This window comes from Amblyomma mixtum, chromosome 3, assembly GCF_055824585.1.
Source record: "Amblyomma mixtum isolate Tamu chromosome 3, ASM5582458v1, whole genome shotgun sequence".
Lineage (NCBI taxonomy): Eukaryota > Metazoa > Arthropoda > Arachnida > Ixodida > Ixodidae > Amblyomma > Amblyomma mixtum.
In genome coordinates, this window is record NC_143014.1 from 175,613,932 (window position 1) to 175,686,020 (window position 72,089).

Sequence of the window (72,089 nt, forward strand, 5' to 3'; positions counted from 1 at the left end):
CGAAAGCTTGAAAGCTGTCTGTCGGCCTGGAATCTATCTATTACGAAAAGGTGCAGCTAATATGCATGGTCGTTTTGTCTTAACCCCTTCAGTCACGGCGTACAGATATGTGAACGCGACTTTTGTGCCGCCTTTGGTTACTGTAGGGATATAATGTGCGGCGAATGGCTGGAGCCCATACTTTTAACCATTTGGGAAAAGCCGCGTAGAGCAATTTTAAGCCAGGCATGCGAAAGGGACGCCGAAAACGGCAGGCTTTTAAGATGGATGCCTTCTTCGTTTCACGCCTCGGTGTGGCTTCGTAACGTGCACTCATGTACAAAAAGTTTGCAGGATGCAGGTTAGAGGGGAAAAAAAATTATTGCGGCGCGGTCGTGCACAGCAGGCCATTGAAAGGCATAGAGGAATGAGGAGACATGCGTACTCCGTCAAGCCAGATGATTACATTCTGCCTGGCTAACGAGGCAACGAGAAAATATTTTTTTCCCCCGCAAATTCGCATCCTGCAAATATCTATCCATGACTGTAAGTTTATTGGTTGGGTTTCTTTGCGCGCATAAATGTTTTCAAAAGCCCTAAAATAAGCTCAATTCTTTACATACTGTCTTGTTTAAAAAACGAATCGAAAGAAGTACAGTTGACATTCTGAAAAGAGTGCACGTTCACGACGAGTTGATATGAGAACCTGACAGAAATTGCACGATTCGTCATTAAGGAGGGTTCTTTTTGTGTAATCTAGGCGTGTTCCTTACGAAAATATGAAATTTGAAAGCTTTCCTCTGACTTCGTAATGATTAGGGTTAATCTCTTTACTGTCGCTTTACCGCTGTCCCCATCAGCCCTGTGAAGTTCACAGCACGACAGATGCCACTGGCCTCCGATTAGCCCTGCCTTGTTCCAGCTGTAGCCACACTATACCCGCAGACTTCCTAATCAAAGCTGCCAATCTGACCCTCTGACGTCCTCTGCGATAGGTTCCTATCGACCATCTTTTCACCGCAACACGTCCTGCCAGTTAAATACGAACTGATAACGGATATCTCATAGTGCAGTCAATAGGTCAAATTACGTGCGCTTGATGGAGTGCGGTAGTGTCGCTTTGCTTGCTCATTTCCCTTGGCCTCTTTTACCAGGCAGAAATGTGCCTCTGCGAGCTGAGGTCACTGAACAGGGCTAGATATCTATAAACTGTCGTGATTTCACTGCGGCAGTAGGACTACGACAACACGTTCATTTCCCTCCCTTTTTTATTCTGATAGGTGCACACAAAATTTACAATCTTAAGATATAATCTTCGTTTTGTGTGAATAATATTGAGACAAGCAGAAAAATTGCGAAGTTATCTAATACTTCGAGCCGGTGCGCTCACTCACACTCTTTCGACGCCATCCAGTGTCATCCAGTGGAGCAAGGGTTATTGACTCACAGATTTTAATTTTGAAAAAATCTGACGCATCACCAAGTTGTCTCAAGGCGATGCAGATTAAGTGAAAAATGATGCGACGCACTTCATTCGCACATTATTGTGTCACTGTACGAAGCTGGCCGCTGGAAACTCAGAAAGCAAGAAAAGAATAAAAATGAAAAAAAAAGAAGGTGAAAGAGCAAAATGAGAATGTGCACCCTTATACCTTCTTCATAAAGCCAAGTGCATGCTTAATTGCCCCAAAAAGCGCTAGCGCACGATGCCAAGCACAACAGGAAAATGTATCGTTGGCAGTCAACTGAGCCATCCACTACGGACGTGCCATCTTGTCAGGGTATAGCTCAGGGATATACAATAATTACACTTCATTAATTTAAAGCGCTCCAATTACCAAGGATGCATATATTTGGAGGTGGAGCCAATTTTATTCTCGCGCGCTTATCTTTGAGACAACATGAATTTGGTCGTGAACATGCAGCGAATTCCAGCAATACCTATTGCGAATACACTCTTAGCTTCATATCTACAATGAAATTGTCAGGAAACGAAACGACCGCGTTGAGAAATAATCTTCAGCCTTTCTGTTCGTCCTTTACAGCTATCTAGCGCCGAAAAACTGGTAAATAAATGAACGAGGACATTTTCAAAAGACCTTGTAAGAGTCAGAAATTGTTGCGAATGGAAAACAAGCATACGGATGACATTGTTTGGGACAGCAGCTCTGCGTTCTGAAATTTATTTTGCCTTCGTGGTCTTGTAGACGCCTCGAATCTTCTCCGACACACCGTCGGCCTCAAGCCAGCGTTCGAATCTTTCATCCAAGAAAAGGAAGAGCGTGAGCTCGGCTTTGTTTGCAGGTGAAGGGGTGAACGAGAACCCCGCCGAGCGCGCCGAATGCCGCCGACCTGTCGCGTGCGTAGACGCATTTGGGTCGTCCCTGTCGCAATTACGGGCGCCGCGGCCACGGTGCTGACGCTTTTAAAGAGAAGCGTTTTTCTCAGCGGCGGCCAAGGACGGCATAAGGTGCTTATTTACGTTTCACGAGCGGCGCTTGGCGGCGCGAGACAGGCGAGTTTGATGCAGGAGCAGGTCGACGCGAGTTTCGTGCTAGAGGCGGAAAAATGGCCGCCAACGACAGGGCGCTCGAAACGGCCCTTCGATGTGCGTTGCTCCCAGCCGCCACTAAATCGCTTGGAAACGGACGGATTGTGATCACTGGGTCGCATGACGCCGCGCTTGTGGCCCGCCAGTCGTCGGGCCTCTCGTTGAGACGAAAACAAGAGGCCGTTCTGCAGGCCATCTCGCGTGATGCCGAGTTCGCTCGATAGGCTAAAATAAGCACGCGCCAGCCCACCAGCGCCGCGTACCCTGAGTATAAAACTTCGAAGAGGAGGAAGTAGTGCTGGCAGTTCAGGCAGCGTTGTGAGTTGTGGTGACAAGCTGCATTGTTTTACTCTTTCTCCCACGCTGGTGAACGGAGTTGGAGGGTACACTGCCCATATCAGCGGACTGAAGCGCCACCTGCTTCATTTGATTCTTTATGCCTTGAAGCAATAAACACCGCATGAAAAAAAAAAGGCTAAGTTACCGGATATGTTTTTCCACCTTTCGTTTTTAACCGATGGATGATCGAGTAATTGGGCTGGATATGTCAGTAAGTAATTAGGCTGGTATGTCAAACTGTGAAATGGGGCAAGTGTGGTAAATCTTGCATTACCAACCCACCGGAAGCCCGACACTTCTTTTCGCGTCTTGTGAGCCGAAGTATTTTTGAAGGATGATTGACATTAGGTTAGGCGTAGTGCTAGGCAAAGGTATTCGATTGTCCCATAATCTTGAACGCGTGTCAATATCGTGTACGAATGAATTTGCGTCATTAAAATGAAAGACGTATATAACTTTAAATCCGTGAATATAACTTTCATATCTCGGTGCGATCAAGAAATCGCGAATTAAATGAGGAACGAAAAAGCTCGTAGTTCGCGTACACGGCTAAACAAATATTTCAGATTGGCTTGTACTTTAGAAAACGTGTTTTGTTTCCTTCTTTATGTGTCGAAAATGTATTTATTTGTTTATTCATGCTATTAATGCTCTAATGAGGGTCATTACAGGGAGGGAAAACATGCATAAATACAATTACAAATACAACTCTCATTACAAAATATACATTCACAAAAACAGAATTACAAATTTCTATCCCGTTCCCGCAAAAACGTCTCCACACGCACCACTAATTTTTCTGCATCAGTCTGCTCAAAAAATCACTTGGCAATTGATTCCACATTTCAATCAGATCTCGGAAAAATGAATACCGGTACACATCGGTACGTGTAACCATGGGTTGTATTACCCTACTGTATTTTTTTTTTCGTAAGCAACGTTCCAGAGGCATTTTCACATTGAAGATATCTATTCGAAAGCTTACCGGAAGTTTTGTTTTCTCAGGAGAAAGCTGCCTACTGCGACCAAAGAAATTAAACTAATTGCCTGCAAGACGTTTATAAGGCCAATTATAGAATACGAGAATGCTGTATGTAGCCCACATTATAAGGGTTTAAAAAAGAAACTGGAAAGAATACAACGGATTGCAGCACATTTTATATGTTCTAAATATCGCCGCACTGACTCGGTCGCATTTCGCATAGATTACCCCACTGTGGTTTTTTTTCGTAGGCAACGTTTCAGAGGCAATTTCACATAGTTTTATTTGCTAATCTTTAATTTGCTTTGCATTATCTGAAACAAAAAGTTTCAATCCGTGCTTTTTTCTCCTCATTCCTATTAATTCTAACACATCCTTTCAACACGTATGCGACCGAGTCAGTGCGGCGATATTTAGAACATGTGCTGCAATCCGTTGTATTCTTTTCAGTTTCTGTTTTAAACCCTTATAATGTGGGCTGCATACAGCATTCGCATATTCTATAATTGGCCTTTTAAACGTCTTGTAGGCAATTAGTTTAATTTCTTTGGTCGCATTAGGCAGCTTTCTCCTGAGAAAACAAAACTACTGGTAAGCTTTCGAATAGATACTTTCAATGTTGGTGCCCCAATCAAGATTATATCATAATGTGACTCCCAAGTACCTGAACCTCTGTGCCTCATTCAAGATATTCTCACTGATATTATATTGAAACTTCATAGCATTCTGCTTTCTTTGTTAATGGGTGTACGGGGATTTTCTTTAGTTTATTTCTATATGCCCCATTTCAAGCACCATGACCTTAATGACTGAAGGTACCTATTTATTTTAATGTGATCTTTCGGGCAACCTACAGGACAATAAATTAAACAATGATTGGCGAAAAGTTTGATATCAACAGACGGTCCAGCGATAGCAGGAATATCATTTATTTATTTATTTTATTTATTTATTTACACATACTGCAGTCATAGAGACCAAGCAGGGGGGCAACATTCAAAAAGTAAAAATAATATCAAACACTACGCAAATCCAGCGTTCCGGCAACAATAAAAGAAGAAAACCAAACAGAGGGCAATGATATTGTTAAGTTTACACATACAATAAGACACTCTTTTCAAAAGCAGCGGCATCCTGAGCCGAAAAGACATTTGCTGGCAGTGAGTTCCATGTTGTGATTGTTCGGGGAAAAAATGAGTTTTTGAACGTATTTGTGCGTGCAAAGTACGGGGTAAGGTTATGGTTGTGGCTATTGCGTGTCTGTCGTGTAGAACGGGGGGATATATAGGGAGCAGCATTAATATTAAATTGACTAGAGTAAAATGAGTACAGAAATTTAAGCCTTGCGAGTGCTCTCCTTCTTTCTAGAGAGGATATGTTCTTCGTAGACATCAGAACGGATGGCGAGATAGAGCTATGGTAAGCGTTAAAAATGAAACGGACGGCTTTTCTTTGGATCATTTCAAGTTTCTTTATATCCTTTTTTAAGTGCGGATCCCATACGACGGAAGCATACTCAAGTTTCGGACGAATTAGTGTGTTGAAGGCAAGTTGTTTAAGTTCAGAGGGAGCGTGTTTTAATTTGTGTCTTAGAAGGCCGAGGTTCCTTGAAGCAGACGAGCAAATGCTATTAATGTGGCTGGACCATGAAAGGCGATTTGTAATGGTGACTCCAAGATATTTGTATTCGCTCACCTGTAGCAGTGGAAGATTGTTTATTGCGTAATTAAAACTGTATGGCGCTTTCTTGTTAGTAACCTGAAGAAGAACCGATTTGTCGCTATTTATTTTCATGGACCAAAGGGTGCACCACTCTAGGACATTATTAAGATTTGACTGCAAGCATTCTTGGTCGGTAGTGCTGCTAATTTTCTTAAACAGAATGCAGTCATCTGCGAATAGTCTAATACTGACTTCGGACGTATTTACGGAGTTAACCAAATCATTGATATAAATAAGGAATAAAAGAGGCCCAAGTACGCTGCCTTGAGGCACACCAGAGGTAACGGGTAAAATACCTGAATGAGATTTTTTAACATCGACGAACTGTTTTCTGTTGGAAAGATAGGTTTTAATCCATTTGACAAGTGCTGTTGGAAGACCAAGATGCTGAAGTTTAAAGATGAGCTTATTGTGCATGACGCGATCAAACGCCTTGCTGAAATCTAAAAAAATGACGTCAACCTGTCCAGCATTGTCAATCGATGAAGCGAATTCATGAACTGTAGTGACGAGCTGAGTAACCGTAGATAAGCCTCTTCTAAAACCATGTTGAAAGGGAGACAGGATGTTATTTTTTTCCAGAAATGACATAAGATATTTAGATATAACATGCTCCATAAGCTTGCAGGTACCTGAAGTTAGCGATATGGGACGGTAATTGTTAACGTTCAAACGATCACCTTTCTTAAAAATTGGAACAACGCGAGCTAAGCGCCAGTCATCAGGGACAACAGAATCTTTTAATGAAAGTTCGAAGAGGCGAGTTAAAATGTGGGCTAATGGTTCGGAATAACGGCGCAGAAACTCATTAGCGATATCATCAGGCCCCACTGCCGATTTCGTTTTTAAGTTTAGCAGCATGTTTAGTACGCCTTCATAGCTTATAAAGTCACCTGATATATCAGATCCAGATACCTGAAGTTCCAAATCTGGATCACTAGAGGCAAAGACAGAATGAAAGAAACTATTGAAGTGATTTGCAATATCCACAGGAATCTCCGAGACCATGCCGTCAATAGATAGCTGATTTACCTCATCTTTAGAATCACGTAGGTAACGCCAAAACTTCTCAGGGCTCTCTCTTAAGAAGTTGGGCAGTGCCTGCGAAAAGTAGTTTTTTTTTGCTTCGGAAAGCTTAGAAGCTAGCTGAGTTTTCAGCGTGCGAAAACAGGTAGTTTTATGAACGCTTCGTTTAGCGCGTTTAATTTTGCGATGCAAATGAATGATTTCTCTAGTAATCCACGGATTAGGCTTATTTGTACGTACACGCTGGTTGGGAACAAAATTTTCAATGCAAAAGTGAATAGTGTCCTTAAATGTAGTCCATATTGCTGTGACGTCGCTAGGCAGGTTATCACATAAATCCCAGAGTTTGTCTAGGATCGCAAGATCATCGGCACGTGAAAAATTTTTTACAGTGTTATTGTTCGCTATCTTATGGTTTTTCTGGACATCAAGCAGCAAAGACAAACTATAAAACAACTATAAAACAAAGATAAACAACAAAAACAAAAGTGGGCCCAAAATAGAGACAGCACGATAGCCTCACACGCAGTTTAAAAAGAAGTTTAGTACACAGAACTTTATCAAAAGCCTTCGCAAAAAGCCCGCCGCGGTGGCTCAGTGGTTACGGCGCTCGGCTGCTGGCCCGAAAGGCGCGGGTTCGATCCCGGCCACGGCGGCCGAATTTCGTTCGTGGCGAAATTCTACTGGCCCGTGTACTGTGCGATGTCAGTGCACGCTAAAGAACCCCAGGTGGTCGAAATTTCCGGAGCCCATCACTACGGCGTCCCTCATAGCCCGAGTCGCTTTGAGACGTTAAACCCCAATAAACCAGCCAGCCTTCGCAAAGTATACACAATCAACATCTACCTGCTCACGTTCATCTATAGCCTTACAAAAGTCATGGACGGTTTCTACCAACTATGTCACTGTCGAAAGGCCGGACCGGAAATCATGCTGTAATGGACACAACAGATTGTTTTCTTCCAAACAATGTACATTGTGCTTTGATATTATATGTTCAAAGATCTTGCAACATACGGAAGTAAGTAAAGCCGGTTTATAGATATTTGGTTATTAAGTAGTCGATTACCGCCTTTAAAAACCGAAATAACAGTAGCACTGCGCCAATTATGAGGTAAAGAATGCTCACTGAAAGGATTTTCAAATAAAACTTGCAGGTAATATGACATCCATTCAGCATAGCGTTTAAGAAATTCCGTCGGTCTATCATCGGGGTCGTAAAGTTTCTTCGGGTCCAAAGTTAGCAGCTGCTGAAAAACGCCCTCCCTATTGATGCGAAGCTCTTGCATTGGATACGGCAACGTGGAAACTAATTAAATACTTTCAATGTCTGTCGTATCCCCGCAGAGTACCGATTGAAAAAAAAAAGATTAAACAGGTTTGCAATATCACTTTTTTCTGTCACGACTTCTTCCCCATCCTTCATTTGTTCGACTGTGTTCTTCTTATCTGAAATTTGCGACGAGAATTTGAGAAAGCTGGTCAGCGTTTTGTTGAAGAACGCTTTTAACGACTCTAGTAATGCAGTTTTGAGCCTCTTCTTGACATTTGAGTGTTCTGCCACCTCATTTTGTTTCTTTCGTAATCTTTTTATTTTGCGCTTTAAGTGAATGATCTCTCCAGTCAGTGATCCAGGGATTGCGCTGCTTTGATTTCTTTGAGCGAGTAGGAACAAATTTATTTACGCAATATTTTAGTCTGCCTTTAAAGCATTGCCACAATCCGTCGACACTTTATGGTGTGATGAAGTTTCAAATTCATCAAACTTTGTTTCTAAAGCGTCTAAGATAGCCGTGTCGTCTGCTCGTCTATAATCACTGACACATACTAAATCACAGGGTTTTTTATGGACTTGTGTGTTACACAGTACATTCAAGCAAACCATGTTCTGGTTGGATAAACCCGTCTCGACAGATAAAGTGTAGTCTGCAACTTTGCTGGATATGAAAACCAAGTCCAACAATGACTGCGACCATGGTGTAACCATTGTGAAATCCTTAACTATTTGCTTAAGGTTACGGGAAAACATAATCTTGATCATCTTATTAGCACTGCTTATTTCTGCATTACCCTTTGACAAAGTTTCCGAATTAATATGTGGCAAATTTAGGTGGCCAGCCATTATTGCAGGTTTATGGAGGCTGAACGTCTTAAAGCGACTCAGGCTATGAGGGACGCCGTAGAGAAGGCCTCCGAAAATTTCGACCACATGGGGTTCTTTAACGTGCACTGACATCGCACAATACACGGGCCTCTAGAATTTCGCCTCCATCGAAATTCGACCGCCGCGGGCATGATAAGTCTTAACCCGCGTCTTTCGGGTCAGCAGCCGAGCGTCATAACCACTGAGCCACCGCGGCGGCTTCAGCCATTATTAGTCTGGTGTTTTCATTTACATGAGAATTCAGGAATGAATTCAATTCATCCAGAAATTCAGATGAAGTGGAAGGAGGCCTGTACACAGCACCCAATAAGTGCACAATGTTTCCATGGCTAATAATGCACCACACCATTTCAGGAAGGCTGCAATCAACAACGACTGCAGATTAAGTGGTTTTCATGGCCATAGTCACATCACCTCTTATCAAATTTCTATCGAACCTAAACACCTTGTAGTCTGAGGGCAAAATACTTGTATCACTCATTCTTTAATGCAACCAAGTATCAGTTATAAGCAATATGCCAGGGTTCTCAGAAATTAGTAAATATTCCGAGTCTTTCTGTTTGCTACACTGCGGACGTTCAACAGCTGCGGTTACGGCGATTCGCTGTGTGTATCAGAAGCGTCACATGAACTGACCGACAGTAGCGATTTGTGTCTACCAGCTTTATCGGTACTTTGGGTCGACCTATCTCAACTCGGTGCATCGGGTACCGACAGTGTTCATTCCTTTTATGATCTCAGGCGTAAATAGTAATGTTAACCTTAAGTTTTCCATGTAGCAGTTTTACCTGCGTGCAATTTGCTCAGTCTGTTTCACTGCTTTGGCATAGCTTCTTTCGAGCATCTGCTATTTCCTTCGTGTAGTCTCGGCTTTATACTTATGAAGCCTCCTTTCAGCTTTCCGCAGTACCGAACCACAATATCTTTTTCCCGGGAGTAATAAAAGTGCATAAGTACAGGTCTATTGACACAGGTTCTTTAGGGCATTTAAGGCCTCATCGTTGTCGACAGAAGGTTGCCAGCAGAAGGTTGTCAGCAGAGGTGTCACGCTTTTTCTAGTCAGACCAGAAAAAAAAAATTTGTGCACGATGGGATTCAAACCACCATTCTTCCGTTCCGCAGCCGAGCTTGCTAATGGCTACGCTACTTCCTGCCAACGCGTATATTATTATCCTTGTCTAAGACGCTGAAGAGTGTTTGCAGAAAGGCGTCGAATCAGACGGATACATCCCAAACGTCCTCCAGTGTCTCCAGCATCCAGCAATTAAGATTCACAAACAATTGTGCACTTAAATAACATCGTAGCCACACATCAGTGACACAAGCAGTAACACCTCGCAAAAGGCTTTCTCCTCACCGCACTTTAGGTCAACAAAGTGCCCCCCCCCCCTTCACCCCCCCGGAATTTTTTACCGGTGACGGCAACCGGCACCCTTTCGTAAGCACGCTGTTGTAGTTAGTTAAAAAAAACAACATGGCTGACAGCTATATATGCCCCCGCAACGTGTAGACTACCGCTGCCACTCAGCTTGAAAAAAATATTTTTTCAGAAGCACAAAATTGCTCACACCTGGCGAACACACATAAACGACATAAACAAGCTGGGCTATATGCATTGCTTGCATTCGCATCTATTCTATTTTACGTATACATTTCTCTGTTTTTAACGTTATCACCTTTTTCGTTCTGTTTTTGCGACTAACACACTCTGAAAGATGACTGCAACAGATGACTGCAGATGACTGCAACATGCCTAAGTGTAGCTAGCGTCGGGTGTAGCTCAGTAGGCATCTAAGTGTACTTGTTGTCACGGGTCGTTTTCGTCACGCCGCTGGAGGAGCCTGGAAGACGCCCGAGCGTGGATCCCGAAAGAGATTACCGCGCGGGGAACTCCGCAAAAATAGGCGCTCCTGAAGTGACGAAACTGCTGGTCGGTGCCAACACATAACGAGCTTTCTTGCAGAGGTTACCTCTGTCACTTGCATGCGACCAGCAAGCGAATGCCGTGCAGATCTGCAGTGCGCTCTCAAGGCGCCGTGCGCGGCAGAAATATTTTCAGTGGACCATCAAGGCGCCGCACTTGAGCCTAAACTGTTTCGAAACTCAAACCACGTTAAGGACACCGGTCACACACAACCCGCAGAATCCAACCGGCTTTTCAGATTTTTTTTATTGTGCGTGTGTTTGTGTTCAAAATTGAGCAGACGACATCTGATGGTTGACGCATTGGGCGTAATTTTTATCCGTCTGAAAGAATTTTGTCAAATGAAGTTAAGCGGCAAGGCAGTCGACGTATTTTGTCGTTTTTTTCATGGAAACTACAAAATTACCTGCTGAACAGCGCACGAACGACGGTACCAGATGTTGTTAGTAGTTGAAATAAGGAAAAGGGTGGCAGATTTATTGTTTTTTTTTCGCGCGGAAAGTCAGTATGAGTGTAGGCAGTTCGCAGCCTGTCAAGAATACTAAACGTGCACGTGAAGGAAGGTAAAGGAATGGGCAATGAAGAATGGGCCTTAATCAGAGCGGTGAAATGATAGCAATGAAGGAATACCCTTCACTGACTGCTATAAATGCCGAGGAAAAGGAACGAAGAGTATCGGCTCTGAAACAGTGGTAAAAAAACTTTACTGAGCATTGTAGCAGCTATTGGCATTTTCACGACCCAGAAAGGGCGCCTGAATAGATCCAACATGGCGGCTTTATGGAGCACGGCTTCCGAGGCTAGTCTTGGCACAATAGCGTTTGTTCTAAAATTCCACGATAAACTCGCTCTTGCTCGCCGATAGTGGAAGCCTCCTGTGAGCCAAACGCTGCCAGTTTTCGACGATGTAATGGAAAAAAGAGCGCTCTATGGTTGACGCACGCTCTGGAGAAAATTTTGGATCACAACATTGATTATGTAAACTCTGGCACAACTGGTAAACAACAGAACTATCGAAGCGATATGTTTCGTATTTAGCACTAAATATAAGCAAGACATAGTGGATGCCATGCTGCTTCCGCAGAAAACAAGCTAGAAAAGTTTGAGTTTGAACTGATAAGGATGCGCCGTTTTGCCTTGTTTGTTCTCATACATTTTAATAACCACGTGCTACTCCAAATATCAATATATATGTTGCATGGTTTATGGGGATTTGACGTCCCAAAGCGACTCAGGCTATGAGGGACGCCATAGTGAAGGGCTCTGGAAATTTCGACCACCTGGGGTCCTTTAACGTGCACTGACATCGCACGGTAGACGGGCCTCTAGAATTTCACCTCCATCGAAATTCGACCGCCGCGGCCGAGATCGAACCCGCGTCTTTCGGGTCAGCAGCCGAGTCCATAACCTCTGAGCCACCGCGGCGGATATATATATTTTTCAGTGTAATATTTTTCAGAGGATACATTTTTCCGTCGTAGGTTAATGTGGAAAGCAAGAACAATAAAGTCGCCTTTTTTCGGTGCATATTTAATTGCGTTGTGGTTAATTACGGTTAATTGCTCACATTATTCAATTAACCGCGCTCTGTGCTCCCAGCTTGTTGGTAGGCAGTGGATGGAAGGCCCGTAATGAATGTAAGGTCGGTAGGTGCAAATCTTTTTTTATTTGATTCTTACCATCCGCCAATCTGACTGACTGATTTCAATGACAGGGAGGACATGCGACAATAACGAAGTACAAGAATAATCAGAATGAAGTAGAATTCGAATGAAATCATTATATCGCCCCTCACTCTCTGTGGATTACAGTGACAGCTACGCGCGAAACTGTTCGCGCTTGAAATGTGCCCGCTACTCACGTGTGCACATCGATGCTGATAGATAGCACCTGGCATTTACACAGGCCCTTCTAGTCCGGGCAATTCATATTTTTAGAAATCTAGGCTCGGTGACTGATAACAATCGCCCTGTCATCGCCCCGCAAGCTCTCCTCTACAGCGCGGAAACTTCATCTGCCCGCGGTCTGTGTCTATTGCCAGCACCCGAAAACTCACTCAGTTGCTGTAAGCGGCTCTTCAATCTCGTTATCGTGCAAACGTCCACGTAACCGATCTCCTAAGGTATATTTTTGCAGCAAAACTCTGACAACGGTGTCTGAATGTGACTGTGATTCACTGAAGCAAAGGTGCAAGGCACATAGTTTCGCGCTCGCAATCCTTCTTGGGCCCGTTTCACATGCTGCGAATGTCACCGCCCGACACCGCGAATTCATTCGGTCTGCGAATGAATTCCAACCGGAAGGAAATCATTCGCAAGCCATCTGCGGCTAGACCGGCGGCCCTCTCCAGCCTCAGACCGAACGAATTCGCAGTGTCGGGCGGCGAAATCCGCAGCGTGTGAAACGGGCTTCAGACAGTTCGCGGCGCCGCCGCTGCGTCGTGCCGATTTCGTGAAAATCGCAAATAGTTCAAATCCCGTGCGGCGCTCGCGACTTTTTCCATCCGTTATACTCTAATCTCTTTAATCCTTTAATTTACTTCAACCTCTGCAGCATCGGTGAAAAATCCCGTATACAGCTATCGCCGTTACGAGAAGGAAAGAAGGGGCCCCGCATATCAGTTTTAGTACTACTCAGCAAAGCGGAGCAGTGTATCGAAAAGCATCACAGCTGAGTGTACTTTGTTATCTAACAACAATGACGATCGCGATTGCGATGGTGGTGCTCAGTCACTGTCCTAAAATAGTTCACTAATAAAATTCCCCACTTTCCAGATAAGGCACGCGGAACAGCGCGGAGCGAAAGAAGATATATCGAGATGAAATACCAGGTTAAAGAAATCAGGTTAATAATTAAGCCTATTTCGCAATCGGGTCATGTCCAGAAACACGGAATATATTTTGAACTGATTAATGATGTCAACTGCCTGGAGATGCAAAAGGAAGGAAAGGCATTCTTAAACATATTTTGCGTCCCTTCTATTTCACTGTAGCTGTATGTTATGCTTGCAAGAGCTGCAGGCGTATACTTCCTCTTTCTCAAGCAGAACTACGATGCGTCGCTTGCAGCTTTAGTGGCTCGGAGCACGTATTTTCTGACGGAGGAAATGGAAACGTAAGAGTAAAAAACAAAGTACGGAACGACACGTGTAAGAAGGAATCGTGCAGTGCATATGGCGGGTCATCATGATGCTGACGGTCACTGAACCTGGATATTTTTTTTATACGCTCAAGAGAAAAGAATAAACGAAAAGAAGTTTTGGGGAACGCTACTTCCAAACTTGGCGCGCGGGATAACTCGCAATGACGGCGGCACGCCGACGTTACCTACGCGTCGGTGCGCAAGCCTTTGTCGAGCACACCGTTTTCCTTGTATACGTATCGTCCACTGGAAAATAAGAAACACGATTAAAAAAAAATACAAGCTGGAGAACGGCCAGCTAAAAGGATCGCGCCATCACCACGTGGTTACCGCCTTGGTTATTTTTTCACCCGCTGCCGGAAAGCTGGAAACGGAGCAGCCTTCTCCTTGCGCGCCGCCGGTTGCTACAAAAGAGGCGAAGTGAAGTCAGTTTCGATGCATGACGAGAGTGGCGTCCCGCGCTGCCGCTCCGTATAGCATCCAACAGCGGCAGTTGAAAAACGGACACTGCTGGCTCAGTCTGCTCCTGGGAATAACGGGAACCGGTTTTAATTCTGTTTGTGGCTATTCGGGCATAAGTCACTTTTAGGGCTTCTTTGCACAAGGAAGGCGTCCACCCTACTGCGTCGTTTCGCTAACGAGCGCGAGTTAGTAACTTCTGCGTAGAAGGAACATCCACACTGAAAGGTCTTTCTAACTGGAGCACGCGTTTCTGCCCTTGGTTTATACAGCCGCACTCCCGAAAAAGTGCGGTTCACTGTACTGTGTTCATCACAGTTGACGGAGCTGTTGCACAAGTTGAAAGATACGGATATAAAGTACCAACTGAAAAGCCATAACAGTACGTTATGCTTCAGTTCGCCTGATCGTGAAGGCGAACGGTGACGAAGGTGTTCTGAAAATCTGAAAAAAAAAAGAGGTTGTGTTTGCAGCAACACGTACAGGCTATCGCCGGACTGGCGTGCCTTGGGCATTTCAAGAGCAAACGGGGGCGGATTCAAGACATGTGCAAGCGGTTTGTGCTTTCCATTTTGAAAACGACTCCTCACCTACGTTACAAGCACCTTTACAGCTGGCTGCTGTGGCCAGTGGCCGGGAAGCTTTCAGAACAGAAATAGTTGTCACCATCGAATATGCCTGCATAGCCGAAAAGATGTTGACTGCATTTATTGGTAGACATTCTGCATACGCCAGCATTGCAAAGATGATGACACTCATTTTCTCAGGCTTCAAAATATTTTGAAAATTTCTCAAAATGAGCGCCACAACTTTCATGAATCATTAAGCACCAGATGCACGAAGCACGCCGCGGCGCCGCCCTCCGCCCTGCGTACAGCGCGGGTTCGACCCATTTTTATAGATGCCTGTCACACGAATGGCTTCGAGCGAAAATCTCAAAAGTCGGAAACGGCACTGTAATAAATATTTTTCACGGAACTAAACACTTTTGAACGAGGAGCGAACATTGTCATGCGTTTGTGTGGCCCCCGCATTAATACTGCGACTGCACTTGAGTACATGCTTAGCAGAAATATATTTTAGTACGTTATATCCATTACCGAACTGCCTACTTCCGCTCCACATCACTGCTGGAATAGTAGTCATGGTGGAATACATCTTTGAAGGATTGCAGTAAGTCAGTGCTGCTTCCAGCGAGATCGAGAACGTTAGTGGAGTGCAGCAGTAGCGCACAGCTGTTTTTCACTGGCGTGAAAATTGTTCTGTGAGCAGCATTCGACTATCATTCAAGGTGATCTACCTTGTGCAAATGAGCCCCTTTTAGTGAGCAGCCCTGTTACCTTATTTTGTTCTTGTTCACCTGCCGCGGTGGCTCAGGGGTTACGCGTTTGGCTGCTGGTAATTTGGTCGCGGGATCGAATCCCAGCCGCAGTGGCCGCATTTCGGTGGAGGCCAAATGGAAAAATGCTCCTGCATTGAGGTGGTCGAAATTAATCTGTCGTCTTCCACTGCGGGGGCTCACAAGGCCCCAGTGAAGCTCCGGGACGTTAAACGCCATGCATCATACTTTATTTTTGACTCGGTGCGTCATGCCCATCCTCAAGAACGCAGAAGTAGCAGACACTGTTCGTGGATATACTTTGGGAAGGATATTCCACACGGCCAGTGCTTACTCCCATCCAAAAGAAAATACTCAGTTGTGATCTTGATCGCCGCCGAAGCTCCTCAAAACAAGTTGAAGTTTGGTAAGTTAAGCGCACTTTAACTGCTTTAAATTTTTCGGGATAGATGGAATAACCACGTTTAGTTCCTGCTGACGATGTGATCTAGGAATGACAGAACTCACTGTGAAAACATTCATTCTGTTACTGCAGGTTTTCAATGTATTTCGCCGGTCGAAGGTCGAGGGCTGGCTTGCTTCCGAGAACATACAATGTTTACGAGACTGCATGGATTCATGAACAATGATCAGTCATCCAAAAGAAGGCTTTTCCCTTGTGCAGTATGGTGCCAATTTCCGCCAATTTCCAATCGGCACAAGTTACACCTATCGAACGTGCTAAGGAACGAGTGCACTTAATTCCGTGCAACCAAGCCATGTATTTTTATGCCATGATGTTCTGGGTAGTGTTCTGAAGATCGCACTCTTTTAGAAGTGTGCTAGAACTGCGCTAGAAGTGTTCTTTAAGTTTCCCTCAGTTCTGCAGGGCATTTGATGGGGCATTTTATTAATCTTTATTCCGTGGTAAGTTCAAGTTTTATACCAACTTACTTTTTCCTGGTCGTACTCAAAACCCTGCCCGCCATGTTGCATACCACGTGACTTGCGTTGCTACGTTGGCGCCACGTACAGAGATAAGGAACAGTTGTCAGTAGTCAGCATTAAGACCAGTGTGTGCTGGCATCTTTCTATGCCCTTATAAAACAAAACGTCCAGATTAGAAATGAGCGACCCTTGTAGAGCTTCGCCTCAGTTGAAACTGGTATGGCCCTTGATAGTTGATGCTAAAAACTATGCAGTTTTATCAGATACGTCAGATGAAGAATAATAAAAAAAGCAGGTGGAGTGTTATTATTTATTACCTATTGCTAAACGACTAGCCTGTCAATAAAAGTTATTAACTCCCGGTATATTCGAAGCGCACTCCCATCGACGACTGAGCGTGCGCTGTGCAAATATGAGCTAGCTTCTGAGACAGAATTGCTGTCATTGCCATAGATTTTTTTTTAACAGGGTAGGGAGTCTTGCAAACAAAAAGTCAATACCCGGTATTCCCCACCAGCCGGCGCTTTTCTTGTGGTCACTTATCTGCCTCGGTGGCTCAGTGGCTACGGCGTTCGGCTGGTGAGCCCATGGGGGGGGGAGCAAGATACAAAGACGTCCGCGTGCTGTGCGATGTCAGTGCACGCTAAAGAACTCCATCAGGTGGTGGAAATCAGACTCTCATCACCCCCCACGCGCAGCTTTGGGTCGTCAATAAACCCCGTGACATTCTCGCGGTTATGTGGATTGGAGCGGATCTCCAAGCTGCGTTGCACGATGGCGCAGCGCAGCAAGCTGTCGTCTGGCTGCTGACGTAACAGGCCGCGTTCGGTGGCCCAAGCTGTTGCGCCTGTTTAATAGTTTCCCCATGATGTTCCTCCGAAACAGATAAATCCTACGCGGCGAAGTGCGCAGGGCTAAAGAAAAAAAAAGAGAAAAGCCGGCTTTTATTCTTATTTCTCGTGTTTACGTGCGTACAGCAAAACAGCGACGGGCGCTGCGCATCGAAATTCACGTCGGCCCCCTGGTCAATTGCCCGTTCCAGACGCTCGAGCTGGACACTTCGCTGGCCTACATGTACTTCCTCAAGTTTCGCATCGGCATCTGCGTCCCTTCCACCTGCAGCCTGGACGACGTCCGGAGCCTCGCCCGCTACTGTGCGTACGCAGCAGCCGCTCTCTTCCTTGTTCGTGCATTGTCCGCGCGCGCGCCTCCCGGGGCGGAACGCCGGGCATCGGCGCGGCGCTTCCGCCGCCGCTCACGGTTCCGCCCGTCTGTCTTCTCTTTCAGTCGGCAACCAGATGAAGACCAACGTGACGGTTCCCTGGTGCGAAGTGAAGCAGAAAGTCGTACTTCCCGATTACTACGTTGCGATCCTGTGAGCCCCCTCGACCGCACTTTTCTACTCTTCTCCACGTGGCGCGCAAAAGTCACTTTTTCTTTTCTTTTTCTTTTCATTTTTTTAGAAGGAAACTCTTCCCTTCTCAAAGCACTTGAGTAAAACTTTCCTCATTTCACCACTTGTGGTCTGCTTTGGGCAGAAATATATGATAAAGTGCAGATGCATCAAGGAAGGAACGTAGCAAAGTTACACGGCCCTTCGCATGCGTAGCTCCAGTTGGGAAGTCAATGGCGATGAAAGAACTACGGTGCATTTTATTGCTCAATAAAAGTATCATTATAATCCAAAAGTCAGCGCTGAATATAACTGAGCACCAGTGCTTAAACGGGCACCTGAGTGAATTTTGCTCATGGCTCTGTGAAGTAAAACAAGCTGCACGCGATACAATTAGAACTTCTAGGCATTCTGCGTAGCTTTTATTCGTTTATAATAGGTAGAAACATTCTAAACCCTACGCGATGTTATTGCAACCCGCGAAAAAAAATGCGCCGAATTCCTAGTGACTCGCATACCGTTTTATCGACCTCCCGGTTTGAGCATGCTGGCTTAACAAGCAGCCCATATAAACGGCTTAGCCAACATGACCAAGCCAAGCTGAAGAGATAGCTAGAGTCACATATACGGTCCAAAACTCGCCACTCCGAGTATTTATAATGAACTCACGCGTGGCGTCACCACTCATGTTGAGAGAACGCTGGGGAATATTTGGATGCGCTTCCGTTGTGAGGAAGCACACATCCAATGCGGTTTAAGTGCTCCGAGGAGAATCCCGTTTATTGGTCGAACAGGCGAGGTGTGAAATCGTCTTTATCGTCGTCTTAAGATGTGCTGTGAAAATCAGATGCTCGTAACCTGTCACTGTATCACTTTATTATTTTGAGGTACCCACAGAACTTTTCCGAGCACGAAGCCATAAAGTTAAATTCTCTCGACTCGCAGAACGTTCAAAGGAAGTAAAGAGAAGCCACTTCGCTATATATATATATATATATATATATATATATATATATATATATATATATATATATATATATATATATATATATATATATATATATATATATATATATATATATATATATATAATGATAAAGTCACCAGAAATTGAAAAAATAACAGGATTTAAGTCACGACATTTGGGCTGGAAGACCAGCCTTTTTCAAGTGCGAAAAAGGCTGGTTCTCAAGCCGGAACGTCGTGAATTAAATCCTGTTATTTGTTATTTTTTCAATTTCCGGTCACTTCATCTCATATTGATCAATCAGCTGCCATGAAATAAGTTGATATATATATATATATATATATATATATATATATATATATATATATATATATATATATATATATATATATATATATGGACGCCTCTGCATATGTCACACGAGGATTGCCTAGAAAGTGCGGCTGTTGCCTCGGGGCAGCAAAGACAGCGACTGCCACTTCTGACCGCGGTTCGTAGGTTTCAAACGCAGACGCTTTGCAAGGTACGCACGCACGACATGCACTGTGTCCAACCTTGGCAGCTTTTGTCAGACTTGGATTCTTTAGCTTAATGTTTTTTTTCCTCAGCTCAGGGTTCCTTAGCGTCATTTGACAAGCCCTGCTCCTTCTGTAGACGCAAAAAAATGTTACTTTCCGAAAGACATATTCCACACATGAAGGACATAGTGCATACCAGGTCTACAGACCTTAATTCTTCGAGGGAGTCAGAATGTAAGAGAACGCAGGAGTGAAAGGCGGTCCACAACGCATCTCACGTGCTCCACTTTCGGTATCCTTTCAGCATCGCCGTGCTTTTCGAATCCATTTGCATGAACACATGAGTGCGTACTGCGTGTTCTCGGGCGATGAATAGCGACGTTTGGTGTTGTTCCACAGATCAATTTTTGGCTGTGGAGTTCTCATCGTCATCGCGGGCACGTTGTCTGAAATTGTGCCCAAAATCCGAAGAGTTATTAGACGAGAGCCGGAACCCCTCAAGGAACCAGAAAAAGGTAAGAAAAAGCCAAATCAACCGCGACATTTAGTATGCAGAGCGCATGACTATTGGGAGAACAGTATGCAATATGTACCCGCGCCAGAAGTCAGATAGCTTTTATAGCTTTTGGCTCTAAAATAACCTGTAGTTTGGTGTTTTTATTAAACTCAAATCAGGCATTACGCCTTCGGATGAAACTCAAGGGGAAGTGGTTGGTCCAGACTTAAAAACTGGTTAAATAGAAAATTACGTTAAGCCGCCAAATCTAGCTGAGCTGCACGGCACTGAACCAATGCGACGCTGTAGTTGCCTATGGAAGTGACAAATTTACGTGAAACTAGTCACAATGATGCTTCCTTAGTAGTAAAAACAAATTAAGGCAAGCAGAAGGCAGCTCACGAAAATGGTTTCATATTTTCGTAGCAATTGCATTACACGCTCGTTTTTCTCTCGTTCCATATGCAGCAATACTATGAGATCATATAATCCTGTACGTGCTATAAAATTGTCGATAGCGCAGAAGGCAGACGACATTGACTGACTTTGTTTTTTAAAAAAAATGAGGTACGGCAATATAGTGGACAGCAGTGCAACTACCTGTTTTCCTTGACACTGTTGAACTCTCTGAACAGAACTGCCGGACAACGCACCATGGCTAAATATTGGTTCGAGATATGTTGCTGCACTGCAATTGTTTCTTGTGCTCCAATAGATGTGTGGAGGGCTTTTTTAACGAACGTCAGGGGGCATTGCAATCGCAAGGTCGGTTTGCTCGTTAACTTCAAGCGTATGACGTGAGGCGTCATGAGAGCCGAACACCGGCGCACTAAGGGTCAAGGCGACACTCCGTATACTCTGTCAGCATTCCTGAAGGAGCCCGAAGCGACGCGTATTTTAAACTTGAAGCTTAAAACGCGTGAAGAGTGCGCAAATATCGAACCACGTATATCCATGAAATCATACAGACGCCCTCGTGCCTTGCCAGGGGCTGCGTTGAAAAACAACCCGGTCAATTTTTCGCAGGTATTCCTCGTCAGCTGTTGGAGGCATTTTCCGCCTACTCCAACGGCCGGAAAATCCTGTCGACGAAAACCAACGACCGGAGCATGAGATGCCTTCACGGGATTCGCTTCATCAGCATGCTATGGGTGATGCTCGGTCACGTGTACTTCAGCCGCAACAATTCGATAGTTTGTAAGCCCGTTCACTGATTTTGTAGCCATCTTTTAGGATCTGTCGAATGGAGTCCATGCTTTCAATTCAATTATTATTGGCCTACAAGATTGCGACCATGGCCTGAAAGGGGGCGGGGGAAAGGAGGTTAAGGGGGCTGAATATTGTAAGTTTAGGCTGACTCTGCACACTAGAGATCTCAACACGACACCCTTAAAATGGCTAAAATTATAACTTGGTGCAATTCGCGAAAACTTTGTTGCAGCATTTTTTTTTACTTCTTTCCTAACGCTGCCTAGCTTGAAAAATGAGAACATTTACGCTCGGCCAAAGTTATTCCCACGTACAGTTTGAGGTCAAAGTTACAAATTAGTAATCATGTCTTGCCTCCCCTAATTTTTCTGTTATTGCAGTGAACGCTTTCTTTTCACTCGAACGTGAGCAGACACGATATCAGTGCTCGGATAAAAGGACGCCCGTATAGTCCGCGACGAATGTGAAATTGAACTGAAAGCGTATTTATGGAGCACGCACGCACGCACGCACACACGCCCGCACGCGCACACACACACATACGCACACACGCACGCACACGCGCACACACAAACGCGCGCGCACACACACACACGCGCACGCACATACACGCACGCACGCACACGCACGCACGCACGCACACGCATGCACACGCATGCACACGCACGCACGCGCGCATGCGCACACGCGCACACATTCGCACACATGCGCACACGCGTACACGCGCGCACACACGCACACACACACACACGCGCGCGCACACACACACGCACGCACGCCGCCGCACGCAGGCACATGCACGCGGGCACGCACGCGCGCGTCCCTGAATAACTATAAACATGAGGATGGAAACGCAAAATTCACGGCGATTCGAGGCACTCGTTCGTGCACATATTGTGCCCTTGTTTAAACAAAGACTGAAGTAAGCCTTTATCCGCTTCAGTTCAGTAGGTTTGAAAGGAAGGCTTAACTCAAACCTATAAAAGGCAAAGCGTTCAGATCGCTTGTTTGGCTGGGGCTCAGCACTGTCCTTTTGACGGAAAAAGATCAGGTTCAAACAAAGAACAAATCTTGCAGCAGGAGCTATCCGGGCGAAAGAGTTGGGAAAGGATGTTGCATTCCAAGTGGTCCTGAACGCCTCGTTGTCCGTGGACACGTTCTTCCTCCTAAGGTAAGCGTGAAGGGCTTGCATCTTCTAAAGCTATTTCACACGTGATTTTGTAAAGCAAACATTCAGTTGTGAACTGGTAAATTACTTGGTATTCATGCAGAATGAGTAATGAACGACGTACTCTTCGTCAATTAGCACAAGCTAAAAAACGGCGTATTTGATTTGCGTGATCGATAAACGCGCAAATCGCTTGTGTCCTTATGTGAAGTTCCACGCGCTCACATACAGTACCAGGGATAGCGTTGGCGTTTTATTGGTTTTCCTGACTTCTAATCGACTCTTTACCGCGATAGCCCCTTTAGCGTGAAATATGTTGGTCAGAATGCAATCCCACATTACATTACCTTAAAAAGCTAAATTTTTATGTTACAAAAAAATTGTCACCAAAAAAGGCAAATCCTGCAGGAGTGCAATTTTTACCTCTTGCAGTGGATTGCTTCTTATGTTCGTCTGCTACGGAAAGCTCAAGCAAGACAAAGGACGATTTGACTTCCTGATGTACTACATTCATCGTTACATCAGGTGGGCAATCAACTACACTTTCATACATGCATGCATAACTGCTACAGCACGGAGCTCTGTGTATCAATTTGAGTTGGCAACCCCGTCATGATGCACGTGCAAATGCAATGATGATGCGTGCATAGCAGGCGGCGCTGTGAAGAATGAACGAAAGTGTTTTTTTACTGTTTAGTTGCTTGGTTGAAGATCTGTTTTTCTTTTTTGTTTTGGACTTTGGCCTGTCGCGCCTTTGAACCAGCGGCGACTCGATACGAAGGAGACGGCCAACATCGACATCGGCATGCAAGCCATGTCTCTTCAGTGGATGTTGTGGATTCAGGCAAAACAATGGAGCGTTGCCCGATGGAGTTAATGTTGTAAGCTTTTGAACAAATAGCTTTCATTTCGGAGGCAATGTACGCATTACGGCCGTGCAGTTCAGAATATACCGTGCACCTTCTCTAGCCTGACACAGTATTCTGAGGAAGGTAAAAGGTAAACAGCAGGTTCTTCTCTCTACTCGACGAAGCCGCACCACTCGAAAATTGCAGATTATATCAGGATTTATTTATAGCTTTGTAACGACGACTTCTTCCGCGAATACCTTGTGGACGCGGCACTTATGTCCGTTTTCCCTTGCAAGGTGCAAGATTTCCAGGAGCTAAAGTAAAGAAAAAGCCACAAGAATAATAAATGTATCCAAAAAAAGTAGCCGACTTACCACCAAGGTGCTAGAAGTAGCCAAAAATAGTACCAAAGTAGCGGAAGAACGTCAGCAGAAGCAGAAAGGTCGCTAGAAAGTCTTGTATAGGACGCAGGGTAGCAGCGGCTGTGAGTAAACTGGAAGTTTAAGAGCATCGCTAGTGAAATTAAAAATAAACGAGGACCACGGAACGGAAGCACGGAAGCGAACGAGGCATTTTTGAAGAGAGTTGAAAGCAGGGTGTCGAACCGGCATATTTTCGGGTTCGGTTCGGGTTCGGGTTCACGCCTTTCGGGTTCAGTTCCGGGTTCGGCTCCAGAGGGCCATTCCGTTCCGGTTCGAACCGGTTCGGACCGTCCTGAACCGGTTCAAACGGGTTCAAAACGGGTTCAGGACCCAAAAAAAATTAGAAAGCAGATGGGTTTCAGTCAAGCTTGCTATGCGTTTCCTTTTTTCTTGCCCATTGGTATAGAAAATAAAAAATGCAATGATTTGTTTACGAGAACATTGATAAAACTGGGCTAGTTAGTAAGAGTTCATGCTTAAGCAGCGCAGTAAATAGGACAAAAAGAAGGCTGGAAACGACACAGACGGTGACATGCAGCTGGTTGTTACATTCTTGGAAAAATATATGAAGGCGCAGGACACAGTGAACAGTCCAAAAACCAGAAGAACAAAGATCAAAACTAAAGAACCATACCGTGCATGCACATCATAGTCGAGTCATGACATCTTTTTCAACGAAATTCGAAGACTATATTCCATTGTAGACGGCACTCCCCTATCTCCTGGACCTCACACAGTTGCCAAGAAAGCCTGACTCCTTATCTACGAAATTGATGGATGGTGAAGCAACACGCTCATCTCCTTCCTTCCTGGTCATAAAGGCCTCCACCATCTCCTTAAAAGTTCGATCAGGGTGATTAAACAGGAGACGTGTTCCTAAGTGGGGAAGCAATGAGCATTTGTTCGAACATCACAGGTGGGTGAAAAAAGTAGCGCTGTCGTACAATTTGACTTTGCATTGCAGCGAGTGCAACGATTGCCCCTCCAAGTAGATAAGACAAGTGTCCTGATTAATAACCCTGTTTGCATTTGTAGGGAGTCGGATGAGGCCTATGTGATCAGGAAGGAAGCAGATGAGTGTGTTGCTTCACCATCTAATAATTTGGTAGATAGAAGTCAGGCTTTCTTGGCAATTGTGTGAGGTCCAGGAGATAGGGAAGTGCCGTCTACTATGGAAGATACTCTTCGAATTTCGTTGAAAAAGACGTCATGACTCGACTGTGATGTGCATGCGCAGTATGGTTTTTAAGCCTTAACCTTTGTTCTCCTGTTTTTTGGGGTTGTTCCCTGTGTCCTGCGCCTTTATATACTTTTTCCAGAATAAAATAACCAGTTGTTAGTCGGCGCTCGTTACTTAAGCATGAAAAAATTGTTTAATGCGAGATGTTCTCACTTTATTCATTTCATTTATTGTCCGCAGCAGAAAGACGAATTTACAGCAAGAGCCGCAAAATAAAATGAACTCGTAATTAATGAAAATCGGCTATGTATACGCTATAATCCACCTTATGAGGTGTAAGGCGAAAAGCCGGTGGATTTTGCACCATTTTTTGCGGCCTTGATAGAGTGATAGAGAGTGGTTAATCTGGCGCGCACCATTTGTCCACCAACTTGTTTTAGGCATTTATTTTCAAAACTACAAACAACCCCTTTTGGGGAGCTGTGCTTAAGAGGCGACTGAGTGCTCGCCTGTCTTTTCTGGATATTCTCGCATGAAAACTTTGTGCTGATTCATTCGGTTTTCTCACTCTTCGCTTTTACTTACCTGTATGGCCTCTCCACAAGGCAGATGAAAAATGTTGCGATCGGTCATTACTTCCTCTACCCATACATCTACAGGCTTACCTTGACTATCTTGACACTAGTGTATCATCAGCGGATGTACTGTGCAGCCCACTTCAATGGCCGCAGATATAACGAACGCTCGCTTATTACGAGCGGGTGAGGTGCTACCCTGAGAATATGCATAAGGGCAACGGAAATTCGTCTCAGATACAGCGAACAACTCTGGCCACACCACTCGGTTATAGCGAACGAGGTGGCACGGTGAACTACCCCGAAGTTGTAGAGGTCGTTTTTCCACTAAGCACGCGGATGAAATAGCGCCTCTCAACCTTCACGACACCGCCCCGGAAAGAGCATGTGAACCCAGAAATGGAATTAAAAGGCGGTACTGTTTGCGCAGCGCTAACCGGCAAGTCCGGCGTCCGGAAACACTGTAAACGGTAAAGTAAACATGGTAACGTTATGCTATAACTCTCTATTGAAATAGTAAGTAATCGCCGGTCAAACCCGCTTCGATGGCCTACGAGGGCAATCACTGCCTACGCGTTCGCCGGCTCGGCAAAGCATCCCGAATGGAAGAAGCGCGGTGTGCGTGAGACAGGGGCATCGTCGAAAGCGAAGCTAGCGACCATGTTCGCGGATCAACTAACAGCAGTGATATGATAATTCTGAAACTCTTGCTGGCCATGCCGGTCACGTGGTATGCATAGCCTGCTGCCCAGTCGTCTCCACCTTTTGCGCCGCTACCATGTGCAGCCATTGTCATACAGTGGACAGTGCAACGGATGCATTCTGCGCCACAAGCGCTGCGCTGCTTCGCCGCTGCATCAGCTCAGGAACGACAGAAGAAGCTCGAAAACACGTGTGACCAGACGCATGCAGATTTCTGGCAACGCTTCGTTGATCCATAGCTGGCCAGATGTTTCCTCGGATAACTACGTTCCCGCGGACCACAAAATGATCGCAGAAGCGCTTGCTCTGACGAAGACGTTGAACACCAAGTGCGAGCTCTCCTTACCGCCAGGAATCTCATTTATGTGTTTGACCTGCCACCAGATGCCATGCACACTTCATGGCGTCCGCGGGTTTTCTGCGTTTTCTGCGTTTTCTGCAAATTCACTGCCTGTATTTTAAACATTCCGCGTATTCCACTGTATGCCTTGTAAGGGGCACGGACCTCGTCAAGCCACCTTTGGCTTTTTGTCCGTGCCCCTAAGCATCTCAGGATGTTTGAATAAATTGATTTGATTTTATTTGATCCATGATTAGTTACACCCAGTCCCTAAAAAAGATAGTTGGCAGCAAGGTCCTTGACGAGGATTAAATGACCGCCCTAGATAGCCTGAAAAGAGCCGCCACAGGCTCTGCTTTGCACAAGTAGGCACGCATAACGCAGTTTTATAAGAAATAAACGCCACTTTTAGCGGCCTTAGTATTTGGATGTTGTACGAAAAATCCACTTGCTACGAACATCAGATATAACGAACGGAACCCGCGTGACCGTCAGGTTCGTTATAAGTGGGCTCGACTATAGTTTCAACCGGCCACAAAAACCTTTTTCACGCTTCAAGGACGTGCCTTTGCGCCAAAGAGACGTTTGTGCCGTGGTCAGTGCATTTCTACCTGTGCGAGCAACGAGAAACAATTTGAGCAATAAAGTGATATTTTTGTCGTGATGCTGTGTTCTTTTGGGACATACTTAACACCTGTCTTAAAAAACCTATTGACAGCATACATTTCATTATAACATTTATGACTGCGATGAAAACCCCCGGAATTCCTTGCGAACTCTTCATAGGACCGCTTAGCGTGTAGAAAATTCGCATAATGGATGAACACGCAGAACCGCCGCGTTCAACGAGGTCACTGTTCAGAGAACAGTGCACTTTAACGCAGGAGGAATATGTTGCGCAAGTTCAACCTCCTGTCTCGTTACCCTTTCTTGACGTCTGCTCCGTCTGGAATTTTCATGTGCGGGCGGAGAAAGGGAGTTATGGTGGCATGAGGCCTTATGCCGAGTCCGCTGAATTCGACGAGGTCAAGTAAGGCATGAGGAGGGTCAGAGAGGTTCCAAATATTCCATGCAACAACCATAAAAAGAAGCCTAGAAGACAACCTAGTAGCCTAAAGCATCTTATTTTGCATTAAAATCTGCACTTCTCCTCAAAGAAACGGAGGAGCGCGGGGAAGTTCAGTGTGACGTCACGGATGGCATTATTTCAAATTACCGCTGCCGTCAGCCATGGTGGTGGTGGTGGAAAACATTTATTTACAGATAAACTTCGGGAGGTGAGGTATGAGCTGACCCAAAGGGGGCCAGCCCTCACAAGTACTAGGTGGAGGTCCCTAGTTCGGGACCCCAGTGGCGTCGGCCGCTGCCCGGGCTCGCGCGACCAAGGCCCGTTGGGCCTGCAGGTCAGAGCAGCCGAGCAGGGTCGCCTCCCAGTCCTCCCGGGTTGGGTTGGGATGAGGGGGGATAGCAGGGTTGGAGGGGCAGGCCCACACCATGTGGTAGATGTCCGAAGACTTCTCCGCACAGTGCGGACAGCTGCCAGAGAAAGAAGGGTCAAAGTGTTTTAGAGCTGCCGGGCACAGCAAAGTATTTGTATATAGGCGAAGCAGAAGCCGCTCCTCCGCCTTTGAGAGACCTTTACACGGGCGGGGATAAAGACTATGGCCAGATTGATAAAGTAAAGAAATGTCTTTAAACGAGTAAGCTGGAGTGAATTCGAGTTCCTGATCGTCGGGGTCGGAGGGGAATGTCCGGTGAGAGAGCGCGCGGGCGGCGGCGTCAGCTGCCTCATTTCCCTCAAGGCCCATGTGAGCAGGAGCCCAAACGATACGCCGGTGAGCGGGGTCCCCGGTATAGACGCTGTTTTGGAGAATGCGGTAGGCTAGATACGGTACCCAGCCCTGCTCGACGTTCCGACATGCCCCTCGCGAGTCGGAAATAATTGTTTTTGAATTGGAATGAGATGCAGCCAAAGCAATGGCGACCTCCTCCGCGTGTGTTATGTCACGGGCTCGGAAAGTAAGGCCGTTCACTGTTTTGGATTCGTGGACGACTGCGGCCGTGAACCATCCCCCATGGTGGGGGCCGGAGGCATCCACGTAGAATACGCCGGGTTTCGATCCATAGTGGCGGGCCAGGGCTTCCGCCCGCGCCAGGCGCCGGCCATTATGGTCCTCACGGTTCATGTTCGCGGGAAGAGGGCGCACGTGGAGGGCGCATCTCCACTGGGATGGAATACGTACGCGCTCTTCCATGAGTGTGGTGTGTTGGATGTGTAGTCGGGCAAGAAGGCGGCGACCCGACGATGTCTTCGAGAGACGTGTGTATTGGTTGGTCAAGTGAGCTTCCCGGAGCTCCCGAAATGTGTTCACCATGCCCAGCCCCAGGAGGCGCTTGTTGGAGGTGGTCACGGGGAGGTCCAGAGCCCGCTTAATAATTTTGCGGAGGATGACTTCGAGTGAATCCTCGTCTTGCTTCCGCAGGTGGAGGTATGGAGTCGAATATAGAATTCGACTGGTTACAAATGCATGCGCCAGCCGCAAGGCGTCCTTACATCGTAACCCCCCGCGCTTGTTAGAAACCCGGCGGACTAAGCGGCCCACCTGGTCCCCCACCTGACGGAGTTCGGCCAATGTTGTTTCTGACCGTCTGTCTTGATGTATAAAGAGCCCCAGTACCCGGACTTCGATTTTTTCAGGGATTGGACCTGTCTCAAGAGACAATGAAATTTTGGCTGTGCACTTTGGTGAGGGGCGTATGTGCACAAATTCAGACTTTTGGGTGGAGCATTGGAGGCCGCAGCGGCGAGCATAACGGTCCACTATGGTCGCCGCCTCCTGCAGGTTGGCCTCAATGTCTCCAAGGCAACCCTGTGTGGCCCACAGGGTGATGTCATCGGCGTACAGCGCATGCTGTACACCGGTGACAGCGCCCAGCTGGGCCGGTAGGCGCATCATAGCCAGATTGAATAAAAGGGGAGAGAGCACCGCGCCCTGTGGTGTACCCCTGGTTCCTAAATGAAAAGGGCCATGTTCCTTATCCTGGATTCGAATGTAAGATTGTCTGTCTGTCAAAAATTGCCGAATGTATTGAAAGGCGTTTCTGCCGCAGTTAGTTTGAGAGAGGTGGGTGAGAATGATCTCGTGGGTAACGTTGTCGAATGCTCCCTTCAAATCCAAGGCGAGTACGACCTTGTCATTGTGAGCCACGCCGTGCCGTGCCTTGTTGGACGCTGCCAAACAACGTTCGGCGGGCTTTGCCTTCGGTGGCGTTGTTTTGTTTTTCCTTCCAAGCAGGCGTTCATGCGTTGGAAATGTACCCATACCTTCGATGATGTCATCATGCGTCCCCCACTTAGCGTTGTGCGCTGCGGAGAAGCTTGGAAACCTTCGAAATTTTAATTGGTGAATATGTCACCGTCTGAAATGCTAGGCCAAAAGGATAGGATAGGATAGGATAGGAAAACTTTTAATGTCCAACAGAAAGAGGGTAGCCAGAGGGCTACCCGCCTAGACGACGGCCGAAAGGTCTTGACTCTCGGCGGCGGCTTCGGCCAGTCGGACAAGTTGTAACTGAGTCGCCGGGTCGGAGCTCAGTAGTAAGGTCTTCCATTGATCTTTTGTGTTTATTCCTCGTCCTTCCCGGGGGGCATGAGGACATTCCCATAGTATGTGGTCCAAGGTGGCCCTAAGTTCGCAGTTTGCGCATTTGTCTGAAAATTGCCCTGGGTACATGTGACTCCAGAGTGCTGGGTTAGGAAAGGTGTAAGTTTGTAACAGGCGCCAGTTGATGGCTTGGTATCTGGACAAAGATCTATCCGCTGGAGGAAGTCTAGCTCGCTGCAAACGATAGTGTTGTGTAATTTCTCTGTAGGTCACCATGCGATCCCTGTGTGTAAAGACCACCTCGCTCGGGTCCGCCCGGAAGGAAAAGCCTCGGGCGAACTCGTGGGCCGTCTCATTACCAGGCAGGGATTCATGTGCTGGTGTCCAGACTAGTGTAATTTTCCGGTCTATTACATGACGGCTTAGAATTGTATTCGTTAGAAGGGAGACCCGGCCCCTGCTGAAATTTAGTATGGCAACTTTGGAGTCACTGATGATGTACCTCGCTTTTGTGCCTACACAAGCCAGTGCTATGGCAGCTTCCTCTGCAGTCTCTGGGTTACCTGAGAGTATGGAGGCACTTATTTTGAGGAGTTGTTTATTATTGACGACCGAGACGGTCATCGTGTTCTTACCATACTTAGCGGCATCCACGTAGACCATGTCCTCGTCTGTGTAGGAGCGGAAGCGTTTCTCTAGCGCCTCTGCCCGTTTGGCCCGGCGCACTGAATGATGAATAGGATGCATATTCCTGGGTAATGGGGGTACAACTATATTGTCCCGAATTTCTCCGAGCATGTCAACTTTGGCTGTTCTTCTGTTATCTCGGCTCAGATTGAGTTTTTCTAGAATGGCCCTGCCGGTTGTGGTCCCGGCTAAGCGTTTGATTTGGGACGTTCTCACTGCTTCCGTAATTTCTTCCAGAGTATTATGCATTCCGAGCTCTAGGAGGCGGTGAGTGGATGTACGGATGGGCAATCCTAGAGCTTGTTTGTGCATCGCCTGATAATTCCATTTATCTTTTCCTTTTCTGAAACTTTAAGATCAAGGAAGGGGGCAGCATACGAGATACGGCTTACTAACTTCGCATACTTTACCTGGAAGTTTCACACATTCGACCCTATTAAGCTCGTCGATTTCTAAAACTTATGCAGTTACCCTTTAAGGATCCCCAGCTGGTAGAAATTATTCCGGAGCCCTCCCCTACTGCGCCTGTTTCTCTTTTTTCTTTCACTCCCACCTTCCTCCCTCGCTTACGGCGCGGTTCAGGTGTGCATCAAGAACTGAGACAGTTACTGCACCATTTCCTTTCCTCAAAAACCACCAGCACAACATTGTTGGGTGCTCGCGCACCCAACAATTTCATCTATTTGTGGGAAATGACGCAGAGAAAAGGAAGGTATTCTCAATCGGTGCTAAAATGACTATAGACGTTCAGTTTTATTGCGTGTTTTCTCCTTTCAAATGACGCCATAGATATTAGAATACATGGATCACCGTGTGGTATTCGCCTACTGCCACTAAATAATTTAGAAAATAATTTTTTCTCCCATGCTGTTTCGGTTTCATCAACCGAATGATGGCTGAGACGTGAGTTCAACATTAGGTCACGTGAGGCACGGGAAAACTAATACAAACGCTGGTACGTTGTTTTGACTCACTATAGCACTTAAATCAGCCGGCTTCAAGACCTATAATTACAACGAATGACGTATTACCAGTTATATTGCCGTTTTATTGCTCCTCACGCGACCTAATTTCCACTACACGTCACAACCACCGTTATGTTGATGAAACCGAAACAGGCTCAAGGATAAATTCAAATATAAATTATTTATTACGTGTTGGTGAATACCACGTGGTGCTCCATGTACACCAATGTCTAACGCATCGTTTGAAAGAAGAAAGCACGCAAGCAAAAATTTGGTGTCTATAGTACTTTATTGAGTTAGAGCAGTCCTAACAATTTGATTAATGATTTACGCAAATATGTAAAAGGGGAGGAGTCATAACTCAAGATTCACACAAACCTGACATACAAGTCTTTAGAATTGGCGGTAGTACATTACAGAAGCGTCTATTAGGCTTCTTCCTAGGCACCAGACTTGCTGTAAGTTTGCTGTCGCATATACTGGGTACTATTTTCGCACTTCCCAGCGCAGACAGCTACGGGTGGTTAAATATATGCGCCAGATCATCTCATTTTATTGGAAAACAAGAAATATGCCGGGATGCAAAAATAGTTGGGCTGAACCGGGTCCCGAACCGGTTCGGAACGGTTCCTTTGAATCGTTCCGGTTCGGGTTCAGTTCCAAGATGGCGAAAAAATTATGGGTTCGGTTCGGTTCCGGTTCGAGGCGAAAATTCGGGTTCGGTTCCGGTTTCGGGTTCGGGTTCGGTTCCGGTTCGACACCCTGGTTGAAAGTAACCAGAAGAGTTTATTTTGTCCTCGCCAGAGTAGAAAGGCTTTCTGTTCCTGCGCTACAGTCCTAACCTGTTTAATTCCCATACGTACTACATGGGTGAACCACTTGACAAAGAAAATTGAGGCCAACTTTTTATATTCTTCCGGTCAGCTATTTGCAACGTTGTGTTGGTATGCATGAAATTATTATTTTTTTCACGCAACTCTTGAGTGCTGTGGAAACATAGGGCATGATTTGATGCACTTATTTCTGTTGCCTTTTTGTCCTATATTTTTCTGCTTTCTATCTTTTTTTTTTGTTTTAGAGTACAGCTCTTAAGCGGCCGTTCGTGGGGTGAACGGCGCCCCTCGCCGTCGCCGTTGCCGTCGGCGTAACCGGATGCAGAACATAGAAACACAAACACGTGCGTGCCGCGCGGGCGCACCAAGGAGGATATATAAAACTTGCTGGAGTGGAGGGGGCGCTTGTCAAGTGAAGCCGGCCGCCGCCATCTTGCCAGTGGCAGAAAGCGCGCTTGACGCCGGCTCGCGCTGCTGCTTTGGCGCGCTGTTTGAGTACAAGCTGACGCGACGGGCATGCAAACACCAACGGTTTGATAATGGTTGCCTCTTGCGTTGCCTACGGATGCGCAAACAGGCTGAAGAAGGGTTGTGGCCGCACATTCCACCTGTAAGTACACGAAAACGTGTTCAATTGAGCCCTACGCGCGCGTTGTCGAGCGGCGCAAACTCATGTGGTAGATGTGTGCAACAAATAATAGTGCCTAAATTACTGGCAGGTTTCCAAAAGATCCCGAGCTGCGGAGCCTGTGGGAGCGGGCTGTTCGCCGTGAAAGATGGCATGCAAAAGATGGAGATCGCCTGTGCTCCGTACACTTCGCGCCCGAGTGCTTTGACCGCACCGGACAGACGACGCGGCTGCGCGCGGGAAGTGTGCCTTCTGTGTTACCTGCTTTTCCGCAGCACCTACAGAAGCCCGTGAGTATTACTGGAGAATGTTAAACCATGACACGCTAGGCAGAATTATTCGCCTTTCTCACGTGAGAAGTGTTCGTGGCATTAATACGGCTGCCGAAGTCGAGATTCGACGAAGGTTCTTGTCGGATAGTGGATGGAAGCAAATGGAAGGAAACGTCTGAGCTTCTTGGCGCTAGTGGTTTTTTTTTTTTAGTATCGTGCTGAAAAATTGTGTTCGTGGAAAAAAGGAGTGCTGTGCGCGCTATTTTTTTGCTTCGTTGTTGAAAAGAAGTTATTGTGATTGCGTGGTAATATGGAAGCGCCCTTCACCCTTCTGTAAAACCGTCTTATGAAGCACTAAGTTCATGGTAAGAAATGAAACCCATTTGCTTTCCCAGCTACACTTTTCTCTTACTTGAGACTGAACAAAAATATGTGGTGTCCATTTCAGGTAAAAAGGAAGCGTTCAGAGCGCAAGCATCAAGACTGCGAAATGCCTGAAGTTGGAGAGCCATCAACTGCGTTTTCGCCGAGCAAAAAATGGTACAAGGACAAAGTCAGTGCCTCTGAAGAAGAGATAACACAGTTGAAGAAGAAAATTAAGATGTTGCAGCAAACGAAGCGAAGGCTTGCGAAGAGAAATGAGACAGCACAAGAAATCATAAAAGAAATCAGAGAACGAAAACTCCTGTCCGAGGAAGGCTCGCACGTGTTTGCATCTGCCTTTTCAAGTGACATTCAACAACTTCTGTGCAGGGCAAGCAACGAACAAAAGGGCAAGTACCCACCTGAGCTCCGTGCGTTCGCGCTGACGTTGCATTTTTATTCTCCAGCCGCATACGAGTACGTCCGATCCAAATTCAATGGTGCCCTTCCGTCACAGCGAACACTTCGGGATTGGTATCGATCAATCCACGGAGCTCCTGGGTTCACGAGTGAGGCATTTTGTTTCCTCGAAAAGTTTGCACAAGCACGGAGTGAACCGTTCTACTGCGCTCTGGTCGTAGATGACATGGCCATAAGGAAACACGTAGAACTCGTTGGAGACAAAGTTGTCGGGTACGTAGACTTTGGAACGGGGTTAGATGATGATAGTCTCCCCGAAGCCAGAAATGTGTGTGTCTTCATGATTGTTGGTATAAACATCAGACTCAAGATGCCAGTCGCATACTTTTTAATTGACACACTAACTGGAGCGGAGAGGGCGGAGCTGACCAAACAATGTATTAAGAAGCTTGCATCAGTTCAGGCTGAAGTTGTCTCTCTTACATTTGACGGTGCCTCATCGAACTTCACTATGGCTAAGTGCTTAGGTGCTCAGCTTCTACCGGACTCTGATGGGTTTATTACAAGCTTTTTCAACCCAGCTGATTGCACTAAAAATGTTCACGTTATTTTAGATGCCTGCCATATGATTAAGCTCATCCGCAACTCATTGGCAACCGTAAGCCACCTCATCGACGCTGAAGGAAAGCATGTGAAGTGGGCTTATGTAGTAGCATTGGAGGCTTTGCAACGTGGAGAGGGTTTGCGTCTTGGCAACAAGCTCACAAAGGTCCACGTTCAGTGGGAAAAGCAAAAAATGAAGGTCCGATATGCTGTACAAGCACTCAGTGCCTCAGTTGCCAATGCCTTGGACTTCTGCGAACAAGTGTTCAAGCTGCCACAATTCAAGGGTACCATCGCAACATCAAAGTTTATTAGAATTTTCGATCACTTGTTCGACATCATGAACTCCAGGAACCCATTAGCAAGGTCTTATAAGGCACCTCTTCGTAAGCAGAATGAATCCTGCTGGAAGCAATTCTTTTTGGAGACCCGGGCGTACATAAACGGCCTGAGAGATCCGGCAGGACGTCCAGTTACAGAAGGACTAAAAAAAACTGGATTTGTTGGCTTTTTGATATGCATGGCAAGCACCGAAAGAATGTTCGACGAGCTTGTCGGCCAGGATCAGCTGAAATATTTGCTGACCCACAAACTCAGTCAAGATCATGCCGAGAACTTCTTCGGGTCCATACGTGGACGAGGGGGACATAACAACAATCCAACAGCTGCGCAGTTCAAGTTCATGGCTGCATACAAGCGTCTGTTGGTTCAGACGGAAGTGACGTCTTCCAATTCTGGAAACTGCTCCCAAGACATCGTCTCCATCTTGAATTCAACCACTACTGTAGCCATGGTAGATGCAAAAAGCACGGTCACTGACATGCGCAGGTCATCAGTCCTGCAGCCCGATGACCACGACTACACACATCGCATTGACTGGCCCGAAAGTCTTTCTGCTTTTGTCGGTGCCGTGGTGCCATATATAGCAGGCTTCATTGCGCAAAAAGTTAGTGCAACGACAACATGCGATCAGTGCATCACAGCCCTGCACTCTGATGCGCTTGCGCCTTTAATTAAGCAGAAGAGCCGGGGTGGACTTGTTTCGCCGTCGCAAGACGTCATTGGCCTGTGTGAAGCAGTTGAGAAGGGGCTACGACGGCTGCAGGCTGAATGTGATGCCATTACAACGGTGCTGGCAAGGGCAAAACACCTTATCTTGGAAGTCCTGGTTGTGTCCTCAGAGAAAAAGTGGTTCCAGAAACTGGAGGAGCACATCCTTGACTTCGATCCGCTTGACAATCATATCTACAATTTGTGCAAAAAATCGCTGAAGAGTACGTGAAAGTGAGGATATACCACATGACAAAGGAACGAAATCGGGAATTGATCAAGAATAAAGTCAGACCAGTTCTGTCAAGGGTGATTATCTTCAATCACCAGTAGGTTGCCTCTCACCATTATTTTTACTGTGCGTCTGATTATTAAGCTTTTTTTCTTAATATTTGTTCAGGTTAACTGCTTTCTACATGCCAGTTGGCTGCTGATGGATGAAAAATAAACGTTTACAACCCCAACCGCTTGCTTTCATTGTTTTGTAAACGCGAGCAACTTCATAGGCAGCGCGAAGAAGCACGAGCGCGGTTGCGCACTGCTGCTTTTTGCCACTGGCAAGATGGCCGCCAAGGCTTCACTCTCCCGCATAGGCGGCTTCCACTCCAGCAAGTTTTATATATCCTCCTTGGGGCACACAGGTAGAGTGGTGCCGCCATTCGCTCAGAGATGGCGCCAGAGTCGTACGCGCCAACGCGCCGAAAGCCGGCGCAGCGTGAAAGGAAGCACGCTCGCTCGCGCCGCAGAAGGAAACAGAAGCTTGGAGAAGCACCCGTTTGCCCATGAAGAGCACATAACCTTGTGTGTGCTGTGGGATGTCCTCTCCACTTCGCTCGAGCGCGGCGGCGCAGGATCGGAGAGAAGAAACTCGAAACGTCTGTGCGCGTGCGCGCCTGCTTTGACGCGAAGTGACGAAGGACGCGGCGCGCCTTATACAGTCGTCGAACCCATTTATAAATAAATTGACAGTCACGTCGATCACGTTCGTTGTGTCCGAGGTTCGTAGTAAATGGACTTCTCTATTACAGCGAAAAATGCAAAGATATGCAAACCTGGCGTTTATTTCTTGAGAAGATCTGTGATGCAAGTCAGCTTTTTCCCACAGGCCGTATAGCAGCGCTTTCCAAGCTATCCAGATGGTCGTGTGCTTCTCGCTGAAATCATTTATCCCAATGAGCTGCTTAGGGTCGCAGTATTACTAAATGCAATGTTAGCGTTCATGCCAAGTGGTGGCCAGCCGGCCTCCGCGTTTCCGATCCTCGATAAAGTAAGTTGCACCGATGGAGCGACGAAGCTAGTGCAGCGCATATGCGCGCAGAACGTATGATTTGCACCGCGCTGCTTCCGACCGGCAGCAGCGCAGAAGTTGGAGAACTGTTTGGAGGACGCACGCCACGTGACCGGCTGTGTTAGCAAGGCAAGCTATCTGAATGGGAGCCTCAGATAGCTACCACTGGTATATCACCGACCGCTCGCAATTTCATTCTCAACGATGCCCCGCTTACGCGCGCACACGAGCATCCTCTTGTGACCAATCGGCACACGTGCATGCATCAATTGACACTGCAGCCCGTTGGTGCGCGCTTGACTGGTGGCTTCAGTGCCGACATTTTATTATGCGAAGCATATTAACGTAGGTTTCGGGCCTTCGTGCGACGCCCGGCGGTGGCCACCATTGACCTTGAAGTGAGATCACGTGATGTGACGTCACGTGATGACGTCACACCGGCTGCAGATGGGGCCTCATATCGCGCCGTCGGACGTCGCCCGGCGGAGGCCTCCACGCTTCGGTTCGCGCCGTCGCGCGAGACGTGGCAGCGGCGCCACCATCGCTGCATCACGTGATATGTGACGTCACGCCAGGGATGAAGCGGCGCGCGCCCGCCGTCGCGTCAGTCAGGGTTGCCAGGTTTGGCTACTTTGCGCAAAATTGGCTACTTTTGAGAGCTCTTGGCGACAAAAATTTGAGCTTGGCTACTTGGCTACTTTTTGGCTACTTTTGAAGTGCTATTTATGAACACCGTTATCCTGTTGTACCTGCCTTGTTGTCGATAAATGGGGAACAATTTAGCTGGGTTAGGCCAAATGCGAATTAGTCATGCAGGCACTTCGGTTTTCACTTCGGTTTCGGTTCGAGGCTCGATTCTACACGTCAGGCAGGCTTCAGACAAAGATCGGCGACTTAATCAGACTTGAGCTCCGTCTTAAGGGCATGACGAGATAGCATTAATGGGTTAATGCCCAGATATGTGGAATTGGTCATTCTATACATTTACTGATCGCTGAGAGTCCTACCACTCCTGGCGCCGTGGTGCAGTGTTTCAGCAATACGCTACTGCCCTGCGATGGCAGGTGCTGCCATTGGTGGGGCTTGTGCCCAGGTTGCTCTTCCCAAACAACCAGTCTCAACCAACCAGTAATTTAACTTCCATAAGCCGTGGTGGGGAGAGTACTTATAATCTGGTAGGTAGCGCTTCACTCCTAGAGTTCCACGTACGCCTTCACGTAGGACTCACAAGGGCTTCACGTAGGGCTTCACTTTGTTTACCCATCACGAAATCGCGACATGTCCCCTCTAATGCTCACGCATTAATAACTATGACTGCGTCAAAAGAACACAAAGCATTTGCTCTGCCGAAGAGAAAATGATTTGTTCTGGTCACTTTTCAAGTCATGTCATAAATACCGCTTATGCTTCCAAGTTATTTACAAGCACTGTTGCCCCATAGATTGCCCCCTATCTTTAAACTGTAAATTTTCTGCCTCTGGTGACGTTTTTTTGGTGTCTTGGCGTCAATTCTGGCTACTTTTGAGACCGTGGCCGTAGACTGGCTACTTTTTGGCTACTTTTATCATTTTCTTGGCTATTTTTTGAGATTAGGACCTGGCAACCCTGGCGTCAGTCTCTGTGCCCGCAACCGCGCCAGCGTCTTTGCGCCGGGCGTGTATGCGGTCAAGAAGTGACGTGCAAACCAAGAGTCATGCACTTACGGACCATAAGAGTGTGTTTGTCGGGCTGCAAAGAATAAAGTACGACGATTAACCTAAAACCACGTCTCCGTTACTTAGCCCCATCCACACTGAGGCAGCTGCTTAACATGCTTCGCATCCACTGGGCTTAACCTTGATAAGCCTTCATTTTTTTTTTTTGAGGTCACCACACTGTTATGGAAGTGGGCGGGGTGTGTCATGGATGCCAGGAAACCTTTTAGTCTCCACGCAGGCGAGAAGGGAGCGTTTTTAGACTGCGGGGCCGAATTGACGGTGCATCTTCGTTCGCTCTGTCCGTGTTGTGCTATCACCGTCGTTCGTTGGATCTGAGATGCAGTGTCATTGCTCTAATAGATATTTTCACGGTAGTACCACTTTCGTTCGTGATAAGCGAGCGTTCGTTACAATTGCGGCTGATTAGTGGGCTCGACTTATATGAAGGACATTTAGCGCCGTCGGTCAGCCCGTGCTGTAGTTCTAGCTTCGAAAGGGCTGAAATTTCGCCTTAGGAAGTATCATAATCGTGGGGGATTTTTTTTTTCTGCTTTACAATTTATTCACGTATACTACGAAAAGCAGGAAAAGAAGAGTCAACAGTGGCTCGACTTTTTGCCTCCACAAGCTGGGCATTTTGCACGCACAGTCGCGAAGCTGTGATTTAAGTCTGTGCGCAGCTCGGGATTGAGCAGGTGTTTTACAGTTTTCCAGGCTTTGTCCAAACTGGAATGCGCACTTTGTACAGCACCTAGAAAAAAAAATTAAAGGTGTAATTCCAGCCAGAGCATTCTTTTAGCATTTCTAGCGACGACACATTGAAACTAGCGAGCGGTGCGAAGTTGACACTGAGGCTCATCATCATTAGGTGCTTCAGTAGCGCTGACGATGGTTCGGGCCCGAGTTATCCAAACGCCCGCTGCTGTGCATGCATCTGATGCGATACGGTGGCGCTTTGTTGATGGCTGAGGACATGGTTAGTGCTTGGTTAAGTATCATGGGAGCTCTTCGCATATCCTAAATGCTTAAGCTTTGGCAGCTAGCGTCGCAGCGACGAAATGTCCCCCTTCACTACGAACTCGTCCTGCCGAACGATGTCCGCAGGATCTAAATGTGCCTCAAAAATGCTCACACTCGACGAATCGAAACAGAAGCTACTAACTTTTTTATCTAGGGATGGCGCGTCTCCACGGATTTCGCAGTTCAGCGTCAGAGGGGAAACAAAAATGTGGCACTTTGTCATCGTTGCTCTTGTAGCCGGAGCGGCAGCCCGTCAGACAAAAAGCTGAAGGCATTGTTCACAGAAAGCATTCGCTTCTTAAAACACGTGCTTTCATACGTCCACACTGCGCCCGATAAGTGCCGGAACAAGAAAACGGCACATCAAAAACCGCCGCTTTCTATACAGTTAAGGCTGGTTCACATGCAAGCCACTGAGCGAATAAGCTGAGCGTCGCGGTGAACGTGACGGTTCGAAAGAGGTTCTTGCGCCGCGGCAGCAGGAATCGCTAGCGTTTTCGCTAGCACGTGAAACAGGCTTTAGGCGGCCTCCCACTCCGCCGCTCAACAAAACAAGCTCCTCGATTGATGCCAGCGCCGCCATGCGGCCGCTTTTGGCAGCACACCAAGGTCTCCCATATAGCCGCGTATAAATTCCATGACCATTGCACGCTTTTGAAGGATTCTGGTACTGGCAACGTGGCGCGCTGAGGCCATTTGCCGCGACGCGAACGAACGGGACTGCTGCTTTTTTCACTGTGGCATGCAGGTCGCAAACGCCTACGCAATGAGCACTCGCTCATGTAATGGTCAACTTGCAGTTAATTAGTGCCACACGAACAACAACAGATTTCTTAAAAACTGGTGCTAATTTCGTGCGCCGCGAAACACAAGGAGGAAAGCAAAGGTTTATATAAATGACACCGTCCGAGAGATAAATTTTACCCGTTTATGAAGTAACAACATACTTATGATATATGTGCAAAAAGAGACTCCTTGAACACATCGCGGCTTTTTCACAGCGAGAGACGCATCTGCGACGTGCCCCAAAACGCCGCGGGCTCCATTTCGCCATCCCGTGCACGCAGGCCGCGCCTCACGCAATGTACCCCTTCGCTGTCATCGGGTAGGACGCGCGGTCGATGCCGTCGAATGCTTAGAAATGCTTCTCGGACGCTCTGCGCGCATTTATGTTGTTGTTGAAACCGTCTGGTGGGACACGTGGTGCTTAGACACCGCCAAACACTTCGAAATGCGCTCAGCTTGGTCCGGTGTACGAGGAAGCGCCGAGTGAAAGGCGTAGCACGGCCGCTTGTATCAGGCGCGCGGCGGGGACCGTTGGCCGTGAGGCGCAGCCGCACTACAGCGTCGAAATCTCGATAATGCTTGATCGCTCTCCTGGGTGACGGCGCCTAGGACAAGCGGAACGAAAGCTGGTGCATGAAGCTTTGTTTGTTTACTGGCAACGCTCGAAGTTTAAGTCTAGGCGTGTCACGGACTACAGACCGCGAATTATTTGGTTTTCATGATTATTTTGTGCGTGCATGCGCAGCGCAGGTTATATAATCAGGCGCCCTTTCTCAGTCTGTGCGTGTATGTGCGTTCTCTCTTTGAATGCGGTTTCTTTGCTCCGGAGTCAAGTCAGTGCAGTCAAGCTGCATCACACGCAGCTTTTTTGCCGCTGTGCTCGCTACATTTTCGAGGGGCCTTGCTGTATTGTTCGTGTTATATGATTTAATAAGTGCACATGTGTTTAGTTTTATTTATGCACACATTATTTACTACAAGCATTCACAGCCTTCCTATTGTTATGAAGAGCTGGCAGACGCACCATGCGCCAGCCTGTATTGAAAGAAAACCCTTGACTTTGATATTCGAAGCAGAATATCGATAAATATTCTAGAATATCGGTAGCCGTCTCTGGAGCATTATCTGATTTACTCAAGGTTAGGGCGAACAGAAACACCCCAAGAGACAGTACACGTGGTCTCACTGCATGACATGCCTATTCTTGAGTGTGCAACAAAGGTTAGCGCCATGCCTGTGACCATGGCAAAAAGAAGACCATTACTGAGGATGCTTTAGCACCGTTTTGCTGGCTCCAACAATAAAAATGCCCCCTAGAAAACGTGTACAGCTTTTTACATTATAAGTAAAGTTAACAAGTGGACCATATCAAAGACAGGTGTTAAACCAAACTGCACTGATAGCTGCTGATAAGCCGCGGGCTTCGTTTCTCACCCTAGGCTGACGCCTCCGTTCCTGATGGTGTCTCTCACGCTGATCCTTGGGCCGCCTTGGATGAACGGACCTCTGTGGCACGAGACTGTGGACCGCTTTGCGGAAGGATGCAAGCGCTACTGGTGGACCAACCTGATTTACATTAGTTCCTGGATGAAGACCCAGGAAGTCGTAAGCATTACAGCAGTCACGATGAGTGCCTGCGCAGGTCTAAGTGTACAGCTTGTAAGCGAGAATAGTGTTTGGAGACCCCTTACCGTGCACAAGGGGGAAAAAAACGAAAGAGCAACGCAGTCGGAGAAAAGACACATTACTCTTTCGGATGTCTAGCGAGGGTTGTAGCCTGAAAAAAATATTGCCAGAAAGCAGCGCATACACGTCGACTAGACGTCGGGACGGATAAATTTTTGACGGCGTTCTGTGATTCCCCACGCATGGCGCGAAGGTAGCCTTTCTGGAACTAGCAGTGACACCTGTACGCTAATCCTTCGCCTCAGACGTTCATATTTGCTCATTCTTTTCAGTGTCTTCCACATGGTTGGTACCTCTCCTGTGACATGCAGTATTTCATCATTTCTCCAATCTTCTTTATGGCGCTATACAGGTAAGATGGAGAGCTTAATGGTCCCTTAGCGATAGTTTGCTATTCACGCTAATAATGTACACGGTTGGTCGATGACTCGTGTTGCAGGCGGCCAGCTCTTGGCTTTGGCCTCATAGGCGCCTTCGCTTTCGCCAGCATGGCTGTCACGGGCCTAGTCACGTACATCAATGACGACGGTCCGGTCGCCCTCTTTTCTATACCGGACGACGAGTAAGCCTTCTTTCGTCTTCCCTCTTTCAAATTTCCATTGTCGATTTTTACTTTTTCCAACTACCCTTTCGTAGCCTCATGCTTTCGGAATGTTTACAAGTAGAAAATGTTTCATGTTCGGAAGCGGAACAGAAGAGGCGACATGTAGAAAATCGTGGACCGTATTCTAAAACGATTATTCCGTCCCAGAACGCGGAATATTCATATCCTAGAGCGAAATATTTAAACCGTTGATTGGCTAAAAAAAAAAAAAAACAGAACCAGACGGGCGAACAAAATTTTTAAGTGGACTCACCCCTGATCGCCCTCAACGGTGTATGCTGACAAAAATGGAGGAATGCAGTTGACTTTCGCAAGTGTGTTTCGATAAAGTCCGGCGATCATTATCGTTCTGAACTAGGAATGCTTCTACACTGACCATGTCGAACAGAACGACGCTCTTACTACCAGTGAAGCGTTTTGAACAACCAGAGTATTTGAACAACACTAATTATCTGCAAATAACAAGCTCGATTTACTGTCCGCGTACTGTTTTAGCGCCATAATGGCATGTCCTAATGCAGTGACAGGAAGCAACGAAGGGGCCCAAAAGTTGTGCATGGTTGCGAAAACATCCGTGATAATACAATTCTAAGTGTACTAAGCATTTGGCGGGTGCTCTCCTTGGATCGTACGACGAAGCAGTCACATTTTTGGAAGGCTGTATCAGTTTGCATGGCTTTTAAGGTGGCTTGCTTGGGTTTTTAGTGTCAGTCGTTCGTTTTAATCACCCTTAATCGCCTTGAGTAGCGTCTGTCCACCCTGCGCCGAGCAAAAGGGAATAATAAAACTTACTGAAGGCGAGCAGTTTATTCAATGTTTTTTTTTTGTATGTTACTGAACAACTGATAGCTACCTCAAGAAACTTGGCTGGTCTAAGAAACGTGAAACTTTCGCGTGGGATCAGATATACCGTGTTTGCTAATTCTCTGTGTGAGAGCGCTTAAATACGAGAACAAGCGCTTAGACAACCAGCAACAAAAACTAAGGAAGTCCGCTGGCGAGTTAGCATGCCGCAAGGCTGCCAGAGGAGTGCTGTGCAAAAATTCGCGTGGTAGTTAAAAAGGCAACCGAAACATCGTGAATCGTTCTGAACAACCACATGGTTCCAACGCATGTCTGCGGGAGAGCGAGCAGGAGAGGTGCGCATTGAAGGATGCGGCAGCGTTGGGCAAAGGCCCAAAGCGTCAAAATTAAAGTAGGCGCAGCTTCGCCACTTAATACGCTGTAAGAAGTATGTCAGTTCCAGAAAACAGCAGTGGAGTAGTCACATGATTTACGGCCATTGCATTATACATACGACTCCTAATCCCTGTAAATCTGGTTAAATGACATTGTTGCCGTGCTTGTACCGTGAATACACCTTTCACCTCAGTACTAGACGGGTTAAACAGCCGTCTTATTGCCAGCCAGTATCTTTATCTGTTATGTTTAAGAAATTGCCAGTATAGAAAAACATTCTACGCTGCAGTGAAATGACCTTGCACGACCACCTTAGAAGGCCACCTTATTTATGCCTCACAGTAGGTTTTAACATTTTCTAGGGTTTGTATTGAGCCCTTGGAGCGCTGTGACTTGCTCATTGCAGAAACCTGAACTCATTCCTGAATGACATCGCCTTCCGGCCGTACACGCACTTTCCAACCTTCGCTGTCGGGCTGTGCCTTGGGTACCTCATCTACAAATACAGACAGATCAAGATCAGCAGGGTAAGAAACTCCACCTGCGGGCCAGGCACGTGAAACCAATTGTTTGCGCTTTGTGCCGCACGAGCTTTGAATGTTCATTGACATTTTTTGTTGGCTGGTTTCCGCACCACAAAAGGAGCCGAAACAAATTATCCATGCAAATGGCCATTTCGCTCGGGTATGGCGACCAAAAGAGTAGCGGTGCTAAGACTGAAGTAAGGACAACGTTCTGGGGGCCGAGATATCTCTAGCGCGGCCTAAAGGAAGCAATGGTCGTAACTCATGAGCTTTCCTTAAGCCAAATGACCAGCGAGAAAGGCAGCAGCACTCTAAGAACGGCCGTTTGTTGGGCCCACCCGCAGCGGATGCAGCTGGTCGGCTGGCTGTCGTCGGTGACTACGGGGCTGACCATCGTCTACGGCGTGTACGAGTGGAACGCCTATTCGCCGCCAGGGCCCCTGCTAAGCGTGCTGTACGGGGCCACCAGCCGGCCCGCCTGGGCCCTGTGCGTCGCCTGGGTTACCTTCGCCTGCGTCTCCGGCCACGGAGGTGATGACACGTGGGAAAAGCGCTGCCAGAGCAGGCTGCGCCAAGCTGCGGCAAACTGCGCAAGCCTGGCATTGCTCGTGGTGGACTGAAGAAAATGACAGCTCTCGCGCGACATCTCGCTCATCGTATATGCATGAGGGAAGAGTTAGAAATGGGATCAAATCCACTCTTCTCTGCTTTTTATCAATAATGTGAGGTTCGGCATTAGCACGGCCCTCAATTTTTCGCAAAATCCTAAAGTTCGAAAGGAGGGATCCCTTTGGCCAACCTCATCAGTTTGGAGGGGACGGTACGCCACGGCACCGCACTAGAGTAAGGCGGGGCTTCCTTTAAGGGTTCCGTCTCTTGATCAAGTTTAAGACAGTCATAGCCATGTGTTGTAACAGCGTAGTGGACTCGAGGGTTCCGATATGTGGCCGTTGTGGATGCCGGTGACATGGATTTCTGTCGCGATTTGTCCGTTAGCATGGGAATTATAGCGAAGTTCATGCGTCCTAATCTTTGGAAAGCATACTGTACGAGTTAGTTAGTTAGGGGGAACAAAGTTTTTTGTTAACGTTATTTCAAATATTTAATCATTGATCAACGTTAGCGGCGTTGCAGTTGAATATCTCAACAGCAAGGTTGCCAAGGTGCAAAAAAAATTTTGTTTTCGTTTTCGTGTAACTTGCAAATGACAGCAACAGCGTAAATAAAACGTAGCTCCGTCAAAGCATATTTTTTGCTGACGAGGATAGTAAGCCTGATATCATAGCGGCGAGACTAAAGCTCAGCGTTCAAGTGAAGACGTACGTTTAGTGTGTGAGAACAATGAAAAAAAAATCAATAAACTTGTATTACAAGCATATTCCATTTTTAATTTCTTCAGTGTGGTAAAATTTTTAAACAATATTTCGACCTCTGTTTCCTTTTCTCTCCGGTTATGCGATTTAAACATTTCAGCCCCGATTTTTTTTGTACTGCCCAGGAATTTTTCTGCCTAGGAATTACATTTCTTTATAGCCAGGAAATCCCCCAAAAAGGATAATATCGGGCGCATGCCCTTATGTTCAAAAATGGCAACGTGTCCTCATATGAGGACGCCAGGGCTTAGGAGCTGCATCAGTCATGAACTCGGCGTCAATCTTTTAACCAACTCCCTCGGTACACAAAATATTTTTATGCTATGAAATGGTGTGCTGCTTAACCTGCACAGATGAAGCTGGAAGGGCTAATTCGCGCGCATGAGAAGCCCCGAAAGTATTTTTTTTTCTATTCCACGAGCTCAGAATAATATCGGTTTCCTTCTAACTGATCACGGGTTTCGCAGTTCAGCCTTCAACCTTGAACCGTTGTTGCGTAGCCGATTCGGTCGTAGCATACTTTCTCGTTCAACACCCGCTCAGAAAAAGCTTGGCATTTTCCGTGGTACAGAAAGAAATATGACGGCCTTCCGAGCTCGCTATGCAGGCAGATAGAGGCAGTTTTCGTCTTTTTCTTCGTCTTCTTTTACTTGGGCTTCTTCGTCTTCGTCTTCGACTTCTACATCTATGGCATCTTCTGCAACTTTAGTTTCCAAAGATAGACACCAGGACCTATTTACATCGAGAAAAATCCCCAGGTGCAGTTTCACTGCTTAAAAAAAACAAAACAAAATACTGTTGAGAATCAAATGAAACCTTTATTTCCTTTCCGCAAAGTTGCTCAAAGTGGCAGCACGACGCGGCGGCTGCCTCTACGTATAAGACAGCATCTGGAAACAAACCAAACGCAATATCAGCTCATATATGCAGAAATAATAATAATAATAATAATAATAATAATAATAATAATAATAATAATAATAATAATAATAATAATAATAATAATAATAATAATAATAATAATAATAATAATAATAATAATAATAGGAGCACTTAGCGAGCAAAACTACAGTTCTCTGAATGACATACATCACTTGCTCTCTTGAGCTTAAAATCGTAAAGAAATATCACATAATTGTGGAAACGCCGCCGCGGTGGCTCAGCGGTTATGGTGCTCGGCTGCTGACCCAAAAGACGCGGGTTCGATCCCGGCCGCGGCGGCTAGAATTTCTTTGGAGGAGAAATTCTAGAGGCCCGTGTACTGTGCGATGTCAGTGCACGTTAAAGAACCCCAGGTGGTCGAAATTTCCGGAGCCCTCCACTGTGGCGTCTCTCATAGCCTCAGTCGCTTTGGGACGTTAAACCCCATAAACCAAACCAAACCAACATAATTGTGGAAAGAAGACCAGCGCAAAGGATCTACAGAACAGGAACACAGGGTGACGCTGGACTATCAACTGATTTTATTTCAGTAACGGCCACATTTACACCCTTCAGTATCAAACAACGCTTGGGCACACATGACAAATTTGCAAGAAAAGGTAGATTGCAGCATCATAGACAAAATCATCAGGACCGCAATCACTGTGCAACACGTTTACGTTAAGGAGTTCAAAAAACTTATTTCTTTGTCGAATAGGCTCACCGTCGTGTCACTTACGGATCGATCGGCTTGTTTAACGATATGGTATACCTCTAGAATTTCGCGTTGGCTCTGAGTTTTACCGCGTCCAAAAATTGTAGCCTTCTTGAAGAGCGGAGTACACTTGTGCTTTCTGCAATGTTTAGGTAAATTCGTCCCGTCATCTGTGGAAAGCGACCTTTCATGTTCTCTGAGCCGGGTGTCAAGACACCGGCCAGTCTACCCGATGTACAGGGTCGTCCACTTTTAGTTAGAATGCGCTAGCGCGTGGCCGCACTCTTCAGAGGGCCACCGCATGCGACACAGTCGCTCATCGCAGCAAAGTGGCGCAGGAGAAGGTTTACCTGGACATGGTGCTTCGCGTCATCTGCCACTTCGCTTCGATGCGCAGCCGTTTCGGACGCAATGACCCTCCAAAGAGCACGGCCATGCGCTAGCGCATTCTAACTAAGAGTGGACGACCCACATTCCCACAGGATAAAGGTATGCAGTACACTATCTCGGTGGCACAGGTGACGTATTAGAACTCATGATTGATCGTGCCCTGTGAAATTTTATTCTTCCTGTTATCAATTCTTCAGCAAAAGCTGACCAGTTTTCGCGGTGCTGAGAAGACTACATCGACACCGTGGCTTCTCGCGACCTTCTTTATGTTGTGCGCAAGTGCGTGCAAGTAAGGCATGACTTAACACTTTCTTTTGTCCTTCCTTTCTTCCATCACGTTAGGGTTGGCTTTCATTTTTTTTAGAAGCTTTTCAGAAACACCTTTGATAACATGCGTAGGAAAGCTTGCTTCTATTAGTCTTTGCTCTTGCTGCAGAAAGCTTTCTTGCAGGCTTTGCACAGATGACGGGGCGAGTTTACCTAAACATTGCAGAAAGCACAAGTGTATTCCGCTCTTCAAGAAGACTACAATTTTTGGACGCGGTAAAATTCAGAGCCAACGCGAAATTCTAGAGGCATACCATATCGTTAAACAAGCAGATCGATCTGTAAGTGACACGATAGTGAGCCTATTCGATAAAGAAATTAGTTTTGTTGAACTCCTTAACGTAAACGTGTTGCACAGTGATTGCGGTCCTGATGGTTGTCTATGATGCTGCAATTTACCTTTTCTTGTAAATTTGTAATGTGTGCGCAAGCGTGGTGTGATGCTGAAGGGTATAAATGTGCCCGTTACTGAAATAAAAGCAATCGATAATCCAGCGTCGTCCTGTGTTCCTGTTCTATGACTCCGTCCTTTGCGCTGGTTTTCTTTCTACAGTCATGTACCGACTCGCCCAGCTCTCCACTCTGCTGAAATATCACATAATTTGACTGTAAGAAAAAAGCAGCAGTAAGAACAGAGAAAACACTATAACGCAAAAATAGTAACTATATGGGGTGTTTTCTGCGTGTTTGCTCTTTTTTAACATTTCTCGAAGCGCTAAAACAACAAGGACGCAGAGGGAACAGACAGGGACGAGCGTTCCCTCTGCGTCCTTGTTGTTTTAGCGCTTCGAAAAATGTCAAAACTGCACCAACTAGCCCGATCCGCTACCCTTCTGAACTCTTTTTTTAAAGCCACTTTTACCTTCACTTGCGCGAACACGCTAACTGAGCGCTGATGTCCTCATTTGAAGACATGCAAGCAATGGTGCACTATATTACTTATTATTGTCATGGCGAAGACACAATCGAGCGATTATTGTCGTCAGTAAAGCTGATAAAAGGAACAGAATTCTCAGCATTGCCATGCTGTTAGCGAAAAACGACGTCAGAACGTGCGCCTCTCCGCGTCTTTGGTTTGTGTCGTGCACCACACTTCCTGTCAACCACAAGGACAAGCATTAAAGTGTGAAAAAAGGAAGTCTGGATGATAAGGGAGCCTTTTTCTAGCAAACAGCCAACAGCCACGAAAACCAAGGAGCATAGCGGATTATTTTTTTTAATTTGTGGTGTGGATCAATGGGGATTATTAGTGAATATTTAATCGCTTAAAGATAATTGATTAAAAAAGCAGAAGAAACCAAGGCTTAACGAGGGCCTCAGTTCTGGCAACCTTGATGTCACATAGCTTCCGCCCTCTCCGTTCGATGACGTTCCATGTTACACCAGCGGCAACTCAGGACGTACTACGTCCGCCGCTTAAGGACGAGGGTGGCGCTGGTGAACACTCTCAAGGTTAGGTCACACGTAAACTTAAATACCCCCGAAAGCAAATCTAACAGCCGTCTCCGTAGCTCAGTTGGTAGAGCACCGGACACGTAATTCGGAAGTCGTGGGTTTGGTTCCCGCCGGCGGCATGTGGTTGTTTTTTCTTCTGCTTTGCTAATCATTTATCTTTAAGCGATAAAATATTCGCTAATAATCTCCATTCATCAACACCACAATTTAAAAAAAAATATACCCTATACCCCTTGATTTCTTGTTGGCTTCTCTCATGTGTATAACGAGCCTCTCTTTTTCCCTTCCCTATATACAAGGTGTTTCACCTAAGACTTCATATCATTTTTAAAAAAAGGCTTTTTGAGTTAGAAGAGCGCTTTTTTCGACATAGTATCGTCAGCGGTGTAGTACAACAGAATGCAGCTAAGACGTGCTAACTAGCAGGCTGGTCAATTAATATTGAATAGTTAACTTTTTAATTATTACTGTTAGGCTCTTTAATTACTTAGGCGTCTAGCCTACCGAAAGTAACATCCAGATCAGTTTTTAGAATTTCGAAAACGTGGTTACCCTCGGCGCTGTGACCCAACAAACTTTGGCTATTTCGGCGAGTTACGTGCACTGGAGGAGTTGCTTTGCCTGCAGGCTTCTCGAAAGCGCCTGCATTTTGTCGTGATGTAGCCACAATTTGATGGGCCACAGCGCAGAGGGTAACCGCCTTTTCTAATTTCTAGAAATCGATATGGATATTGCGCTGGGCTACATGTCTCTCAACAATTAAGGAGCCTAACAGTAACAGTTAAAAAGTTAACTATTCAATATTAGTTAACCAACCTACAAGTTAGCACGTCTTAGCTGTATTCTGATGCAGTACAACACTGACAATGCTGTGCCGAAAAAAGCGCTCTTCTAACTCAAAAAGCCTATTTTTTTTTTTAAATTGCGTAAAGTCCTAGGGGAAATACCCTGTATATTACATTTTATAAAAATAGGCTTTTTGAGTTAGAAGAGCGATTTTTTCGCCATAGCATTGTCAGCGGTATATATATATATATATATATATATATATATATATATATATATATATATATATATATATATATATATATATATATATATATATATATATATATATATATATATATATATATATATGGTTCTATGTGTGTATACGATGTAAGCTTCGCGGCAAGCTTGCTCCGGAGGTCATGTGCAACTCACGCGTTTTGTACAACATAAGCACTGTTCTTATTGCACCTTGCGCGCATTGCATGAATATGAAGCGCCGGTGCTAGGCTTCGCATTAGGCACGTTTAATCGGGCAGTTTTGGCGAGTGCTTTCGAAAGCTGCAACCGGTTAATTTTCTTCCCTCTGCAGCCTTGCGGCATCGATGCGACGTCACAGGGCAAAAAATAATAATAAAGGCAGAAGTGGTAAAACAGCCGTGCGTTTGCTTTTCCTTGTTCTTGAGACCGCATATGCATCTCTCCTCGATCGCTTCGCAGGTTTCGTGAACACACTGCTGTCCTGGAAGGCGTTCGTGCCTCTGAGCAAGATGACCTTCATGGTTTACTTGCTGCACCCGCCGCTGATGTTCATGTATGCGGCGCACACCATGAACGCCATCTACGTCACCCAATTCATGATGGTGCGTACGCGAAAGATTCGCTGCCTGACGACCGCGCCTATGCCCAGTCGATGCGTTCATTGTGTATGAGCGCCTGTTAATTTGTGTTTTTCGCAGGCATCCATCGAGCAATCTTCGTGAGTTTTAAATGAATCTACAAATATAAAAAAAATGCCTTACGTATTCGAAGTGTCTCGAAGACCCTTATGGTGTATCACCAATCTCGGAGGCCTCGCCTCTCGCTGTGTTTTTGCAACAGGCGATAGGTGGCACAAGGTGCTGAAACGGCCTAGGCGGATGGCTGAAACGGCGAGGACAAGGCATGGAGAAGAAAAAAAGATCTTTCTTTTAACGCGATACCGTTAAGGGTCCCGTGTAGCAGAAGAGCCAGCGTAGTCGTAAGAGTCGTTGGCCGTGAGCTAAAAATCCCGATGGAAGCGAGGAATTAATAACATTCAGGAACAGACCAAAGAATGTTCGGACTAACGCCAAATTTTTCACTGACCCGAAGCGTTTGATCCCGGCCGCAGTGGCCGAATTTCGATGGAGGCGAAATTCTAGAGGCTCGTGTATTGTGCGATGTCAGTGCTCGTTAAAGAACCCCAGGTGGTGGAAATTTCCGGAGCCCTCCACTACGGCGTCCCTCATAGCCTGAGTCCCTTTGGGACGTCAAACCCCAATAAACGAAACGAAACGAATAAAGGTGGACCCAGTGAATGCGTTGTGGTCTTTGACTTTATGAACTGTCTTAGAAACATGTACTGATGCGTGCATGAGTAATAATGCTAATTAGGAATTAGGTGCTGTGTGAGTGTTAAATAGGCGATGCGAACGGGACCCGCTAACGCTATCACGTTATACTCTTAAAAGCAAAGCCTAAGCGTCTCCTAAATTTTTCTTTGCTTGTTGCACGAAGAGAAGGTTTCTTTTTAAAACAAAATTAATTTCAAGGTAATTATTATTAATTTAGGTTGGATCAGGTGTCTTCACCGTCCCATGCAGTGGCCAGTCAGAACTGCCAACGAGACAATGGTTTTGATACCTGCAAATTTTGAAGCGATATGATGCGCAAAAGCGTAAGGACAGCTTTGTGAATTTGGTTCCAGATGCGCAACGTCGACGCGCTGGTTACAGCGTTGGTCCGAGAATGTGGTTTTACGGCTAACCTTGCCAACTTAACGCCACCCAAACAAATAATTATCCCAAAACGCGCGTTCTATAAGCGTTGATAGACTGTAGCACAAAGCACGCGAAAAGAAAGCACAAGTAAATATACCTCACACCTTCCCGGGCACTGGATACCTGCAAAACCGTCCCCAAACTGAGTACAGTATGGCATAACGTGTGCCGATAATATTTAACACTATTAAGGTGTAAAAATAGGTTTGCTTTATATAAAATGGGATTATGTCGTCACATATGTTATTCGCATGCGTTTAACTACAGCAAAAAGGAAGCTGTACTTTAATTCCCATGTATTAGCAAACGGGACGAGGGTTGGCCCTTCAAAAAAAAAATTTCGAGTTACTGCGCATCAAATCGCTTTCACACCAAATGCAGTCGCGCATTTGTTTTCCCGTGACAGGAGGCAAAATTTTAATGCTGAGACAGGCAATAACAACTAATAGACACTTCCCGCCTACGGCTTTCCCCCTTCAGATTTCAAATTACCTTCTAGATGTCGTTGGCTTCCAGAAAGACTTGCAGCAAACAAATTCAGGGCGCTCGGTGAAATCCTCGACAAATCATTCATTTACGACTGAAACACTAATCATTATGCGTCTCCATGCGTCTCCATGACAAAGCATATGGATACACAAGCCTATGTTAGCGAACGCCTTGCAAAAATGTTCATCCATCCTGTGAGCACTTTGAGAACTCCGTACGTGTTTCGAAAGGCAAAGTCTAATTGTAACAAGTTTTTCTCCAGCTTGCGTTGTCTGTACTTTGTATTATAATTTGTTGGCCCTTAAGTGGGAGCTGCTGTTTCCGCCTGCACTTAAATCAGGGCTTAATCCTGCGAGCTGTTCGCACGCTAGAGCGGCTCGTGATTGGATGGGGATCTTTTATGCTTGTACTGAAGGCTGTAACAACTGCAGTATGCAAAACTGAGGTCGCGGCTGCCAGTCGAAAGCTGTTTTTACGGTCTAGATGATTTTATGGTTCGGCCTCGGATTTCCAAGACGCAAACTGTAGCTTCCATCTTCCCACTGAACGCGGCTGCGTCATTAGACATCTACAACGCATCTTGAAAAGACATACAGACATCGACATGTATTTCACTACACAATACAGTAACAACAGAACCCCTTCAAGGTGCGTCTGCTAGACCTAGGAGGCACTCATGTGCAAATCTTGTCAATACATTTCTGGACATGATAAAGCGTATAATAGCCGTTACATATTTGGTGCTATGTCCCATCGATTCAAGGTCGCATGATGCTTTATACAATGCTTTACACGACTCAAGGATGCGTTGAACATATGCTGAAATTAATTTAATGCATCTAATAGCTGTTCATTTCTGGGACATAACATCGGGTCAAAATAAGCAGCCAAATGCCCTGTCGATGTATTGGATATTGAAGTGCCGATTTAGCTTTGAATTAGCTCGGCAGGACGAAGTCCGCCTCAGTCACCGACTTTAAACATTCACGCAAGCGCACCAACATCAACGAATGCAAACAACCTTGCGCTTACCTCACACAACCTTCGCTAATATTTTTATAACGCTTCCCAAAGGTGTCCCAATCTGTGCAAGTGGAGAACTGCTGATAAGCAATATGACCTGTATTATTATTGCAAATCATTATTTGTTCCGTGTGCTACAATTAACAACGCTCGGCCTGTGATGGCAACGACAGCCATACACACAGCTGCAGCTCGCAAATGAGTGCGGGTGTGCATCGGGCATTGTGCGTGATCTGGCAGCACATTCTCATTCATGTCCCCATGTTCTGGGCGCAGGTCTTCGTGTACTTCGCGCACCTGCTGGCGTGCTACATGGCGGCCTTCGTTGGCTGCGTGACATGCGAGACGCCATTCATCAATGTCGAGAAGATCCTCTTCAACGTTCTAGCCGAGTACCGCAAGAGCCGGAAAGCTGAGCCTTCGTCCACGCGCGCGGTTCCTCCCCCGCGCCTGCAGTCCCCTCCGGTCAGGCCTTCCGGGGTCGCGGTCGTGGCACCTGTGGCCCCTGAAGGCCGAACGCGCCCCGCCCCGGAGCCTGCGGCCACAGCAGCCTGCGGGGGCCGCTTCGTCGCCACTGGCGCTGAATGCGCGCGTGACGACAGCTGCAGGCTTTAGTCACATCGACCAGGGTTGGGAACAGTCATCGGAAATTGCGGCTACAACCGTCATGACCTCCTGGACAGTTTCAGCAGTGTTCAAGCCATGTATTCAAGCTAGTGTTCAAGCCACTGTTCCAAGTGGCGGTGAGGGTGCTTTCAGAGTAGGCACCATATAGGGACATTATAGTATGTGTTCACAGAGTGGGCACCGTGCGAGCTACATTATGGCAAGCTCGCCACTTGCGGACGTTGCGCGTACTGCGACCGTGCGCCTGCGGCTGCTGCCCATATCTGATGACGACATGCGCGAAGTCGGTGCCTGTGACGTGCTAAGCGACTTTTCCCATAAATCTTGGCCAGAGCTGCCATTTATGGTGCATATAGCCTAGTAGCTATTCCTGCTGTACATAACGCTTGCAAGCAACATATCCGTAACTACAGTTGATTGGATAATAAGCCACGTGTGGCATGAAGTTGTACAAAATGTGAATGAAGTTGGCGAAACTAAGTCACAATTACTGTATAGAAGGGCAGTGACGCTAAATTTTCGTTCTGCGGTGGCGGTGCAGACTTAACCTGCGTACACTACTCCTGGCCACTCCTCGCACTGGAAGGCCGGAAAAACACGCGATGTCGGCGCAGATGACCACGTTAAATAACTTTCTCAAAACGACCACTTTGCTCACGCAGTGCTGCGGAGACAGCTCATTTAAACCACCAAGATGCAAATGAAGGGCCTTCAACTATGCTTACGTTGCTGAAGGTGCCCTCACATCCGCAAGAAAAAGTATCCTCTTCCGTGCCAATGGCGAGGCATCCGCGGTGCGATCACAGTTAGCGCATAGCGTCGCTCAGGTTACTTAGAAATGAGCTCGGACAATTGCACCAGATCAGTCAGAGCCCGCACCAAGTGAGCACTCGTGCCTTTCGCTCAACACTCGGCCACAGTCTCCACCAAGCGTGATCTCCTCATCCTCTTCTGTTCTTTGTTTACGTCTGGAATCAATGGCTGTACTTTCTTGAGCACGTCTTCGCATTTCCACGCTTACTCTCTCGCTATAGCTATTAAAGGGCATGGGGGAAACGTACGGAAAAATCCTTTAACTTCTAGCGGAAGTGGCTTCAGAGGGAGCTTACCGTCATAAAGCTGATCCAGCCAGTCCGCCAGAGTACCGTCGTCGTCAGATTGCTTTCTAGGGGCTCGCGCCTTGACGAGATATGTATTGTCCCCTTGGCGGCGGTATAGCCCGAAATCGTGGCAAGAACGGTGTTCGTGTTCCCCCTTGAACGAAGGCGCCAGGCGTCTCGCATCGAATAATTTTCGTATTTTTACGTTATTTATTCTCTTGATTCTTGAAAATAATCGCTTTTTTGCGTCGATACGCTTGCAGTCCCGTGGTTTCGTGAACAATGGACCGCAACGAGGCCCCCTTGAGCACATTACTGCAGTGTGCAACTTTCCTCACACATGTATGCAAAGAAGACTGCCAGCATGCCAGGGCATTTTTCGTTCTGTACGTACGCCGCTGGCGCAATCATCAAATGAAGCCAGCACATGCATACATCCAGAAAAATTTTGTCGCCATTTTTCGCTCCGACAAAATTTTGCTTTGATGACTAAATGCCCTTCGTATGAGCAAAGTCTGTTTTATACACTATTACCACTACTTTTCAAACCGCTAGATGAAAAGTGATATTCTTGATAAGTAACATAGCAGTGCGTCCGCACGCCGCACGGAAGGCGCTTAGCCTTGCAGTGTGCCTATGTGTTTCGTCTGTTTGTTTTTTATGTCGTTAAATATTTAAATGTGATGAAGGAGGAAGAGCAACAAAAACGTCAGGCTGCTCACGGGCTTCTGATTCAGGGAAACGACAAGTACAACCCTCGGTAACTGGACCAGAGCCTTTGTGCTCCCGATGTTCTCTCCTCAGATTGGTTAAACAGGGTGTTTCACGTAACTTGAAGCAAGGATTAAAAAAATATGGCGCATCGGAGCTGGGTGAAACCAAAGACATTGTTTCCCGTCACGTGGCGCTCCTCACAGTATTTTTTAACATTCCACTTAATTGGTTATTTAGGTTGGATTAATTTTGCAAAAACGTTAATATTCACTTTAGGGCCACGTGCGTTCCGTTAAGTTGTAGACGGGGTTTCGAAACAACCGATCCAGTTTTTTGTACCGACGTATCTTATACGTTATCCTTTCTTGTAACATTTAAAGAAAGCCCACGAATTATGAAAAAAAAATCACGTGATTGCGCTCTTGCGCACCAGTGCGAATGCGCGTCACCACATTCTTCCTGAACTTGGAAAGCGCTGTGATCTGCGATAAGTGATAGGCAGACCATCGGCAGCCAATTCAGACGGAGCTTCTACTGAGCCGTCGCATAAACAAAGCAAAAAAGGAAGAGAAAGCAGTGAAGTCACGCATTTCAAGGTAGCCTCCGTTTCGTTTTTATTTTTATCGTTTTGCAGCCCGTCGAACCAAGTGGCGGCTACTCACTTGGCAACGGTCAGCGCGCACGTTTCGTTCATTCAAAATACGGTTGGGAGTGCTAGAATATGGTAGCGCATGAGAGAAGTCACGTGGTTTTATTCATATTTCGCGGGCTTTCTTTAAATCCCGAACAAAAGAACCACGTAGGAGGTACGTTGCTACAAAAAAAAATTGCATCGGTTCTTTATTAATCCCCTCTACTTAAAGGAACGCACGTGGTTCTAAAGTTAATAATATAAAATATGCGTAAATATTCTCACCTAATTAACTAATTAAGCAAAATTTTAAATGCTCTTAGGAGCGTCACACGACGGGAAACAATATGTCGTTGGTTTCGCCCAACTCCGGTGAGCCACTTTTTATAAATCCTTGGTTTAAGCCTCGCCGCGGTGGCTCAGTGGTTATGGCGCTCGGCTGCTGACCCGAAAGACACGGGTTCGACCCCGGCCGCGGCGGCTGAATTTCGATGAACGTGAAATTCTGGAGGCCCGTGTACTGTGCGATGCCAGTGCACGTTACAGAACCCCAGGTGGTCCAAATTTCCGGAGCCCTTCACTACGGCGTCCCTCATATCCTGGGTTGCTTTGGGACGTTAAACCCCAAGAAATCAAGAAACCAAATCCTTGGTTCATCCAAGGATTTACGTGACACACCCTGTATATGCGCATGCCTACCCTTGTTTCTGACGGAACGCTCAGCAGGGTGAGGCTATTTGCTGGTGGATTGGAGACATTAGTATGCGGAATACAAAATGCGTAAACGTCACGTTGGCTATAGGTGAAACCTTCCAGTGTCGGCTCACCATTTGCGTAAACTTCGCTTACGTCACGACGAAGTTGAGCGATATTTACCTCGCCCTTTACGTACGCGCAAGGTGAATTGCCTGTCAGTGGAATGTCGGAGGCTTACGAGGTAACGCAGAAACCTGCAATTACGCTCACTCTCGCCCGGCACCCTCTTCGACGGAACTCGCTCGTTTGGCCGGTTTTGTGGCATGCGTGTGTTCGTCACGTGCGTTGGCACCCATCCGACTGGAGCCAGCTCGCCTCAGTGGGCTTCGTCCGTCCAAGTACAGCCGCAAAGTTACGAAAGAAAAAGCAAAGGAATCAGCCGTGGACGATCGAGCGTTCAAGGTTTTATCACACAGCTTGACCGTCTTTAATTGCCATCACTAGTGCGCGGCAGTTCTTTTTTTTTGTATTCATTCACTATCCAAGCATGAAAAGAAAGTTGTAGAGGTAAGTTTATTTTGGGAACCTAATGGAAGCGTTAACGTTTGTTAAATGGTAACATAATACTGTTTAGGAATCAGAGTGCAATACTGTCGATCCCGGTTATATCAAACCCGGATATTTCGAATTACTGGATATATCGAACACACGAATTATGCCATAGCAAATCATTTGTAAAATCATAGGAAAGTCGCGTAGTACATCGAACTCTGATTTCGCTGGTCATTCGATATATCAAGCTGCGCTTCACCTCTGCAAGTCACACCTCTCCTAACGGTTTTCCCTCGGTGACTTTTCGTTGGCGGAGACAGATCGGCTGCGCGGCCTTGGGCACCTGCTGACAGCGATGGCACTGTGAAAGCACATGAGGAGTTGAACATAGGGGATGTGGTTGAGGATTGCCTTCGGTCTCTTGTACTCGTTTTCCACGCTACATCTCTGTCAGGTGGTGAAGCCCCCCTAATTAACTAAAGCATAGCGCCGGCCCTCGCGCTCCGCTGCCAAAGGCGTTGCGGTAACCAACTGTAAGGGGGAGAGAGGTAAATCCCACTAAACGCCACCTATCTCCATCCCAGTAGTCCCTTGCAGCACTACCAAAGCTGCGATGAGTACTCAGGCAGACGCTGCGGAATGTAGTAGTGCCTCTACAAAATAGGGATACGGGAATATGAGATAGCGTGCTTTATAGTGTGCATTCGCCAAACGATATTTCATATCGAGCCTTAACGTACGCTCGCGTAACGATGTACGCTATTTTCCATGCGAGTATGTTTTTGCAGGCTAGTTGGTGCCTAAGCATTGTGGGTTTTTTGCGCAAAAGACACGACACAAAGAAACGAGGTAGACAGGACAAGCGCTTACTAACAACTCAGGTGTTTATTGACATAACATTTGCTTAAATACAGCAGCTGCTCTTATCAAACACGAAAAGGGAAAGAAGAGACTTAGCATACATATATCAGATCAGCACAGATCCCACCATCGCACGAGTGAATGCATGTTTCGAGCTCTAATTCTGCGCAAGATAACTGATTTCTTTTTTTGAGAGCAAAATTGAAGGATTGCTGACACACGAGTTACCCGATTTTCCTATCTCATTGGCCTCAATTATCTCTCTTCCAAGTTGTGTCTTGCACCGGCGCAGTACTGAAGTTTTTTCGAGCGCGGGAGTGCAGTTGCGGCAATTCCGAATATGGTCAATCATTTTGCTACCTGACTTGTTCTTTACATCTCTTGCGTGCTCCCTCAGCCTTTCATTCTTTCCCTTTCTTTCCCTTTTCGTGTTTGATAAGAGCAGCTGCTGTATTTAAGCAAATGTTATGTCAATAAACACCTGAGTTGTTAGTAAGCGCTTGTCCTGTCTACCTCGTTTCTTTGTGTCGTGTCTTTGGCGCAAAAAACCCACAATGCTATTTTCCAAGTTCAGCGTGCGCGACTCTCGCGTGCACTACAACATCGTTTTCAAAATGGCGGGGCCCTTCGAAGAAGGACCCGTGACCGCGGACTGGATTCGTAGTTGTTACTTCCATTTTCAGCACGTTCCCTGTCCATTATTGGAGCACCGGGCTTTCGCTTCGTCTCATCTCGCCTGGAACACGTTCAATGCGCTCTCCTCGTTGGCTGAGGAGGCCTCTGCCTTTGGTAGTGTTGCAAATTAGTTACGGGATGGAGTATAGCAGGCGGAGGCGTCACACAGACGCCGACCGTCGGACAGTTTTCGCCTTCATGACCCTCCTTATGCTACCACATAAAATGAAATTTTTAGAGTTTGAGAACCTTGCGGGGCAATAGAGCTAACTTGCACTAAATTGAAAGAATAGAAAGAAAAAGATTCACAAGTGTGAAAATGGGGATCTAATTGAATTCACAACAGAAGTGCCCGCGTCTATGAGTTCTGCTTCCTGATTCTGCAAGTGTCGAGGGCAGACAATGTATGCGATTTCAGGCGTTACTCATTTCTTAGCTCCTCAGGATTAAAAGGACGTGTGTAACCCCTGGAAGAAAAAAGAGAGACTTCGGCGAGGGGCAAGCTTTAAAAAAAGAAAACAAAGAAATGAATATAGCAGGCGACGATGGGGATCACTTCTTTGACATCACGGCAATGGTGTGCTTTGTTCTCTAAAAAAAGGCAAGCAAGAAAAAACAATTGATTGCTTTCAGTTGTACGATAACAATTTCATGATTTAATAATGCAACCTTTCAGCAAGCTTCCGGTCACGAAGTGCGGCAGTCTCAGTCGCAAGTGAAATTGCGACGGCGGGTCGAATAAGGAACTCGTACTTCGGTGTTTCCGAACGCCATCAGAAGCTGGAATTTACAAACGAATGCGGCCGAGATTCGTCGCAAATACTGGCAGAAGGATCGCCTGTAGACATCCATGGTCGGTATTCAAACTATATGCAAGTGTTGCCGCAAGTGTCTCCAAAAGTGCCCGCTTCTTACACAACGTTCATATCCCGACACAACTAGTACGTTCTTGCTCAGAAAAATATGTCACCTTTGCAAGCATCACCTAACGTTTACTTGATGTGTTGCCACCAACGCTCAATAATTAAAGATTATTCAAAGAAGAAAGTATAAAGTTGTAAATCATGGAGCAAGGGTAAAATGTAAGGGCTCCGGGCAAGTTTGTGAACCCCCAAGAACCCCTCCTCTAAAAATAAACAGGTTCACTGCGCGATGAATTATTATTAACTATTAGCTTTGCTCAGCTTCCAGTGTAAGTGAACCTCTCGTAGCGCTTTTTTTTTTTTGTCGCGAGCGTTGATTCCCCGGGATTATTTGTCATTCGCCTAGACTATCTGGAAACCTACACAAATAATGGTTAACTTGACGCCACAAAGGCGAAAAAAAATATATACGTGCAGTTCTCCTCAGAGCAGAAGTCAGTCATTCCTCGAAGTGGAGAGAAACCTTATACATATTAAAAAGGAACGTTCATGGCGTATAGGCCTGCAACGCAGCTGCAGTCAAGCAGGCATTAAATTTTCAAATATTTCTTTTGTGTTTTTGCCAAATCGTTTCGAAGGGAGCCAACCTTGCCAAGGCGAAGGTTTTCCCGTTCGCAATTTTGATTGGAAATATCGCGCTCAATCTCCGCGAATCGAAACCTCTTGTTATTCCCCCGCTACTCACGTTGCGTGATGTGTGTACCGGGGAACGGCAGAGATGAACGGGGGACCTGGCGCAACCCCCTGGTCGTCTCTCCTCTTTTCAGCGCTTGCTGTATACAAAGGCACTACCCTGCCAAGAATATGTTTTCCGCTCCACGCGACCAGCGAAAACAGCGAGACGCCACTTGCTTGGCAAACGTAAACCGAAGTCGCATTGAGGATCACCGCACGCCCGTGCCCATTGCGCCGGCGGCCTGCCCGAGCGGGCACGGGCCTGGCTCGAGGCTAGCAAGGCCAGAGCAATTAGTAATCAAGACGCGAGCTTACTCAGCACTGCAGAGAAAGGCGTCGCGAGTGTCGAGTGGTTGCCTCGGACGTTAGGCCGTTCTCGGTAGACACGCGAAAACAGCTTGCAGGAAAATCTCCAGCTGTCTCATTAATTGACGAGAATGCCACATTCTTGAATTGCTGCCTGTCTTGCGTGCCTCGAGAGTGCCACGCTCTCTGGATGTCTTTTGTGTCGTAATGAGTTCTCGAATCGAAACGGGCGCTTAATATGAGGATTTTCCACGCCATTCTCGATGAAGTGAAGACCCATTGCACGTGTTATTGTGAAAATTCTCTCTCATCCTATGCTTTTTTTTTTTGTCTTTACTGCCCATTTATATTTTGTAGCCAGGCCAACATGGTCTAACGTAATCCATGAGAGAAAGCGCTGTAAATAAAACAATATTTTTTTCCTGACGATATGTGCAAATGCATGATGGCAAAAAGGGATGTGAATAAAGCTGAGCACAGATGTGACTCAACAGTGTGAAATGTATCTACAAGCTTTCCACGCAATGGAGAGCGCTAGAGGAAGGAAAAAGAAAAGATCGCGAATGCTATTTAATTTTGTGACTGAAGCTTTTATGCAAAGTTGGTCATTCTTCAGTTAAACACGGTTTTCCAAACCGAATTTTAAATATATGCTTCAGGGGGTTTACTATTGGAGCAGCAGTCAAATTTGGACTTCCATCGTCATAACAGGGGGCGTCTTCGCTTGATATCTAGCCGTGTCTGTAACACCACCGACTGACCCGTGCTGTTTGCTTGCGCTCTGTGCACCGAAGTTTCGCTTAATTCCGCTAAAGAAAACCCATAGCCATTCCGGCTTCAATAGAAGTATCACGTGTCACACTACAGAGAAGACTTCTCTGCGGGTGCTTTTCTCGGGTTTTCCTTTTTTTGGTGCTCTCTCACAACAATATCCCGTAATATCCTCGCGGTATGAGTGCACAGCGTGGCGCCACCCTAAGAATGCACTGAATCTTTTTTCTTTCTTCTGACTTCTGCGTCTTCGAGCATCACCGGTCGAAAGTTTACAGCTGGGCCTGGGGTGAGCAAAAAGTTGATAGTGTTTGTAAGTTTTAAAGAAAAAAACATGTGCATAGATCATATTACATATTGTTTATTTATTTCAAACAGTATAAAAGCCTTTCCCTGCTTTCATAGGCACAGAGGGGGCGGATTAATCGATCAGTGCACAAGGTGCTGAATAAAAAAAAGTTGTTTAAAGAAGGCAGCTGCATATAATTGATAAATAAATAGAAAATAATTAGGTGAGACCTGCATTTACAAAATGTAATCCATACAAGTATGGAATTCGAAAGAGTACGAAAAGATTCTGCAATGCTGTGATAGTGAAGACTTATTTCGTGTTTGTAATGAACAGTAGTGTCCCAAGTTGGTGTTTAAGGCCAGCAGATCCCACGCGCCTGTGGTGAAGTTCGCGAGCGAGGCTCCTCACAGATTCATTGTCTGGAATCTCAGCTTGACCAGGAATGGGCCTCGGTGTGACTGTTGGGGCATGAAGGCGTTAGCGCGTCCAGCAGATCACCGCTGAGCTGCGCAGGAATGCGACCCATATGAATAACCCCTATGGCTTGCATCGAATCGGTTTATACCGCATGACCGGAGCGATTAGGGAATGCTGCAGTGACCTCTTGTGTTCTGGTGATTGTCGGGAGGGACTCGAAAATAGCGGCCGGAGGGGGACCGTTGTAAGTATCCAGGGTGGACGTCATGATCTGACCGTCACACGCGACGGATCAAGCAGCAGCGCCGACATGGGCTCGTAAAGCATTTGCGTAGACGGTGCTTGAATTGCGGTTATGAGTGTGGTAGGTAATGCGAGCAGCACGTCCACTTGGGTTGGTGTCGGCTACAACGTTTCTTGGAATGGGGGCGATGGGGAGGTTATAGGGAAAGGTAGGCGGGTAATGGTGGGGAGATAGCTGGCATTGAGAGAAGCTTTTGGCAGGATTCAGAGTGCCTGTTTGGTGCTGCAAAGACAGGGCATCTGCCGGTCTCGACGCCGCTGTAGTAGGTCTGTCAGGGCTAAGAAGAGCCCGTGGGGCATAAGCGCTGAGTGCACGTGTGTATAGCAGCGTTGAGAGTGCACGATCTTGTACAGTTTATGAAGCAAAACCTCAATCTTGTGTCTCTGGTGTTGCGTTAAAGTAATATATAAAACTGTATAGTTAATTTTACTAAGGAAAATACATGGACTAGATGCCTGATTTGACCCTCGCGAAGCCCGTCGGGCTTATTGACAATGTGGAGGCCAAGATGCATAAGCAAATGGCCAACTTTGATGGTGGTAGTAGCATTCGCTTGCACTTAGGGTTTGTCGTGTGCGGGAGACAAGCGTACTGCGTCAAGATAAGAAGTGACTAAGTTGGGCCAGTGTCCAGTCGTGGTCTCAGAGGATGGAGGACTCATCACCACCTGCATTGGGAGGTCCCGTGTGTGGAGGGTGGACAGTGGGAAGGGAATGGGTAATTACCGATCGCGGAGCTGGGTGGTTAGGGCCGCGCCTAGCAGGGTGGGATGCATCTCTATAACGGAAGCAGAAGCCGGTTGGGGCCCAAGGCGTTCCCTATGTAGATGACAAGCTCGTGTTTGATTAACAGGCCGTTTATGTTACAAATTTGAATCCAATGATTAGTTAGGATGCGGTCTAGGACGTGATTACCCCGAGTGAGTTCATTTTATACCTGGATGAGCTAATGATAACGAAAAAAGTGAAGGATTGGTTTGGTATGGTTTACAGGGTTTAACGTCCCAAAGCGGCTCAGGCTATGAGAGGCGCCGTAGTGAAGGGCTCCAGAAATTTCGACCACCTGGGGCTCTTTAACGTGCACTAACATCGCACAGTACACGGGCCTCTAGAATTTCGCCGCCATAGAAATTCAGCCGCCGCGGTCGGGATCGAACCCGCGTCTTTTGGGTCAGCGGCCGAGCACCATAACCACTGCGCCACCACGGCGGGTCCAAAGAGAAAGTGAAGGAACCGAACCTGTTCGGGGTTAATAATATGAGTATTAACAGGCAACAATCGCGCCTGCAAATAAACTGTAATTCGGATGTTTCATTCAGATCGTCTCAATGGCGTCATTTAAAGGTTCTGTGAATTCAGGCCAGCTATCTGGTGCAGCAGGCGCCTGTGACCCAATGAACCTGACAAAGGGAAAAAGAAACAACACCAGGACAATTTTCCAAGGAGAACCTACATCAATATATATGATGGATGGAAGTCTTTTCTTGTCGCGACCCCTCTTCGTAGTCGAGAGCCGGTCTTATCTTTGCGAAATAAAATAAACGATGAGGGACACACGATCGAGGTCGCTGCTGGTGACGTCATCAGTCAGCCCCGTTTTCATGCCCACGACGATGTCAGTTGATCAGGTATATGTGCCATGGCCTTTAGTGCTTCTTATTCGTGACAGACGCTTCAGAAATTCGCCAGAAGCAAGGAGACTGGTCTGATTGCATTTTGATTAAAATGCTTTTACGTACAGATCATCACTCAGAGGACGCCGCTCGCATTGATGAAAGTCGAACAACGTGGTCTGCGGCCTCATCATCACGGTAACTTCACTTTGCGCACGGAGCTAGTACAAATTCGCAAAAAAGCGCCGTTTTTCTATGTTGCTCATTGTCGAAGTCAGGAAGCTTTTTCGTGGATGTTCACCTTGAGATGCTTGAACTACGGCCATTTTGGATTTAAAGTTGAAAAATTTCAGTGATGGGCCGAGGTCGGCGATTGTCAGTGCAGTGAGCTTTGTCATCGTCCCCATATTGTATCGCATGGTGTTGTGCGAAAGCATTGTTGAACGATGCGTTTGGCAGGATATTCTTGTCCAGGACATCCAGCAAGTCCTTTAACAATCTGTTATCCATTTATTTTCGACATCTATAAGTTCATTGTTCATTTTAATTTAGTTTGCGTTGGTTTCGTACACAGAATGGGAGGCGGTATCGAAGTTCTTGAAATTAGGGCACTGGCCTTATTGTCCTTGATAACAGTAACGCGGACTTGCCAAGTGGTTTATTCCCTTTTAGGTTGCTTTTAATATCCCTGTAGTTTAAGCATGTAATTCATTCAACAATGTGAACACATACTCAGTCGTATGTCCGGGATGACCTTTCACGTCTCCCGCAGAAATTGAAAGTACTGTGAAGCACATTTCAGGCAAGAGCTGAGAAGGTCGATCGAGGGCAAAATTTACGGACGAGACTCGGTCCTACCCTGAAATGATTGTCATGCGAAAAACGAGGCGACGCGTGCGCGATACGTGTAGGAAAAATGTAAATGAATATTCAAGCGCTGATTGCAGCCCAGGCTTCAAATGAGGGCCCGCAAGCTAGCCTTTTTATATATATTTTTTGCCGGCTACTAAGGTTGTCATATCACCCGCCTCTTTGAAAAATAAATTAAATTAAATGTTGAAGTTGTCGAAGCACTAATATAATGTGCTTTCTGCGTGTGTGACACGAACTACACATTACTAATAATCCAAGTCTAACGTGCACATAACATGCATGCATCACCTAAGGGCTGCAAATCGTTGATGAAAGCGGCCAAATAGAAATGATGGCATGCAGAATTTCAGGACAGCTTGTTTTGGTGACCTAAGACCGTGAGTTAAACCCGTCAATAACGTTTCATTAGATCAATCTGTGTTCTAGACATTTTTTCTTCATTTTTTTTTCACTACAGTAAAATACCCAAAAAATAGCATTTTTAGTCGGAAAACGTTGATGAACACAATTTTTTCACATTATGTAAGATTTCACTATAACAATAAATATATCCGCAGATCACCGAACGGCAGTCTTGCTTTTTTTTTCCTATTTCCATTTTTGTTATCGTCAAAAGCGTTCCCATTGGTTTCTAATAGCAGTCTTAACTCTTCGATGCGGTCGGTAGAAATACATTAAAAGAAAAATTTTGCTACATATCAAACGAATGGATCATACCTTCAATATTTCCATAACAGTATCTTACAATTTTCCAATTTACAAAGTTTTGTCCGGAAATGTCGGACATGAAAAGCCATGTGCGACAGTTTTGGGTTATCCATGAAACCGATTTCCACCCCTCAGTTTCCACCCAGACCATTTGGTTGACTGAAGTCCAAGGTTGCCCTGACTCTATTAGCGATTACCTTAGTAAGTACCTTGTAGGCAACGGAAAGTGAGTTGATAGGTCTGTAACTTTTCAAGTCCTTGACGTCTCTTTCCTTATGGATTAAGATGAGGTTAGTGTTCTTATACGCTTCTGGTACGCTCGAAGTCATAAGGCATTGTGTAACAGGGTGGCTAGTGTTTCTAGCACAATCTTCCCTCCGTCTTTAAACAGATCGGCTATTACCTGATCCTCACCAGCTGTTATCCTCCTTCGCATTGCTTCCAAGGTATTCTTTACTTCCTCTTTCGTTACTGGCGGCATGTCCCATGCGTTCCTGCCTCTCTGAATTTGTGGTTTTGTGGTTTTGTGGGGTTTAACGTCCCAAAGCGACTAAGGCTATGAGAGACGCCGTAGTGGAGGGCTCCGGAAATTTCGACCACCTGGGGTTCTTTAACGTGCACTGACATCGCACAGCACACGGGCCTCTAGAATTTCTCCTCCAAAGAAATTCTAGCCGCCGCGGCCGGGATCGAACCCGCGTCTTTTGGGCCAGCAGCCGAGCACCATAGCCACTGAGCCACCGCGGCGGCTCCCTCTCTGAATTATTGTACCTTCAGGTCCAAAGGCAGTGCGTAGGGGTGCGGGTTACATAGGATAAAAAAGAAAATGAATACAGTAGAGTGAATGTTCTTAGAACCCAAATTCAACTTTCTCCAGAATATACAAAGGTAGCTAGCGCATCGCTAAAACGTAGGTTATCTTCAATGGCTGCAATATCCGAGGGAGAAGGTTCCACCCGATGGAAGTTCGGGTAAGGCGAGAATGGAAAAAAAAAGCGTTGTTATGGCATTTTGCAATGTCAACCTTGCAACGATGATCAACGTGACGGGAAATATACTCTGGTGATAAATGAAATAGTCGTGCAGCGTGGCGTGGTGATATACCTTGTGTAATAGAGTTAAGCGACTTTTTTTCCGCCAAGATTGTAAGCTATCGTGGCTGTTATAGCTGCGGTACGGTTATAATTTAAAAGGATAAAGCGAACGTAATTATTTTGGACAAGTGCGCGAAAGTTGTCAGGTTTTCATGCCTAGGATCCCATATGGATGCTGTGTATCCAAGCTTAGGACGTATTAATGCTTTATAATGCACAAGTTCTGGCAGCGATGGAGGGCAAAGAGGTTGCGACGTATTGCATATGGGTGCAATATGTTAAGTTTCGTGTGATATGAACGCCTAGGTACGGATATGCTGTGAAAGAATCAAGAGGAATGCCAACAGATAATATAAAGAAAGAATTTTGCATGTGCAGGAAACGCGCATGAACTTACATTTGTTAATATATAATTCAATTTTCCATGTTATGCATCAGTGAAAGACACGATTAATATCGGACTGGAGTGCGTCAATGTTGCTGTAGTTGCTGGTTTCCCGGAAAATTACACAGTCGTCTGCTAACACATGGACGGCAGGAGACGGTAGAAGGAAGGTCATTAATATAAATTAAAAATAAGAGTAGTCCAAGGACGGACCCTTGTGGTACACCACTAAGCAGTGAGACAGTACCATTCGTGAATACAAATTGCCAGCGGTTAAGAAGGAAAGATTAAATCCATCTGGAGATGTTAGGATCGCGATTAAGATACTTAATTGATGAAGTACGAGGGGGTACCCAAAAGAAACCGGACTTATTTTTGTTTGAACTTATTTGTTCACATTTTAAGCACAGACCTTCAATCTCCTTCAAAGTATTCCCCACTTGCAATGATACGCTTGTCGAATCTTTCATTCAATTTTTCTAAACATTGTTTAAATTCATCTTTTGTGATGCTTGACAGTGCCTCCGTCGTTTTTTTCTTCACCTCATTAACATCAGCGAAACGCTTTCCATTCACCTATTTTTTCATTCTAGGAAACAAAGAAAGTAGCACGGGGCAAGGTCGGGTGAGTATGAGGGTTGAGGAATAGGGGTCATGCCATTTTTGGTCCAAAATTGTCGTAGAGACAGAACTGTGTGAACAGGGGCATTGCCATGATGGAAAAACCAGTCACCCGACCGCCACAAATCTGTCCGCTTCCACCGCACACTGTTGCCCAATCTTTTCAAAACATCCAAGTAGAAAGCCTGTCTAACTGTCTTACCCTGCGGAACAAATTCTCAATGGACGACTCCTCTCACGTCGTCGAAAAAACAAATCAGCATTGTTTTGAGGTTTGATTTCATCTGACGAGCTTTCTTGAGGCGAGGTGAATTTGAAGTTTTCCATTGGCATGATTGTTGCTTTGATTCAGTATTCGATTCTGGAACACTTGAGTTGTCCCCATAGCATCGTCTTTGTACGTCTTTCTTAATACTTCAAGAGTTTCCATTCAACTTTTTCAGGGCAAAAATCAAAATTTCACCGGCGCACGCTGTTCACGAAAATCAGCCATTGCAAAAACGACGTTCACACAAAACAGTCGTCACTCTAAAACTCTGCCTAAACTAGTCTGACCTCCTTCAACGATGGCACTCGGCTTACTGACTCTGGAATGTTCGGTCTATGCGCTCCTAGTGGCAAAACGCGGTACCACAGAAGATTTGCCGACCAAAAAATTTAGTCCGGTTTCTTTTGGGTACCCCCTCGTAACAACTGATGGCACACCTTATTAGCCCGTCGCGGTGGCTCAGTGTATTCCGAAGTACTACACCGCTGTCAATGCTACGCCGAAAAAAAAGCGCTCTTCTAACTCAAAAAGGCTATTTTTAAATATTGTGTAAAGTCTTAGGTGAAACACCCTGTATACCTATACAAAGGAAGGGAGAAGAGGGGCTCGTTTTCACGTACATGACGGAAGCAAACGGTCACCGAAACCAACGAGCATAGGGGATGTTTTTTCTTTAATTTTTGGTGTTCATCAGTGCGAGCATAATAGGGTACTTATTTAAAAATAATTGATTAAAAAGCAGAAGAACAAACAGCCATGTGCAGCTGGTGGGATCCGAATCCATGACCTCCGAATTTCGTGTCCGGTGCTCTACCAACAGAGTTAAGGCGATGGCTCTCCAACTTCTGCTTTCGGGGGTATTTATGTCCACTGCACCCTAACCTTGAGAGTGTTCACCAACGTCACCCTCGTCCATAATACAGAACGTACGACGCCCGCCGCTATGGACGAGGATGGTATGTATATATATGAGAGAAGCCAACAGCAACAGAAACCAAGACACACAGGGGATTTTTAAATCTTTTATTTATTTATTTTGTGGTGTTGATCAATTTACAATATTACTAAATATGTTATCGCTTAAAGCTAACTGATTAGAAAAGCAGAAGAAAAACAACCACATGCCGCCGGTGGGAACCGAACCCACGGCCTCCGAATTACGCGTCCGGTGCTCTATCAACTGAGCTACGGCGGCGGCTGTCAAATTTTACACATATATATATATATATATATATATATATATATATATATATATATATATATATATATATATATATATATATATATATATATATATATATATATATATACACAAGGTATTTCACGTAACATGAACCAAGGATTTAAAAAAAAAACGCTCACCGGAGCTGGACGAAACCAACGACATATTGTTTCTCATCTTGTGGCGCTCCTCAGGGAATTTTTTAAATTCTGTTAATAAGCTGATTAGGTAAGATTGATTAAATATGCAAATTTTCTATTCTCTTTAGGGTCTGTATATATATATACGAAAGAAGCCAACAGCCACAGAAACCAAGGGGCACAGGGGATTTTTAACTTATTTATTTATGTTGTGGTGTTGATGAATTTAGAATATTACTGAACATGTTATCACTTAAAGCTAATTGATTAGAAAAGCAGAAGAAAAAAAACCACTGCCGCCGGTGGGATCCAAACCCACGACCTCCGAATTACGCGTCCGGTGCTCTACCTCTGAGCTACGGCGACGGCTGTCAAATCTTCTGCTTTCGGGGGTATTTATGTTTACAGGTAACCTAACCTTGAGAGTGTTCATCAGCGCCACCCACGTTCATAAGCGGCGGACGTAGAACGTCCTGAGTTACCGCAGGTGTGACGTAGAACGTCATCGAACGGAGAGGGTGGAAGCTGCGTGAGAACCCTCTTATGCTTCCTATGGCGTCAAGGCTGCCGGAACCGAGGCCCTCACTAAGCAATTAAGCAAACAAAGGAAGGGGAATGAGGGGCTCGTTATAAATACGAAAGAAGCCAACAGCCACAGAAACCAAGGGGCACAGGGGATTTTTAACTTATTTATTTATGTTGTGGTGTTGATGAATTTAGAATATTACTGCGCCGTGGTGGCGCAGTGGTTATGGTGCTCGGCTGCTGACCCAAAAGACGCGGGTTCGATCCCGGCCGCGCCGGCTAGAATTTCTTTGGAGAAGAAATTCTAGAGGCCCGTGTACTGTCCGATGTCAGTGCACGTTAAAGAACCCCAGGTGGTCGAAATTTCCGGAGCCCTCCACTACGGCGTCTCTCATAGCCTTAGTCGCTTTGGGACGTTAAACCCCATAAACCAACCAACCAACCAACCAACCAACCAACCAACCTATATATATATATATATATATGTTATCCCTCATTGCCCGAAGGCATTATGGTGGCTGCTGGCTTCTATTGCAGGTGTTTCACATAACATGAACCAACGATTAAAAAAATCTGGCTCACCGGAGCTGGGCGAAACCAACGTCATATTGTTTCTCGTCGTGTGGCGCTCCTGTGTTTTTTTTAAATTATGTTGATAAGCTAATTAGCAAAGATTAATTATGCAAATTTTCTATTATTCCCTTCAGGGTCACATGCATTACCGTAAGTTGTTGTGGTGGTTAAGAAAAAACCAATGCAGTTTTTTGCAGCAAGTATCTCCTACGTGTTCCTTTTTTCCGGCATTTAAAGAAAGCCCGCGAAATATGAAAAACAAAAAAAACACGTAACTGCGCTCATGCGCTACCATATTTCAGGGCTCCCAACTGTGTCTTAAACGAATGAAGCGTGCGCGCTGACCGTGCCCAAGTGAGTGGCCGCCGCTCAGTTGGACGAGCTGCTAAAGGATAAAAAAAAACGGAGGCTCTTGATATAGGCGACTTCACCGCTTTCCCTTCCTTATTTGTTTTGTT

At 46.1% G+C, this 72,089-nt stretch overlaps 1 protein-coding gene across 1 annotated transcript; it reads left to right on the top strand.

The window, feature by feature from the left end:
- The first annotated feature begins 17,603 nt into the window (after positions 1-17,603).
- Positions 17,604-56,142, top strand: LOC149352803 (nose resistant to fluoxetine protein 6-like). Its single transcript, XM_089577246.1, has 13 exons — positions 17,604-17,707; positions 17,841-17,928; positions 19,831-19,946; positions 20,954-21,124; positions 22,214-22,307; positions 22,737-22,829; positions 42,031-42,196; positions 42,550-42,629; positions 42,717-42,839; positions 44,467-44,587; positions 44,929-45,115; positions 51,254-51,396; positions 54,343-56,142. The coding sequence occupies exons 1-13, from the start codon at positions 17,626-17,628 to the stop codon at positions 54,679-54,681; spliced, it is 1,803 nt and encodes a 600-aa protein (XP_089433372.1). The 5' UTR covers positions 17,604-17,625; the 3' UTR covers positions 54,682-56,142.
- The last annotated feature ends 15,947 nt before the right edge of the window (positions 56,143-72,089 follow it).

Bases quoted from the DNA above. Each gene is read 5' to 3' on its own strand.
- LOC149352803 (XM_089577246.1), top strand. From the start codon at position 17,626: ATGTACTTCCTCAAGTTTCGCATCGGCATCTGCGTCCCTTCCACCTGC. The intron at 19,947-20,953 runs GTAAGAAAAAGC...AATTTTTCGCAG, and splicing joins CCTCAAGGAACCAGAAAAAG to GTATTCCTCGTCAGCTGTTG. The intron at 42,630-42,716 runs GTAAGATGGAGA...CTCGTGTTGCAG, and splicing joins TTCTTTATGGCGCTATACAG to GCGGCCAGCTCTTGGCTTTG.